Source organism: Diadema antillarum, unplaced genomic scaffold (genome assembly GCF_040938485.1).
Source record: "Diadema antillarum isolate AM-2024a unplaced genomic scaffold, OU_Dant_1.0 scf00000226, whole genome shotgun sequence".
Classification (NCBI taxonomy): Eukaryota; Metazoa; Echinodermata; class Echinoidea; order Diadematoida; family Diadematidae; genus Diadema; species Diadema antillarum.
In genome coordinates this window covers 1,533,554-1,605,642 of record NW_027271115.1, presented here as the reverse complement: position 1 = coordinate 1,605,642, position 72,089 = coordinate 1,533,554, and the positions used below count along the sequence as shown (strand labels likewise).

Sequence of the window (72,089 nt, the reverse complement as noted above, 5' to 3'; positions counted from 1 at the left end):
GTGCACACATACACACAAACTCACACACATCAAGATTCTAACAGATGTCTTCTCTGTGCCATTTACAGCCTTCTCAAGCTATCATGATTACAAGACATTAATCAATGCATAGATTGCCAGCTAACCTGAATATCAAACACAGTGCCACCATTGGGGGGGGGGGGGGGGGGGGGGGGAGAAGGCAAGATAAATGTACTTGTTTTACTTTACTGTATTGCAATTTTGAATCCAGTGACACAAGTATCATTCTGTCTCTGCCTTCAGTAGACATATACTGCACAGGGATAAAGTGTGCTCTGTACTTTTTGAGGCAAGGCTGAGAGCTCTGGCGTGTCACTCTGACATGTTCTAATAGCCAATGCTTACCTTTGGAAATTGTGAGTGCGGGTGACCACTGTGATCTGAGGATGTCCAGACAGATGCTTCCGTTGCTGTTGATGTTTGGATGGTAGATTTTTGTTGTGAATGCAACCTGGATGATGGTGCAAGAAAATCAGCAAACCAAACCAAACGTTAAGCACTGTCTTCTCCAATACCAGACCAATTTAGGCATTGTCAAACAATGTTTTCCAACATAAAAAACAACAACAAACAAACAAACACAAAACTGACCTGAATGATCCTATATCTCTCATATTGAATTTAGTAAGCATGCAGCGGGTGGGACACTCTACACCCATGAATGAAAATGACTAATAAATCCTGCAAAAAAAGTAGGAAAAAAAAGAAGAAGAAAACAAAATATGTGAACGGATGTACCATGCTCAATTTTGCAGGGATGTTAATCTTGTCTTAACAGCTTTGTAGTGTTCTGGGGTTTGAAAAGGGTTGTTGTTGTTGTTTTTTTCATATGGAAAAGGTCAGTATTTTTACCTTTCCTGCAGCAGACATGTGTAGTAATATAATCTGGTTAAAAAAAAAAAAAAAAAAAAAAAAACAGCTTTATTCATAGAACCTAGAGTGTGTTTTACAACAAACAAAATCCAAAACAAAAAAGTACAAAATACTGAAAAAAAATACAGTTGGTCTCTCTTATTTTCCCCATAGACAGAAGGGTTAGTATTAACCACTAACCACTAAATAGGAAACAAGTTACTAGCATGGTAATATCTATTCAGATCTTGAAATGACGGGTTATACCGTTATCTCTTTTTCAAAATTTTGTATCCTTAGGAGATTTTTTTTAAACCAACTGAACATCATAACAGAACTCAGCCAGCAAAGTTTGGTAGCTTAGAAAATCCAGCCACCACCACGCTTCATAAGGACTACTCAATGCACAGCTTGCATGTGACTGCATACTGACACAAGGTACATGTACCTAGAGCTGGGCAAGGAGAGATTCACAAAAAGCTTAAAGGAAAAGTCCATCCTGATATCATGTTGCATTGCATGAAAACAGAAATATCAGCAAAGTATATCAGTGAAAATTTGTGGGGAAAATCAAAACACAAAGGAAGTTATGACTTAAAGGGGAAATCAAGTCCAAATTAAGTTAGTCTGATAAGAAAGAGTAAAATATTACGAGTTCAACAGTATAATTTTGATCAAAATCGGATGAAAAATAAGGAAGTTATGACATTCTGAAATTTTGCTATTTTGGGGGGAAACAGGTCTTGAACAATTATTTGCAAATGGCAAAGTGAGCATGTCATCCCCTCACAACTTACAACTTGTACTATATACAGTTTGTACATTAAACTTTGAAATTTCCAGTATTTCATTCAAATGCAATTATGCCCGAGGCTCAAGTACTCGTATATCTAACTGATCACTATTCTGAAGTTATTCAACCAGGAATGACATCATGTTTCACACTTCAATGACAGAAACGAATTTTCGTCATTTTTTTTTTTAATGCAATCAATGGAAAATTGTGAGGGTATGACATGGTTGGCTCACTCATTTGCATATATTCATATTAACTGTATAAGAACTGTTTTGCAGAAATTAGCAAAACTTCACAATGTCATAACTTCCTTATTTTTCATCCAATTTCAGTCAAATTTTCAGTCAAAAATTTTACTCATTTTTATCAGACTAACTTATATTTGCACTGGATTTCCCCTTTAAGTTTAGAGAGCAAGCAAACTGGCTACTCTGCATTACATACATTTGTTGAGCAGCTTTCCCATCGATTTGTACAAAGAAATTCTCTTTATTTAATTTTTTTCAAACATTCGGGCACAGATGGTACTTACCCATTGATAACATGCAAAGACATTACTATAAAGTTGTATACCAAGAAGATGTCTGAAGATTCTTTTTTTTTTTTTTTTTTGACAAAGATTATATTAACAAACGCAAACGGATGGTTAACAGCTGGTTAACTGTAACATCTACGGTAAGTTAAAGGACAAGTTCACCTTCATAAACATAAGGATTGAGAGAATGCAACAATATTAGTAGAACACATCAGTGAAAGTTTGAGGAAAACTGGACAATCGATGCAAAACTTATGAATTTTTAAAATTTTTGTGTTGGATCCGCTGGATGAGGAGACTACTACAGCTTGTGAGTCATATACGTACAACAGTATAAAGAAAATGTAAAGAAAATTCAACATATTTTCACTTTTTTTCGCATAATAAAAGAGCACTTGACTTGACTCTTTCTAAAGGCAGGGGGAATAATATTACCCATAACATTTGTTGGTAACGAGTCGGGGGAATGTGTACTTTTTGCAAAAGATGAAATTTTGTGAAATTCTCTTTATATTTTCCTTATATTGTTGTACGCATGTGACATCTAAGTTATTCACACACTGCAGTAGTCTTCTCATCCAGCAGTTACTGCACAAAAACTTCAAAAATTCATAACTTTTGAACGGATTGTCCAATTTTCCTCAAACTTTCAATGATGTGTTCTACTAATATTGCTACATTCTCTCAATCCTTATGTTTATGAAGGTGAACTTGTCCTTTAATCAGAGTTGCCAATTTGCCTCACTCTCTAAACTTGAACAGTTCATTTCTTTCTTTGTGTGCCTGAAGTATCCCACCCCCCCCCCAAAAAAAAAAAAAAATCACTTATTTACTTCTCTGACTTGCCTCTTAATACAAAATCAGTATGATGATGGATTTTGCCTTCAAAATCGCTCACTTGTCTTTTTATATAAACAACCATTTCCTTGGCAGCCATGACATTTGTTGTAATTCCAGGGGAATCTCATAACAATAAGCTGCATGGGACCACTGAACAGAATTATCCTCTTGTATCAGGGATAAAATCACAAGAATATAAAATGAATGGGACCTGCAAAATTATTGTTATATTGTAAAAGTGGATATTTTCGTGCGACTAATTTTTTTGCGCTCGGCCGGGCAAGAAGAGTTTCGTGTGTTTTTAATTCCGCAGAATCAAGACATCAACTAGTGTATTGGAGCATACGGGCAGCAGAAATATTCGCATGCATTTATTTTCATGCTAGTTTCTGGCTGCGCGAAATGCACAAAAAAATTTCAAAGCCGCAAAAATTTTCACTTTTACAGTATTAGATATCTCACGATATACATGTATCTGACCTCATCATAACGAGGTTCCATTTTTTATTGTTTTTAAATTGTATACAATGGGTCAGTCACATACACAACATCAGATGTACATTTTAAAAAAAGGGAGAAGGAAAAAAACAGTAATTTCTTAAGCCCCAGGCTACAAGTCAGAGAATACAATATAGGGACTCCTACAAGATAATCTTGCTCTTGCTCTTTTTCATTTTACTCAGTACATGTAGCTGCTATGAACCTCTCGCAATAGCCCCATGACATTTCACTGTGCCATTTCAGACAGGCTTCTGTGTAGACAGAGGGAAGCATCATATGTCACACTGCTGCCTACTGGACTGCTGATTGATGTGATCCAGTGAGGCACGAAACACTCACTGCTGCAGTGACATGCTTGTCATACACGCTCAATAAATTCTCAATGAATAAATTCTTTAATCTCTGACAAAATGAGTTTGCCAAGGATAACAAACACATATAAACCAGTTCACATTTACCATGTGAATTGTTTCTCAAAGATTGAAAAAAAAAGAGAAGAAAATGACAAAAAAGACCTCCCCAACCTTTCCGACTGGAAAAACAGGGATGATTTGGCTCAAAAGTAAGAAAGAAAGAGCAGCTCAGGAGTGTGCAGTAAAACTATCAAGAAGAATCTGAAACTCCTATTGAAACAAGAGCTGGGAATAGTCAAACCTAAGATTCTTTCCTGGAACAAATTAGAATGGTTGGGAGGTCTGAAAAGAGCAGTGACCTTTAGCCTTGACCTTTGACCACTATTGTTTTATGGAAATATCTGCCTATTCATTTCTGCCCTTTGTCTGGAATCATATCACCACTCAAACTTCCTAGATGAAGTTACAACTGGAAATGGGCACATCTTCATTTCATGTGTACCTGTAGCATACCTGGGCAAAGTACCAATAAAACCCATCAAGCTTTTTTTTTTCCCCTTCAACTGCGAAAACAAGATGTAAGATGGATGGACAGACAATCTGACGAACAATGGTACATGTAATGCCGCTGGCATTCTTCACTCCGAAGGCATGAAATATATACAAATTTTTACATAGGCCTACTCACATTCCATTGAAATGCTTACAGTAAAGAAATCTTTAGGTTACTGATATACCGTCTTGTATCACACAATGCTAAAACTGCACAAATTTCACAGTAGTAATTCACCTGTGCTGCATCACATTTTACTTGTTTCTAACACTGAACTACAAGCACAGGCTTTATCACTGCTCCACACTCCAGTGACTGTCACTGGGAGAATACTCACTTTTGGCGGTTTGAAGGGGTAATCTGGTGGGAAAGTGATTGTGAGGAAAAACACGCCTTGTTCGTACGCACTGTTGGGAGGTCCCATGATGGTAGCTTGCCAGTTGTATACTAGAGCAAGATGAGTGAGAAAGGGAAACACAATAATAAAGATACTGCCTACCACAAAGTGATGAATCACATTACCATGGTATATCCATCATATGTGTGTGCAGGGAACGTTGCTAATTCACAGCAAATTTCCTTCACTCTTGTTGGCTCATTCCCCACAAGATTTCTCTGAAAGCAATTAGTTTGCATTTTATGAAGGTCGCTTCGTGCCAAGACACGTGATTTCGTATCTGCTGAGGAAGGCGCCACTCCTGTTGTGACTGGATATTAAATTATGTGAATACCATCAGCCCGACAATATTCTGTAAGATGCTCATCAACTATACACAGTACCAAGGTGCTTTGTGAATGTTCACTGCCTTTTCAAGGAATTAATGTTTGGCCGTCATATTACAACCGTACATTATTAATGCCACACAAGCCATATCCACTGTGAACAAGAGAAATGCAGTTATCTAGTGAAAATGGACTGTAACATACAATTTCCCTGTCTTTTGAGAGACATGAAAAAGCAGGAGTTCATGTGCAAAGACACCTTGATTATGATTCTAAATGGTCAAAAGATGAATGGGGATTTACACTTGTAATACAAGTGAGAAATTTTGTGGTTTTGTATATTTCCGCACATTTTGCGCACTATGATTCTATGTGAAAATAAATGTAGGAAAATGTGGTTTTTTACCTAGATTAACACAAAAGAGTAAAAAAATCACATCGTTTCATGTATATGTCCACTACAGATTACATGAAATACATGATCATTCAATCTACTTGATCAAACACACATACACACAAAATATCCTGTGAATATTTCAACTTTAAAGACATCAAAATATCAGTTGTGCTGCGTACTTGTACTAGTAATACCGTATGTGCCATATATTCTAGAAATTGGGACCTGTAAGACAATTTTGCAAGTAAATTGTTTGAAATAAAGCTCTACAATGACAGAATGAAAGGAAAGTATCATTCCCTTCCAGGTAAAAAATAAATTTATATTTTTCTCCCTTGGAATACAGTCAACCTTGCTGAAGTCAACCTCGCGTAAGTTGAATAATCGCTAAGTCAAAGGTCTTTTCAAGACCTCTTCTCTTTACATGTATATTCTATTTATTTTAATCCCTCATAAGTCAAATTTGGTGTAAGTCAAAGCTATTTCTTCAGTCCAAACAGATTCAACGTAGGCGAAGTTGACTGTACAGTGTAAAGTGCTGCAAGGTTGGTTGACAGCATCACACTTGGCACAATCACTGTAAATTGGATCAAATTTTATATCAATCCTAACAAAATATTGGCCATCTTCATTTCCAACGACCTATTCGCACAGATTAAACATCGATTGTTGCTTGTCAAATACCATCACAGTGTAATCTGCATCTTTTAATGGTGCCTATTAATCATTTCCACCAATCTCAAACATCTCCCTCCTTCAAAAAAAAATAAAAATACAATAAAAATAATAATAATAATAGATAAAAATTCCACAGACAAGACACTGCAAATTACACAACTTACTTTGTCAAATACTTTGTCTTCATGTTATTGCCTTTCATTTATTTAGATCAATAAATGGGATTTTCTTGTGCGTGTGTGTGTGTGCTATGCACGATTATGTCATTATCTGGGCACATGTAAGACATTTGTGTGCTACAGCAAAGCTATTTCCTGAATTCCCCTGTTGAGGGGGTTTGAGATGGAATGGAAGAAGAGTGAGCATTATTCCAATGTCTGCACGGAAGTCTAGGAAAAGAAAGCTCTCCTTTCCATATCCTGTAAACCTTCTAGACAATCTGAAATTGCATGTAATGCACATGAATTTGCACCCTGCTGCAGGTATTCAGGGTATGAGTTTTATAGAGGTAATTCTACAAGGTGATACAATGTATGCATTAATTTTACAATATCTGTCGCTGATCCTTTTCTGATACCTCATAATCACGACATCAAACTTTAACAACAGCACAATGCACATTTGTTACAAAGTTTTCTCTGCAAAGACAGGATCAAAAACATTGTGCAATATCACAATAAAACATTGAATAGAACTTACAGTCATCTCCAACAGGGCCAGCAGAACATTGTGCAGGAGGATCTACATCAAAATCTCTCAGCTCCTGTAGCAAGAGAAATATGGATTCAAATTATAGGGAGGAATTGATTACAAATGTATATCTTATACAGACGAATACGTATACCAGCGTATGTGATCATGCATCACAAAACCAATAAGTTGTAGGACATGATTTTACAGAACTCAAAATATGTGAAATGGGTCAAAACCAACCTACTTTTTTTTTAGTTTTTCAAATTTTCTGAAAGAGCACTGTCTCTTCTCCAGAATTCTAAAAATTGGGAGCATAAACAAATGGGAAATTATCTTGTTTTGCAGTTTGTGATTAGGTACATGTACATCTTTAGGCCATTTTCATTCTTTTTTCGAAATAAGATATTAACTCTGTCCCCGACATGAATGTGACATGCTTGCATGTTACACTTCTCTGTTCTGTAATATACTCGACAATCATGAATTAAACCACTCATGAAATTGTCGGGAAATCTTGATTCACAAAAAAAAAAATAGACTTGTTGCTAGATAACTTAAAAACTTTGCACAAGGGCCCATTCTTCAGAACTGATGAGAACACAAACCATGACCAAATTTCAAAATAATACGAAGTTTGTGTTTCTCCTGTCATTGTATTGTGCAAAGTGTACCTCCAAAAAGCATAAAGTGCATGTACAGCCAATTGGATCGCAATCCAAATCTCACTCCAAAATTGCCGTGTGAATATCCCTCCTCTTGTGTCTTCAAAGCACCCTTGCTCCAATACCAACACGGATGAACTACAACACCACACGAGCTGAAGATGCTGAACTCAACTATACATGTATGTATTTAGCACATACTGCACATCGTTGGTGGGGTGACAAAACCTCGTATCTCAATATTTGGTGAAACTGAGTTTTCTTGATTATATTGAAGCTAGGAACCATTACTATGTAATTCCCAATCCTTATATGCCCATCTGCAAAAATAAGGTCACAAATGATAAATAAAAGTTGGCTGTTTCCATTGACTTACATGTTATGGCAGCCATGTTTTTTAGCTCTCCTGAACATTTGACATTTTTGAGATACGGGGTTTTGTCACCCCACCAACGAGTCATACTATGACATGTACAATTGTCCAATGTTAAGTTGCCACATGACTGCACAAACTGCCAATTTTTGCTCTACAATGGAGACATACATTTTGTAATGCACAAGAAATGTGTGAAATAACATGTTGCTATCTTGATCACTCGACCATGATGAAACTTGCAACATACCCTTTAATTTGTTCTGTGCACAAAGACAAAAGGAGTGATCTTTTCTTCACTCGGCAGCGAAACATAAGCTTCCTGTTACGATATCAGGGCCCCGTTTCATTAAAGATGCTACAACGTAGGATAGCAACTCTTGCTAGAATAGCAACTTCCCGTGGCAACAGCCAATCAGGAAGCTTGATTCTTGTCGTTACCATGACAACTGCCATTCCAGCAATAGTTGCTGTCACAGCATTTTTTTTTAATGAAATGGGGCCCTGGAGATTGTGCAGGAGTAGACACAATATCCTCCAAATATCTTGAACAGAATCATGGAGAAGACATTTTTACAAGAAATCAAATATCTTCTGTTTGAACCAAACAAAATGCATTGGGGGGGGGGGGGATCATGCAGGTAGTAATGGTACAGTTACAAGGTTCCTTGGAAGCTATGTTTTGACGTTCTTGCGCCAATAATAAAGTGGCAGCTTTCTTGACATATCTGGTATGTCTGATTTTGGGTTTTTTTCCCCCCGAATGACTCTTCTTTTTCTATCACTGTTTCAATTCAGAACATGCTTCTGAGGAAGAGAGGTTTGCAGTGACACTCTACAATATTGTATGTATGTAGTCCTTGAAAATGAAAGGAATTTTGTTTGGCTGGGGAAAAAAAAAGACCTTAGAAAGAAGAGAGTGAAGGCGAGAAGCAACATCTGTGGGAAGAGCATATGAAGGATGGCAAATAGTGATAGTCAAAGGACAGTGGACAGTGAGCTGGAAGTTGAGGTTGCACTGAGGGAGACACAACAGGAAAATAGGAGACATGGACAATTGTAAGGAAGATTAATAGAGTGACTTTAAAGGGATGGTACAGTTTCAGCTGAGATGGGGCTACAGGTTTCCAACATTTTTTTGATTTTTTGAGATGAGAAACCTTGAAATATGAAAGAGCATATAATTCTATGAGGAATTCAAAGTTTATTTGACGAAAATTAGTTTTGAAATGGCTGAGACATCTAGTAAAACAAAAAAATTATAATAGAGGAGGGAGCCACCTTTAATTAGGATCGCTTTGTTTTACTTTGTTTTTTATACCATTGTTGAGATATTCAGGTCAAGGTGACTGACCTGCACTGCAGGCCGCAGGCCCCCATACACACAGGCAAGCACGAGACGTAAAACATTGAACATCCCATCATCGCTGGTGATTTCATCAGGCCAGCAAAACAGGCCGGTATCAGTACGCGTACTACGCACTAGAGCTGTGCACCCATGAACCTAATGTAGATCTAACAATAACATTGCATGTGATTTGCTTTTGCCCCTCAGGCAATGCATTTTTTGACGCCTACTCCAAACTTCATCAGACCTTCATTTAATAGCCGTACAGTCTCGGTGAAAGGTTTCATGTCACAAGCAAATCAAGCCCCCCATGCTTGGACTATAATATTAATAGCACCATCCTAAATTTGACCGCCTGCTAAATTGTTACATGTCAATGCATGTATTAGTGATGTATCAAGTATGTAGAAACCTAAGTTCCCCGAGACGCTGTAACATAATAATTATGTAACCAGTAACTGTTAGTAACTGTTAAGGCGTTACATCACATGTTGGGGTCGCTAGCATTCAGTCTATGCGATTGCTAGTGCATTTGAAACCTAGCTTCTAATCTGCTTTCTTCTTCTTCTGTTCTGATTAAGTCTGCCTCCTTCAATATAGGCTGAAGATTCTTGCACACTGTGCTGTTTAATTTACATTAATTTACAGTGCTTTTGCACTTTTCCTGCTTGGAATGTTGCTGTTGGTGAGAATGCAACAGACGACTCTAGACTTCTAGTAAATTCAGACCTCGAGTAACAGCTCTTAAGATCTTGCCTATTATATATAGAACCAGAATTAATAGAAAAATAAGACTTAATTAAACAACTGTGATAGTACTTCTAACGTACTGTGGCAGTGCACAGCAGCATCATCCCACATTTTTATCATTGCCTGGCCTGATAGTGATGGTCACTGACACTGGCGCTGGCGAGACATTTTTTGTTATTGTTGGATTATTACATGTGAAGGGGTCACCATTCACTTTGTAATTAGCCAAGGCAAGTCGTCCGTTGTTTCACGGTTTCCCAATCGTCACAGTACTATTTTTGTGAGCAAAAAAAAATTGTTCCACATACATATAAAAATTAGATCAGTTCAGTCAGACTCGTATGGCTCAGAGGTTCACGTTCGCGTTCTCAACTCTCTTGGTCTTGTTTGATGCACACAATGATGGATACCAACACAACACGCAAAACCTTTTCACATTCTGATAGTTACTAGAATCTTCTTCCCTGTACAATATCCGGTTAAAATATTTTTATTAAAGACTTACCTTCGATATTCTTTTTAATGCCATTCTTACACTACGAGTTTGTACAAAGATAGAGAAATCCGTCTAGTGGTGGACGGGGCTAAACAAAGATCCTAACGTTAGAATTTTCGATGTCGCTGGAAGTGTCGTCTATAGTTCGCTCAGTTATCGCTCGTACCGATACCGCGTAGATACTGCACTGTGCGGATACCGCATACATCGTACGTACGTACAGTAGCAGGAAAATTGCTGTGCGACGTCGGCGGCGGCGCGCGATACGTGAATGCGTACTGTATGTATGGTGCAGCGAGCTAGCTTGTGTCTGATAACAAGCTACACAGTACTCGCAGTCACGACATTCCAGTGTATGGCTTTCAATACATACAGTGCACTGGATCGTGTCTGGCTCAGAAGGTGCTGCGCGCACGCGTGCTGAGCTACTCAATGCGGATTTGATGCAGCGTCTCTGTAGCGCGAGCAGATTTGCGACGCGGACGTTAGACGATTTTGTTGGCCAATTCTCCTCTCTTCTCCAAGCATACAAATACATATGATAGAATACTAATAATAAATACATATAATAGAATACGCTGGTTGTACCCTATAGAAAAGCAGAGCTTGTGAAATTAGGGGTCCTCATAATTAAAAGAGTATTAAACATCCAATTAAATAAAAGTGTTTCTATAAAAAAACTATAAAAAGTATAACAAGCAAGGGGGTATAGATAGAGAAAAAACTATTTACAAAAGGGATATAACATAAAACAAACACAAAGATAGAGAAAAAAGAAAGAAGGAACAAAAGCAAGTATATAAATGAATGATGTAATTCACAAAACAACAAGGGGGGTAGATAAGTAATTGGCTACAACTGAGAAGACAAAAGAAAGTCCGCAGTTATCTAAACAAAGGTTACTAATATGCAGCAACGAAATAAGGAACTGTTTAGAATAACATAATTAAAAATGACAACACAGCAATTTAGAGTGTAAGTTTACGAGTCTACCGAGTAATTATACTTAATAGATATAACTTCAGTTTAGGCTTAAAGACAGGTACTGACAGCACAGGTAATGCTCGAATCTAAAGAATTCCAGAATCTGGGTCCAGTATACACGAAAGTATTGGAAGTAAATGTTGTCCTTGCATGAGGTAAGTCAGGGCTCGACACTAACGGTGGCCCGGTGGCCCGGGGCCACCAAAAAAGAAAGTCGGGCCACCAAATTTCAAAAAAGGGCAAATTTGGTGGCCCGCCTCGGGCCACCAAAATATTTTGAAAAGTATATATATGTCAATAAATTCGTAACTTTTTGCGCCGGAAATTAGCAGTTAAATTTGTTCAAAGGATGGATGAAAAGGACTGAATGAATGCCTGAGAGTGAGTGTTGCAAGTTTATTGAAGTTTATTTATGAGTAGATATGTCCAACTTCTAATTCTTACTATCATAAATCTTATTAAGAAAAAGGACTTTTAATGTTTTTTATTGTTTTTTTTTTCGGGACACCAAATTTTTCTCTCTAGCCACCAAAAATTTGAAATTTAGGATTTTGGTGGCCCCATCGGGCCACCAAACAAAAAAGTTAGTGTCGAGCCATGGGTAAGTGGTATGCAGAAGCCTGTCTCGTGGCATAATTATGAATTTGATTATTTCTCTTAAATGATTTCGTCAAAGCCGTAGGCAGAACACCTGAATTAAGATTATACATTAATGAACCCAAATGCACATTTTAACGTCTTCTAATTTTAAGATTTGATTATCATTAAAAAAAGAGGATTGGTATGAGCACGAAAATTATTTTTATGACTCTTTTTTGAACCACAAACAATTTGCCCAATTGAGTTTTATGAGATTTGCCCCATGCAAGCACCATAATTAATATTAGGCAAAATTCAAGTTGAGCATAACATGAATAATATGTTTTGAGGTAAAACCAATTTTAACTTACGGATAACACTAGTATTCTTTGATAACAATTTACATAAATAATTGATTTGAATTTTCCAATTCAATTGCTCATCAATATAAAGACCAAGGAATTTAGTTGATGTAACCCTTTCTATTAACACACCATTAAAGGAAATGTCACCAGGCAACATCGTATAATTGTATTACTAAACATCATAAAATGAGGGTTTTTTTTAAGTTTAAAGATAATTTGTTGGCGCGAATCCAACACAATTCTAAATTATCTGTCTGCAAAAGAACTTCTGGATTTTTGTGAGAAAAAAATACAGTAGAGTCATCTGCAAACAAAATAAAGGAAAGTACATTAGAAGAATATTGAAAATCATTTTCAATCATGTTCGTCGTGTTGCCAAGTAGCGTACAGTTATACGCGAGGACGCAACCTGGAAAAAGTAAAATAACGCCCCATATGATCGGGGCATGAAATAGCTCTCTGCGTCGTGATGTGGGCGGGCGCAAATAGCCCAGAAACGCGTAGTGAAAACTCAGGCAACGTGAGATCGATTTTGATGAGCGAAAACAGTTTTTTTTCCCCTCTAAACGTCCGCGTCGCGAAAATATCGACAGATCGTGTGCTCGCTGCGTCTACGACGCGGCCGCACAGATTTGGCAACGAGCGAACGTACACGCGATCAAGGAAGAACGAAAAGGTTGTAGCAAGCACGCATGTATGATCTCCATACCTTTTTACTGCGTTGTCCTCATCGCCAAATACAGCCTGCACAATGCGCTCTTGAGCTGTTCACTGACCTCTTTTAAGTCATGTGACCTACGCTCTGCACTACTAGTACAGTATCTCCTCGATCCTTGTCTCACGAGGCTCTCTTTGAGAATTCCCGGTCGGAAGACGATTAGTCCCGAAGTACTTGTGTACATTCCCGTTCACCAGGAGTGTGCATTGCGTGTGACAAAGCAGTAACACAAAGTATTGCTTCTAGTGTGAGCTATGCAAAGTTTCACATGAGTAAAGTTTTACAGCATTCAACTTGGAGAAAACAAATCCAATATCAGCTCTCCAGAGCAATACCGAAAGAGAAAAATTGTTTAAAAACAAAGACAAAACAACAACAAAACAAAAACAAAGCATCTAAACGATGGAAAGGATACCCAATGCAGATATCCACTGCTTATAGCCAATTTTCTTTTCATGATGCAATCAAAGTAATTTGAATAATTTGGTCGTGTAACCTATGTTTGAGATTCCACTCAATGTGGTTGAAATTGCAACAATTTAAAAGCTTACTATCGAGTTCACCACCGCAAGTCACCATCATTCAAATTGGTTCACCATGGATTTAACCATGTGGGATCCACCCCAAGTTGAAACTGACTTTGAATTGATGGAATGAAATGAAATTACCAAAATGGGGTGCACACAAGGTGTCTTTGTCATTAAACTTGTAACATTTAAATGAAAATCGTGGAAATTGGAAGGTCTGTATTTTTGTTTGTGTGAAAGTGTTACTGTAGGCCTATATATCACAAATGTGTAAATTGGGATTTGGTAATGTAAAATGTAATGTAAAAAAAAATACTCATTGGTTCATGAATATATTCTTGAAAAGTACACAGAACATTTTAGATGGTTTAATCTATTTTTTTTTTAATCCAGTGAAAATCTTCTGTGCTGCTGGACAACTTCCAGGTGATATTATATCACAACCAATAAATGAACAAATTGGCAGTTTTCTTTTGTTACATACAAATTTCGTTGTGGCCACAGTAAAGTGGTATATAAAGATACATATTTTGTAGATGATAATTTTGGGATATGATTTTTTTACATCACTGCAACAAGATTGTTTTTTTTAACTGTGTTCATTATAACAGGGGTGCTTAGTACACCTGTACAATGTATCCAATATTGCTGAAATTTCATGTCGTGTTTGTTTGATTTTACACTATTCTTGAAGGAATGTTTCACTGCTATAATTTGAAACCTGTCTATACGATGAGCTGGGAAACTGCCTATATAATGGGGAGCAGGTAAACTAAAGTGAATTAAGGATTCTTAACTTTGAACTGGACAAAATGGAGAATACATGTAGATCCTACATGGAATTTAGAACTACCTAGCTCTATAGGTTGATGAGGCCCAAGACACCCACAACGAAGACACACACACACACACACACACCTTTGCACATGCACATGGTTCCAGGGAAAGCTGGAGAAGGGATGGACATCAATTTCACATGGAATATAATCTAACAAATTAGCACAATGAATACACCTACCCATTGTGGATGTGACTGCATGCAGACTGCCCCCACCCCTTATAAAGTAGCATTCCGCTCTTTACACCTGTGGAAGACTTGTGAGGGCTAACGACATCGTCACCCAGATTTAATAATCATGCAGTTGTGACTGAAATATACTTTGTACAATGTGGAATTGTACATCTGACTGCATCACTTTGAAGTTGATATTTTGTTAAACTGTTAATTCATTTCTTTGTGTATTTAATGAGGCCCAAAATATTGAGCTCGGCTTATTGGGGATCCTCCTGTATGGTACTTTGATTTTTTCCCCCCTTTTATTATATCTCTGTTTTCTCTCACAATGATTTCCTTACCTCTCATGTGCAAAGTCAGCCATGATTAATGATGAATCAATGTGTATTTCTGTGAGAGTGATTTGTTGATTAATTGTACCATGCAGAAATAAATGAAATGAAATGAAAATGAAAACACACATTTAGGAATGTGCCTTACCTTATTTCAGTGTTTGTCAGTCTTTAATAAAATTTCTGCCAGACTATTGGATTAGAATCCACTAGTCAACTTGCAATGTGTCAAGGACTTTTCTGTACTAGTATTCCTCAGTTTAAGCTGTACTCTGATGTACCACGGTTTGTAAAAAGTTCATCATACATGCATCAACTCTTGAATAACAAAGTTTACTCTGATACACTATACATGTACATGTATCACCTTAGAAATATTCTTCCATTCATTTATTTACCGGTACAGTGTACATGTATTGTACTTGTAAATGGATGCATTAATTCACACTCATTTCTCCATTTACTTGAATATCAATCCACTCATTCATTGCAGAGTTTTCCTAACAGAACTGACCTTAATCCTCAAGTTTAGACATGTTGAAAATCTTTGTTCATAATATTGATATGCTGTATGAACACTACCAGAGATATGAATGGACTTGTTTGTACTGTACCATTTTCCACACACACACACACACACGCAAAGACACCATGCACATTCCTCCGACTAACACCCTTTCATCCACTCACTACAAAGACCCACTTGTTACATATTATAATCAGCACAAATACACAGCCAAATTACTTTGTACAAATACAATATGTTTAATTGAACTGAATATGTACTTGACAAAATGGCACTAGTGCCATTCAAACTTTAAATGTGCACAAGGAAACTGATGCAAGAGTCTGAAGAATCTGAAAGTTTGAAGAATGACATACAGTAGCTGATGACATTTGGCCAAAACAAATCTAATGTCACAGAGATTAGTTTTACTCTGCTCCAGATATATAAAATACTGTTGTATGTGAATGAAATAAGAATCATGTCGCCAGCAGCTCTCTTGAGGACTTCAATAATGTATTTTGGACAAGAGTAAAAATATTACAAGTTCATTCCACTGTCACAAACAAGAGAATGGACACAAGCTATAGGAAAATATTTACACACATGATACATATTCACAGGACACAAAGAAAGGTACATTGAAGGACAAATTCCTGGCAAACTCTAATAAACTCTTTTTCTGTGTGTGTTCAGAATCCATCTGTAGTAGTGGCACGCAAACCAACTGTGTAGTAAATGGGAGGAAATTGACATTTTTCAGGCATAAGGGACAAATCACCATCAGGTTGTGTCGCATCTAGCACTATACACTGTGCTTTCTTTGCTTGAGTCAACATCAATCTAGCTGCTGAGAGGCTAAGATTCATGCCGAAGAGTAATCTCATGAAAACCTACTTCACACAGAGAGCATCCACGACAATCCTCATATTTGGTCAAAGTTATGCAGGACATTGCAGACACAGCTGCTGTGGACCCATGCATTCAAGCAAATTGAATGATGACTATGGGAAATTAAAACTGAAAGAAGCACATGAAAGGAAGAGCCCATCATGAATCATATGAGCCTCATTCCCACCCCCACCCCCCCCCCCCCCCCTCACCAAAAAACCCCACAAAACTTTAGAGCACAGATAGCCAACACAGTGAAGGAAACACACTTGTCACCGCTTCTTACACCAGAATGGGTAAATTGAATACAAAAAGCCTGGTGCTCATAATGCTGTGCGTTCAGTGACGGTGTTTGGTCTGATCCGATTGCCTCTTCCTGCCTAATGATTCCAAACTACACTGATGAATCTGAATCGTTCATTATTCTGTTGGTGTGCGTGATGTCAAGCGTCACACAAAACGAGTCCATGGATTGCAAGTCCTCCATTGCAGCAGAGATCACACCGCCCTCGCTTGCTAAAAGCAGCCTAGTCCTCCTCTTCAATCTTTGGTGCCAGGTAGAACTTCATGAAGCCCATGTTGCTGATGTCGTACGAGACAACTGCACAAGAATGGGGGAAAAAAAAGGAACGGCCATGATAATACAAACACACACATTTATCTTCTGGTTGATCTTGTGCATGATAACCCCTTGCAAATTTATGACTTGCAAAGTTCATTTGAATCATACTGTCATGCATTTACTGCTTCTTCTTTTTTTTCTACCAAAGGAGAAGTGTTTATGGGGGGAAAAAGTACAGTCCTTTGGTAAAAAAATATACTGTGCCTTGCACTTTCAAGTGTGCAGCTCAAATCAGCCTGGAGTAAATATACCTTCTTGCAATGACTGGTACACAGTCACATAAAGAGCTCCATATTTTATCTAGATATCAAGTGTATGAGTTCTTCACATTGAAATTGAAATTGAAATCAATCTACTACATTCCTTGTTGGGTTTAAAATTTCAGTGCAATCATTGGGTTCTCAAACCATTATACCCTCGTATTTCAATGCTTATGTATGTTCAATCTTTTCAAAGCTCGTATGCATTGGGTTAGGATCACGCAAAACAGAAATGAAATGACGCTAGGGAGAAATTTCAGATGATTAAATTTATGGGCCTTTCTCTTTGACGATCTAACAGAAGTGCTGAAGCATTTTTTTCCCTTTCCCCTACATTACATTCATATCACAATAATTACCCAGTAGGCCCATATATACTTCAACACACAAATTCATTAGAGTTTCTGAGTAGTGCACTAGTGCAAAGTTCTGTTCCCCCCAAAATGGCATAAGGCACACATTTCCACATTTCCCTGCAGACATAAACTTACCAAGGGGGTTCTCTGGACAAAGCTGAAGCGTCACTGTGTCTGAGAGGGGAGTGGCCTTGGTGAAGTTGTTGAGGTATCGGTTGGCAAACGAGAGACTGCATGGCTGGTCCTTGTCCATCTCAACTGAAATCTAATAATGGGAGAAAAGAAAGGGGGAGAGAAATGAATGGATGCATGTATTGGCCCTTTTAGTCCAAACAACTTGCTCCTAATTAAAGGAGTTGGATGCGATGTTGTGGTGTTGCAAAGCCTACATTGAAAAGCATATAAATAAAGAATCTAATGTTGTTAAGGCAGACTGCATGTCCAATACAGCCTTAGGCACATCATTTCCCCCCCCCCCAAAAAAAAAAACGATCATAAGTTTCTCTTGGTCAAAATAAAACATTCAAGCACATGACTTGTAATCCTTCTATAAATACAATTTCTTTCTGTAAACAAAATGGGGTAATTTTGTTTGTTTCTGGCAAGCTGTGCAAACTGTGATGGGTGAAGACTCCCAACCAACGTACCTTGTCGTCATCATCAATGCCACCATTCTCCTTCAGCACAATCTTGGCTGTTCCCACGTCTCCGGACCCAGAGAACTCCACAGAACCCTTCTTGGCTGAAATCACGACGGTGTCCCCAAATTGGCTGAGATCCCTGCAGATCCTCTGGAATTCTTGTGAGGGAAGCTTGATGGTTGCTGTGTACTCTGTGTCCTGGTGAGCAAAGAAAGTTACTATTCACTTAATCCTTCCTGTACCACAGACTTTGGGCAGTGTACAGTGCTATGGGGGTTTCTGTGCCAATCAGCAGTCATAAGTACTGAAGGGTTAGGAAAAGAATATACTGGCACAGCACAGGTTACTGTATAAGCTGTTATTTTTGCATACAGATATTTTCAAGAGATGTTGTTTTCACGAATTGACTTCAAGGCTATAGTAAGTGCATGACTAACCTAGCGCATGGCAACATTTTCGGGTGTTGTTAAATTCACAGCCGAACAGTGATTCACGAAAATTAAACTCTCACGAAAATAACAGCTTATACAGTAACCTCTTAACCCCTACACTCCTACGCCCCAAACATTGCATTTGTTTTTATCTGCCACTTTAATACAGAAGATGTGGATGTGGAGTTATTGGGATGCTGGGTGATAGGATAAATCATTCAGTGCACCCCTGTTACATGTTCAACTACTTGTTATAACACAGTAAAAATTCAGGTCCCCAAATTATCATCTATACGTCTTTATGTACTTTACTGTTCAGTTATAATGAAATTTTGATTTAAGGAAAGAAAACTGTCCCGAGGACTTCGTTACACTAAAAGGGCACTAAATCACTCTACTCCACTAAATCATAATCTCCTTACAATTTTGCCCTTTCATCTCCATGCAATGTTTGTGTCATTCCCTTTTCTTTCCATTGGCGAGCATAAACTTAAAAGCAATAAATTGTGAAAGGGTAACTGCATGGTATGAGTCAAATAGTACCACAGTATTGTGCCACGTCCCTTTGGGGCTCGGCTCTCTTAAAAAAACACAACACACAATAGTTCAACACACATTCCCCTACCAATATGTTGAAAAAATAAAAATAAATTACAATAAAATAAAACTTACTGGAATGCCAAGTTGTTCACCATCAAAGTCGATGAGCTTCACAACAAATTCTGATGTCTTCTCATCATTGCTGGACTGGAAGAGGATGTTAATCTCATCTGGTTGGTCTGCAGCTTTTAATGTGATGACATCATCATTGGCAGCACACTTGAGGATTTTTGAGAGTCTATAGCAACAACAACAAAAGGCAAGCATGGTAATACAATCAGTTGTTTGTACTTCTCATTGTACATTGTAGCTTAAGCGGAACACTTAGCCGATTTCTCTTCTTTACCTTATATGGAAATATCCATTTCTTTGCTTTTCTACAATATAAAATCTGGGATTTCATGCAAATAAATAAATAAATGAATGAATGAACGAATGAATGAAGGCAATTTTACCCAGTGACATGTTCTACAACAAACTATTTCAGCTGACATCTTGCTAAAATGTATCTATCTGAACGAAGTGTTTGTTGTACTGTACCTACAAGACAATTCATGTCTTTGGTAAATTCTAAACTGTCATGCAAAGATGTATTAAAAACCACATCCAAACAATAGTTCAGTTTCTTTCTTGGTAGGCCTATAATATTCAAAGACATATTTATAGTGCTCATAGAGTGTTGTAGTTATCTCAGAATTGAATTAGTACTCATCATCCATAGACAAGTTATTGCATAACTACTCCTGCGTGCCATCCGAATGTCTTATTATCCCGTTTCTATGCCAGTGTTGAGAACACTCCATTTAGGGTCTGTCGAGGACATCGCCTCAAATAGGAATCAACAGCTTTAAAGAACACTCACGTTTCATGGTTGAGACCAAGTGTGACGTTCCGGTCGCATCTGTATTTGTCAAACAAGGACTCCTTGAGATTGAGCATGATGAGAGCTACATGACTGAAGTCCATACTCTGCATGCTGATACCTGAGGGAGAAACAAATAATCAAGAGTTCAGCACACAGGCAGAAATGCCCTAAATGTCTGACATCCCCAAGCAACAGCTACTTTTGAACCAACAGTATTTTGACTGTAACAATCGACTCTAAGGCCTGAATTCACGAAGGTGGTAGAATTGAAACCATCGTTTTAACCATGCACAAAGACCATAGTTTTTTTATGGGGTGCCAAGTGTTGCATGGCCTATGGATACCTATGGAAGATTCTGAACGCAGGCTGAGCCTCTGTATTCAGATCCAGGTTCAGTCCTTAAGATGAGCTGGTGGCGTGGCGTCAAACTTAAATTTTATGGGTTCATTTTCCCAGAGTTTATCCAAACCAATTTCAAAGCTGAAGACACTGGGTGCATCTATTAAATTTCTAGGTAAACTATTCCATGGTTTCCTGATGCGCATGTAAAATGAATTTCTTCTTGGAGGGGTTTGTGATCGAAAAATATACAATTTTTTACTATGTCCTCTTGTGCATTTTTTTTTATTAAACCCAAGTCAGGCACTACTTCCTGATCATATTTATGAAATAAATAATGGCCTATTTCATTACGAAATCAGTCATTTCGTTAATGAAATGACCATTTCATTAACGAAATTATCATTTGTCATATGTTACATATGTTACATGAATGGACTAGAGTTAACAACTGGTTGGCATTCAATGCTCTCCCCCCCCCCCCCTAACTCAATACAAAAAAAAAAAAAAAAATCACTGCGAACTTGCAACAATTTATATCAGATGGGAGATGGATGATAAGTGAACAGGGGGCCTCATGAGCATGGTTGGGGTGCTCATGAAGAAAGAATCGCATACCTCCTGCTAAGTGAAAATCTTATTCCATCTGGGCTTGTCAGCACTTAAAATTCTTCAAAAATTATAAATGCTCGCATTAAAATCAACAGTACACGTTCTCACAGCAGCACGCAGTACAGTCAGTCATCGGATCTGAATGTAGAAACTCCATTGTGATCACAGCGAGTTTTTCTATGGTACGGTACACTTAAAAAGAAACTTTTATTCCCCCTTTTCCTAAGTTTGTCAAGTCTTGCGGTATTGGTTGTTTACAAAGCAGTTGATTGAGGTGAGTGTTCTGCGTTGCTTGAGTGTGTGTTTGTGTGTTTGAATGAAATGAGAATGAAAAATGTGATTTTTCATTGATCTCGGAAAAAAGTAAATTATGTAATTTGCCTTATTTGGTCGATTAGAAATTTAAAAAAAGAGGGGAGACGGGAGATAAAGACAAAGAGGAGAGAACAGACTGAGGTAAGGGATAAAGAGAAAGGACAGTAAAAGGGGGAAAAGAAGATATAGCCCTAAAAAGACAAAAAAAAATAAAGAAAGAAAAAAGTAAGACTTTTTTGATAGGAATAGCCTTAAAATGTAAAGGAAAAGAAAATAGGGAAGAAAGAAGAGACAGACGGATTCAAACAGAAAGGAGGAAAGGATGAAATGGATTGAAAGTTTAAAAAAAGAGAAAGGGATGTACAGATTGAAAACAAAAGACAAAAAAAAAAGATGAACAGAGAAGGAAAAAGAATTATATTGTACAAAAAGGAAAGAAAAAAATATATTATAGGACTCTTCACACTCACACGCAAACACACACGCACACACTAACACACATGCAATATCACATTAAACAGACCCCAAGGCACGACTGCTCTGCTCTGGAGGCCTGTAATCATGCTGACAATATAGCAAAACTTGCTGCTGGCAAGATACAAGTTGAAGTTGATGGAAAGTGGGGGGAAAATTTATCTTATTCTTAAGGATATGATCATAGAAAAACTTGCTATGACTGGTTTGAGATCGCTACAGTCAGATGTATCATCGAACCATCGACTGTATCACACAGAATGTGTACCATTGACGGCATTGATGATTTTGAAATAAAATTTATCATTTTGAGGTTCAAAGAGATGACAAGCTCAGACTCAGAGAAACAGGAAAAGGTGTTCACATATATCATTTTGAGTTGAAGATTGAATTTTATGCCATAAAACTGAAATTCAGGCACTGGGTCCGAAACTGCTCTAGCGCCCAGCATGAAGCTTGCATTGCAGCAGCGAGTCATTTGTTGACTGAATTTGTGCTTTAAAGCTCAGAACAATCTCTCTCCTCAATCTTACATGTACATTGCATAACACGTTAGAGGTCTAATTACGTCATAATACAGAACATATTCATCATCACATTCCAACAAAAACTCTTTGATCATCAACTCATCTGTTGGCAGTCGAAACGTAGGTAGGAAGTGATCCTTCACATGATTATTATCAGCTCCCACTCTTTGGAATTTGTTACCCCTTAAGTTGAACAGGGAACCTGTCTTCTCTTGATTCTCACAAGGTGCAGAAAACTCACCTGTCCAAGCATTGATACATTTGGAATTCTACATGTAATGTCAAGCGCATAGAGAATTAAATCTAATGATAATCATTGTGTGGTTTATCATCACTCAGTGAGTTAAGAATTTGAATGTTTGTAGATCATTGAGTATCAATTAAAATTAGATTGTAAGTTTAACCAGTTACTGAGTTAGAGACCACGGAGACTAAGAAGTGTGTTGGTCCGACTTCGACTTGAATCGATTTTTAATTAGAACTGCGATGAAACAGATCTCAATACTGGTCCAGTCGTAGTGTTCTTGTAATTTAGTGTAGAATTTCCTAGAAATCTACATATTTACAACAGTTTGCTGTTGGGCATTATGGCATGCATGTGGCACTGCACTGCGCTTAATTTACCTGATGATGAACATTCCCAGTTTCCATCCTTCACCATTTCCTTGATGGCTTCCAGAGCCTTCTTCAGAATTGTTCCTTGGAGTAGCCTTGCTTCGAACATCTTGAAATTGTGCAGAAACCAAAGTGGTGGTATGAAAGATGAATAAAATTCAGGAGTGCTCGACACTTCTGATCACATTAACCTCAGAATTCTTCTCGTGGTTAGGAGAACGATGTGAAACGAACCTCCTCTCTTCACAGTCTGCAGGATAATGACGATTTGACAATGTTTCGCGCGGCGCCAGAATATTCAAGTGGCGGGAGAAAATTTGATTGGACAAATTCTTTTGACCGGATATTAGAAACGACCCATGACCCTTTAAATTTATTCATATTATTCGCCGCAGCCCAAGAGAAGTGGTGATATTCCGAGTTACCCAATGAAACTCAACGCTGGCGTTGAATTGTAGAAGCAGCGAATTATGACGTTATGCAGTTGCCGAAAGGGCCGTTCGTACAGGTTCGGACGTGTTCGGTGATTGCGTTATCGATACCTTGCTAATTTAATACACCACTGTACTACAGAACAACAGTTGCATGGGACGCGCGGGGTGTACGCATACGTTATACGCGTGTGGGCGTCGCAGATCGCACGCATACGACACAGGCTTTACAGTACAGAGAAGTTTGTACAGCGCGCGGTTGTAAAGCGCCACCGAGTATACACAACCGATGCGATAACCAGCAACCAAAAGTCGAACGCATTGATGATGTGCACGCTGCATATACACAGCTAGTACATAGTAAACATACAGACTTGACTGTTCCTAGAGCTGTACTCACATGTCAATTACCGTCGTACATATAAGTATCCTGGGATTCCTGTGTTTTGATGTTTCCAAAAAGCGACAGAGTCGAACGTTTCTAATTCTGTGGCCGTCAAAGTGCATGGTATGATCGTTGTTTATTTTCATTCTCAGCAATGCTCAGTGACACTTGAATTGGTTACAGGTAGGCCTCCGAATACGTTAGGACTTAGGGGAATACACTTGCATTTCTACATAATGATTGCCGAATAGGCACACAGCCGTGTCGCTGTGGCCTGTGCACAAGTGTCGTGATGCCATGATGCATTGATGGCGCACGGCCGCCGGGATCGGGGTCGGGCTACGTGGGGTATGGCTGCATCAGATCAGAAGAGTCAGACATCTGGACATTGACAGCAGTATTCACACACCACTACCTTCTTCTATCTTTTAATCTGGGATATTTTGATCTTTCAAATAAATTACTCCGTTAAAGCGTGTTCCAGAGTGTTTTTAAACTATTTGCTGTTAAAATTGTCAGTTTTACACTGCATTTTGATTCACTGCTCCAATTCAATTTCAAGGACAAGGTACACAAATTCATTGTTGCCATCACATTGAGAGAGAGAGCGAATTGCAGTAGGGGCAAGTATTTCTAGATGTGAGGCACCGCCAGTCCTGATTATTGATGCTCTCTTTTGTCAAAGCACATGGGTAACACCTGTAATTTTGCTGTAGTTGAACGTATAACTTCTCGACGGTGCCGCGCATGACTTCAAAGGAGAGCAGTAGTTGTCTCTCCTTCTCTAGCACCTCCCTGAACTTAGAAGGTGAATTTTGCGTAGGCAGTGCCAGTGTCAGTGTGGTGGGGCGATCGTAATGTAGATAGATTAGTACTATATTAGTATACTTGGGTGACCCGCACCTCGTCATAGTTAATGTTTGCCCATAATTGAATCACATATGGCCACTGAAATTCTTTGAAATCCAACTCACATACAGGAAAAATGCTGAAAATTCCAATGGAATCACAACTTCACTGATCGATATTGAAAATTTGCAGCTATCGTCGTCAAAGGCGAACGATGCGAAAAAGTTGCGCGCTAAGGAAGGGGCCCGCAACTCGTCACCCGCTCTCCCATAGACTTAGCACGTAAAAGACGTTTGCGATGACCGTGATGTTCCCATAGACATACACGTAAAAGATGCGTGCGGGTGACATATAACACGTATTCCTATAGCCCTATTAAAATTTTAGATTTTTGCGAAAAACTGTTCGGTTTTCACCACAATTTGCTTGGTTGTAGTAATCCTGCCAAGTTTCAAGCGTACAGAACACAGTCCCGGGCATACATTTTTGTTCAGTGCGCTCAAAACGATTTTAAGCGGGGTGACGGTATTCGGGCCCCTGACGAGGTGCGGGCACCTGGCTATACTGGTTGGGGAACAAGATGCTATTGCTAGTGCGGTGAGGATGGAGATGTTATTTGCAGTGAATACCTGGGTAACCTACCGTGACTAGATCTAGAAATCTAGACTAGTTTTTCTACTAGACTTCTAGTTATCGGTCAGTAGTATCAGTAAACTTTAATAGGGTAAGGGTAATTACCAGTATTCGGTCAGCTACCGGTATTCGATATTCGGTCACTTATCACTTGTCTACAGCCAGTAAATGAGTAAGTTCAACTGTCACAACACATGCAAATCACATCAATTCACATAGATGCTTTCTACTTGCACATGCACACTCATTCACAACAGGAAACTCCTTTCTTAGCCCCCTCCAAAAATCCATCCAAAATCCCAAATTTAACATCAAAAGTGCAGAATTGGCGCTAATTTACTTTCCAAAAGCGCGCGCAGATTGAGCCCAATTTTAAGAGTACGGGTCGCCGAAAAAGCGCTTAAAATCAAGAAATACGCCATTCTCTCGCAGGATTTGTTGCTTATCACAAGCTTTAAGTGTGATGGTATCCTCAAAAAAGCAAAAGAAAAACAAAATTTCTGTACGTGCCGATACAAATGTCTCAATGTACAAGGGTTGAATGCAAGTGCCGATTCCCCAGTATTCAGTCACCAACGGGCGCCGCAACGGGCGCCGCAACGTCGCCGATGCAATTTTGCGCCAACAAGGTAGCGCACGGCACGTTTTTCAGCTGCCTTGACCACGCATTGACTTTGAAAGCGCATATCGCGTGACCGAATACTGGTTGCGGTGACCGTATTCTGGGGAATTTTCAAGGTGATATATTTTGGGATTTTTTAGAAATTCTGTGTGATATTCAACAAAATAAAAATCAAGATTAAAGAAATTTTATATATTTCACATACATTGATGTAGATATGATGTATGTATATATGTATGTATTATTTTAGTTTGAAAAATATTGCAAAAAAGCTTAAGTGACCAAATACTGGGGGTGTTACCCTACAGTAGATGTACTATGTACTGGTATCACGTCACTTACCCCGGCCCAGGACGCTCCTTCACACACAGTTATCACTTTAGCTTCAGTGATCATGTCATTCATGCCGTGCCTTGGTACGTGGTACTTGGTTGGGATCCTCCTGAATACTCTCACTGAAGTTTTAACTGGAGGTGCCGGAGGGTGGATGTTTAAACAATTATTCCATTAAGTAACATCTCTTTAAATTGAACTGAATCAGTTTGTGTGATTACAGAAGTTCATTCCATACTTTAATTGTGCGGGGAAAGAATGAGTTCCTGTAGACCTCCAGTCTGGAGGATGGTACATGTACTTCGAACAGGTGAAAATGTCTGCATCTGCTTCTAATGAGCTTAATAAGTAATGTATAAATTTTGTGAAGTTTTGTAGTTGTGTTTGGTTCCCGATGTGATGGCGATCAGCCCTGGAGCAGCCTTGAAATACGAGGTGAAACAAATTGCATTTCCTTTGAAAACATCAAGAACATTTTGAAATGCACAAACCAGAAAATTGGTATTCAGTGACTGCATCAGTTTTGGATCACTTGTGACACATGGGTCATCCCACACAAATTTTCAAATAAATCGGTCCAAACTTCCCATGCAGAATTTTGATCCAAGTGGTGTATACTATACAAATCCTTAAATGCTTGATTGGTTGTGTTGCAGGTACGGGTATGTGCAAATGCCAGCTACGTGAGATTCTGTGAAGACCACACATGTCGGGCTTTGGACGCGGTGGTAGAGGAGCTGCCCTCCTCAAGCTCCTAGAGGACCCTCCAAGAAGACCGGGAGAACAGAATGGAAAGCAGGTGAGCCATCTCTTTTATGAGTCCTGCTGTCAGAGTACCAACTTGCTGTTTTACTGAACTGAATAATAAGACTGTAAAGCTGTTCTGAAGTTTTGGACTTCTTGTTTGCAGTTGATATCAGTCGATGTAGAACATTTTTAAAAATTATTCATTTTCTTCCTTCTTCTTTTTTTTTTTTGGAGGGGGGGGGGAGTTGTGGGACATAGTGGGTTTACAATGTACATGCCTTGTCTCTTGTTCACCGTTTCACTTACAATGTAGCTTGTGCTCATGTTTGGAAGCCACAGATTATGGAAGGATGAACATTGTAGACTGATAATCCTGGCTGTACTGGCATTGTATTGGCAAGAAAGATAATGTATACATTAACAAAGTCTTTAGATGATTTACAAAAGGTGATATGTTATCATTACCATGGTAAATGTGTCTGTTCTCAAGACAATGTGGTGGCACAATTATTGTATCTTTATGCTATTAACTTGTACATGTACAAATGTATTTCAAAAGTGATTGAAACCACGATCAAGAATTACAGTGACTGAAAGAGAAATAAGCACTATCCTGTTTGAAAGGAAAATTTTTAGTGATTTCATGCCTTTCCATCACAGGAGGCTATATATACTGTATTTTGTATATGCTGAATATTTCGTGAGGTTTTTATTTTCGCGAATTTCACGAGTCACGTGTGAAATTAAAGACACAAAAATATTGACTCTGATCCCGATGTGAATGTGACGTACGCGTGTACACTTCTCCGTTCAGTACAGGACTCCACGATCGTGAATTTAACCACTCGCAAAATCGTCGGGAATTCCTGATTAATTTGCCAATGTGCATGACACTCACTTACATGTACTTTTCACACAAAGTGGAAATTAACTGCAGCTAACAGTTTGGGCCCCAGACATAAAGGCAATATAAATGGACCTAATGACCCATTTTCAAAATGGCTCTTGAAACAATAAGACAGTTCAAAATTTTAGGCTGCACTACCAAGGAGATATATTTAGTAAAGATTTTTGAAATCATTAGAGATTTTATGATTGAAATATTGTATCTGGTAATTCCAATTAGCAGCACTTTTCAACCGCAGTAGGACTGTCATTTTTAATAGTGACAGAATGATCTTTTTTTGTGGCAGTGAGATGTACCGTATTGTGAAAAGTTTTTGTTTGCTTATTTTCTTTCTTTTATTTTTCTCAGAAAACATGAATGCAAATAAAACAATGAAATGACATTTTCATACAGTCATCTTTGCAGTGTCTCTTTTGCTCACTCCTTGCATTCGTTTTTTATCCAATTTGTGGCAGAATGATGGCAAAACGGCGCAGCGGCCCACAGCTTCAGGTTCAGAGCCAGCTGCCATGCCCAAGCCAGCCTTTGGCAGGGGTCTCCAGTTCACCCCCCAACAGGAGAAAATGAAGCAAGAAGGGGCACAGCCAGTGCCAGGTAGGGGCAAGAAAGCTTGACGTTCGTTTAGATCTTATCCAAAATTATATCGCAAACTATTGTATACAGTGTATATACACTCAGACCTCTTGTACAAGTAATTTCCCTTACATCTTCTCTTCTGGTTTTTGTGTAGAGGAAAAGCAATGTAGAATGCAACCAGTGCAGTAGATTAAAGGCTACTCAGCTGCATGTCTTTTGCATAAAGTGTGTTATTCATTTATTGGTGATGAAAATTGTTGTAGATTCATGTAATATGGTAGGTTTAGAATCAAAACTGTCTATGTCCCTTTGGTATTGGCAATAGATTGAATTGTGTTCTGAGTCTTTGGCTGTAAGGCAAAAATCCAGGCAACTACATTTGTTTCCTTTCCACGCCTACCTTGTGTAAGCCTAGTGGGAATGCAAGTTTGATAGTATACTTGTACATTAATGTTCACATCAAGCCCAACGAGCGTTGGTGTACCTTCCTGCACCCATCTTTGCTCATTTCCAGCCAGAATGTCAAGAGTCAATTTGATATTGCGCAACGCCATGTGCCTGTGTGTGTGGCATTGCAAAATTTCCTTTTCCTGCAGGGGATTCATAGCTGTGTGCATGTGAATAGTTTTTAACCTACTGAAAAAGGACTGGATGTACAAATATTCCTTCTGTCTGTATGCCTCAACTACACTGGCTTGGCAGAGGCTTGTTTAAAGCATTTTTGGTGTCTATGTTCATGTCTGTCCATGCTTGTTTTGTTTTGTTTTGTTTTGTTTTTGTCTTCAATCAGGCATTATTATTTACTTTCCTTCTTTTTTTTCTTATTTTTTTCTACTACCAGTTACAATCATTACTGAGAGGAGCTTTTGTTATTGCAATTGATTACACTGTATGATTATGCAAAAAAGAACTGAATGCAAAGTTAGATGAACTTGAGTGATACAATGTGCATATTACCAATGATAGAATCTGAATTGTAAATTGCCCAAATTTGAGATGTTTGATACGATGTTATCATTTTTGGCTAAATCATTATGTGAACAATATACAAACATATTTCCAGGGTGATGGGGGGGGGGGGGGAATAAAAAAAGGTGAAATCACAAGGTTACACTGTAATGACACTGCATGTTTAAGTATGTGATGAAAGAGTGCAATCAAGCAAATAGAAATACCAGGTAGGAGGTCCTTTGGGTTCAAAAGTAAGATGAGACCGTGGAATATTTAAGTTTTACATGTTTCACAAAATAGGGATATTAGTCATGTATGCAGGTATGTTGAAGCGATTGTGTCGTTGTCTCAAGGCCATTGATATTCACTTAAAAGTAATTCCTTTATTCAGGATTCATGTGAAGTGAGTGTTAGCTACTGATGAGTGTATTCCATGTTAAAATGTAGTCCCACCTGCATCTTTTCCCAAGGTGCCAAACCGCTGGCCCAGCCCCAGCCAATGTCCGCTGCTATGCCATTCGGTCGGGGCATGGCAATGGGAAGGGGTTTTGCTGCCCCACAGCCGGCGAAGGACAGCAGGCAGCCGTCACCCCCTCAGAAGTCCCCCTCCCCTCCCCACCGGGCATCTCCCTCTCCCACTGAGCCGTCGTCGATGGCCTCGTCAGCACGCCAGTCGCCCATGCCCCAGATGGGACCGGGCGGTGATCAGAGGCGTTCGCCGCCGGTGGAGGAGCAGATGGGCCAGCTCTCTCTTGAGAAGAAGCAGATACATGGCAGTGCTGGGCAGGAGTAAGTGTTTTATCAAATGAGTTGATGCTGGATTGGGTAATGAACGAATTGTACATGTATTTACAAGCGGTTTCAACAGAATGCCAGTAGACAACACTGCACACTTGCACGGGTCCGATGATCCATACCAGTAAAAATCACTGTCAGACCAGTAACTTTTCAGGATGAAAAAATTGTATTTACAAGCGGCTTCCCACAGAGGAAGCACAGCCCTAGGTAAGGATATCATTCGTATCTCATGTTTTGTCTCATGTTTTGCCCATCAGTGCTAGCCCAGTTTTCTATAGATAGTCTATCCACAGCAACAGAATGCCAGTAGACAACACTGCACACTTGCACTGGTCCGATGATCCATACCAGTAAAAATCACTTTCGGACCAGTAACTTTTCATGATGAAAGAATTGTATTTACAAGCGGCTTCCCATAGGTGAAGCACAGTCCTAGGTTAGGATAACATTTGTTGCAAGTTTTGTCTGCCGGTGCTAGCCCAGTCTCCTGTAGATAACCTACTCACAGCAACAGAATGCCAGTAGGCAACGCTGCACACTGGCACTGGTCCGACGGCCCATACCAGTAAAAATCATTGTCGGACCAGTAACTTTTCAGGAATGAAAAATTGGATACCTGTTGGTCCGACAGGGACAGGTCGGACCAGTGGAAAAAAATAATGGGTTTGTGTGCAGCCCTGCATTAGGTATCTGTGTAAGAAACCTCTTGTGGATATTTATTTTACTCTGTGAACCCTATCTGTATCAACTGTTCAGCTCTGGTGTTCCTGTTGTATGCTCGAGCAACATCGGATGCCCAGGTGGAATACTAAAGATATGTATATGTTGACATAGAAGTAGCAGAAGAGAGAGAGTGGGAAACAAGGAAGACAGACAATCTGTCAGACAGACAAATAGAGAAGACAGACAAAATGAAAAAGTTCAAGCCCGCATGAAATATTTCATCAACATGCATGCAAAGTGGCTTTGTCATTGAGGAATGTGAATGCATTGTGTAACTGGGTTACAATACATTTCCAACCCAACTGACAACAGTATCACCACATTGCAGTTTTCAAATCCTGTCTTGATAACTTCCTACCTTCCGATTAACATGAGAAAAAAAAAAATGAGTGAATTCAGTTGAGGATACTGCCAATAGGTAAAGCACCATGGAAGAACCCTATCACAGATGCACTGTGGGATAGCTCGGGAGCATTTTTGCCTCCAGTTGTCTAACTCACCTCTCGTCCACATATGATGCAATGCAATTAATATGTGCATTTCGTTCATTTCTACTCTTTTCCTTGCTGTAAGTTCGGCATAAAATAAATTTAATAAGTTTTTTATTTGACTAATTTGAAGGCCATTAAAGTCATGGGCCGTCACCGCAATGCTACAATGAGCTGGTCTCACAATGACAAGCAAAGCAATCTTCTAAAATAACCCCTGGATGAAAAATGTGAATTGGGCTGGTTGGCAAGCTACTTCTGTGCACAGTGCCTTTCTCTGACCCATTCTGATCACATATACCAATACTGCTTGGACTGGTCTTATGAGCGAAATGCAGCCCAGACCGAATCTATCTTGCTGCAGAACAATCCCACAATGCATCTGAAACTGGGCTGGCCAGGAGGCCTTTGCGTATGAGCGGTATCATGATTCATCTTAACTTATCAAATTCAATTAAGAACACAATTATGTCCCATCACCTTCCTCTGTGAATTGTCCCCAAAAAGCAACCATTTCCCCCTCCCCGCCTCGCACAAAAATCAAAGGAGTTTTTGTCTGTTCGACTCTACAGGGTCCCAGCAGCGAGCAACTACATCCGCATCAAGTGCAAAAACCAGGCGGTCTGGCAGTATTCCGTGTCCTACGACCCAGATATGGAGAGTAAAAAAATGCGGTTACGAATGCTGTACGAGCACTCTGATGTGATCGGGAGAGTGCGAGCTTTTGATGGTGCTGTCTTGTTCTTGCCAAAGAAATTACCCCAGAAAGTAAGTGTTTGGATACCATTTCTATTTTCCATGCTAACTGGCTACAAATACAAGTGTATCTGTGCTGTACCAATACATGTCTTGACTTTTGTCTCTTCATTTCTTTGCTTCTTTTCTTCTTTCCTTCATTTTTATCCTTCTATCTAGTCAATAATAATACTGAGCAGGTGTTGGTATTAAAGGAGACCTCCACTTCATTTTCAGGTTTTTTTCTTCAGTCAAATGAATGAGGTCAAATTTCAATTGAAATTGCACAGAAGTAAAATTGCACGTGTTTGTGTTGAGCAGTGATATAACTCACAATATCATATGTAAATTAGATGGATGCTGATGTCATTGCACTCCTTTAAAATGCATAAGACTATAATATCTTACTTGTCAATGACTTACTAAATTTCTGAACTCTTTTATAAGGCAATGTCATCACCGCTGAATCATATCAATTGCTGATGCACAGGATGCAATTTCTTTTTCTTGAAATTCACCTTGAGAAAAGAAATCTTTGGAGATTTGGATATGGGGTAATCAGAGAGCAATCATATTACAATATCAAATTTGCACATTTGATTATGACCAATGTCACTTTTGCAAAGCATGAGAGACTCTAAAATTTCATGACGTTCTCTTACATGTATGATATTAAATTAAGTTTGTGTCCGTCTATTGCTGTGATCTCTTTGCCGACTCTCCCGCTGCAGGTAACTCTTTTTCAGACGGTCCGTCAGACAGACAATACTCCAGTCACCGTCAAAGTGGACCTGGTCAAAGAAGTCAACCCTGAGGATTGCCACCAGCTGTACAACATTGTATTCAGAAAGTGAGTCATTCTTTTGCGCAGGTTCTGCAAGATGGAATGGGGTAGGGTAGGGGGATGGAGGAATAGTCAGGTGTGTTAAAGAAGAAGCAGCATAGTTTGTAGACCGTTTGTTTCGTCCTTCAAGCCAAACGTAGCAGTGATGTAGGCCACTCCTGATGAAATGAGTCCATTTGCTAAAAAAGTCACGCATGCTTTATGTTTACACCCGTACAAAATATTATTCATGATTATTTGATGTTCTGTATTCCTGTACATTCTGTCGTGCTGTTCAGTGGCAGGAAGGCATGAAGCTACAAACCAGACTAAACAGATCTATGTGCATTATATCATCAATGACAGCACAAGGTTAATGAGCGGCACAGCAGCTCAGTAGTTTCATCTCTTGTGACAGCCAGTAGTGAGCTAAGTCTAAGCAAGCTTATATTGCTCTAAGAGTTGATCTTGTAAAACAAATTCGTCCATATCTGAAAGCCTTGATTCGCACTCTGTATTACAAAATGTGCATGGATTTTTTCAGAGTGATGAAGATACTGGAGATGAAGCAAGTGGGAAGGCACTACTACGATCCCACCAACCCGTCCGTTGTGCCCCAACACAAGTGAGTCATCAAGAAATTGATCCATACACTAAGGAATGATTGATATGAACAGTCACAGGGATGAATTTGTATTCATCTTAATCTTTATTGTTTCCTTTAATTACAGCGTAAAATCTTTACTTCATGGCATTTGTGCAACTCAGGATGAAAAAGGACAAAGAAATTAAAAGAAAAGTATATAAAACAAGCAAACTCATGTTTTCTTTTTTGATCTTCTGTCATGAAGCTAAATGGTAATATTAGCTAGAAGAAAAAATACAAAAGCAAAAACAAAACAAAACAAAACAACAACAATTACAGTGTGTAACCTGTGCTTCACATAGATTATACCAGTTATTTGCTGGCAACCTAGCATTGATTTCTATCCTTGTTGATGCATGTATTTCGTATTTTCTTAATGTGTGCAGCTATTGCTATGGTTGCATTGACTTCATGTTTGTGCAAACCCATGGTTTTAACACACCGAACTCCAAAAATGATCACTAATATCATGTAAGTTTAAAGTCTTCAGTAATATTCCAGTATCAGGAATTTTAGAGTGTAATGCATGAAACAACACCAACAACAAACAACAACAAAATTGTGGTAGGGATGGTACCAATCTAACATAGGTAACAAAAAGTTCTGTTTAATACTTGGACTACTTTAAATGTGGAAACTTGGGCAATAATAATTCAATTCTTCATGCTTGCTCAATTTCAGTGAATGTGCAGTTTTGCAGGCCATTGATCATCTCATCTTTGTATGGTACATGTGTAAATGTCTCCAGAATTTATGTTGTTCATGTTGCTATTTCCCTGCTAGTTCAGTAGTATGCAAATTTGCAAATCTTTCCACACAGTAGAAATTTTCTATGTTTGCAGTGTTTTAATGTAGCTGATATGCACTCTATCTGCCTTCCCATTCTCCCCTTAGGCTTGAAATCTGGCCGGGTTACATCACAGCCATCAGCCGGTACGAAGGAGGCCTGATGCTGCACACAGACGTGTCACACAAGGTGCTATGCAACGAGTCTGTGCTGGACAGCATGTGAGTGTGTGTAGAGGGCCATTACCCTTTTCCACTCCAGTCCCCTTACTCTGTGAGGCAACTTGCCTTTCATCCTCTTTCTTCTCACGCGATTCGTCTCGATCATTCCCGGTATGTTCTGTTTTGTTCCCCAATCTCTTGACCTGTCCTTTTAAAAGCAAACGATCATTTGACCACCTGGTGAAAAGGGGAAAAAAATGGCTACATTACATCTGGCATTGAGGCATTTTTGGTGGTGTGTGGTATTACAGACTGTGCACAGCGCAAACAAGGAGACCCAGGGTTCAAGCCCCAGCTACAGCATGTGTGTCATTAGGCAAGACACGTAATGCTTGACGTTTCCGCAGGAGCACATATGGGTCGGTGGGGGGGGGGGGGGGGGGGGGGGAGCTGAGCTTTTGTGAAGGTGAATTCAGCAAGTGTGTGTGTGCCTTGAAGTGGAAGCGGGCTACCCACGGAGTGCAGTTGTCATTGTCAGTGTAGATGTGATGCAGATGATTTATGATACTCTCATGATAGTTATGTTTAGAGCGCCGTATTGTGGAAGGATGCCATACAAATCATTCTTACCATTCTGTATTCACATTTCGTCAAGTTTATCAAGTTTCTCCATGATTTGGCATTAAGCAAGAAAGCATTCGTGTAATTTTTCGCCAAGGAAGGAGAGTGTTGGTGTGATTGAAAACAAGCAGGCACATTGGGGATTGTCATCCGATAACCCTCTCTCTTCTCTCTGCCAGGCAAGCCATATACCAGCGCTTTCCAAACGACGCCAAGTTCCGCGAGGAGTGCGTGCGCCAGATCGTCGGCATGGTGGTGCTCACCCGCTACAACAACAAGACGTACCGCATCGACGACATCGACTGGCGTTCCAACCCGAAGTGCACATTCCAGTCCCGTGGCGAGGACATCTCTTTCATTGATTACTACAAGTGAGTGTGGCCCCCCTTCCTTCCTGGGAATAAGCTGATGCAGCATTTGCACAAATGTACATTTATTGGTTTCAATACCAATGCCCTTACGTGTTGGTATGCATGTTTATTGTGCATAATGTCTGCACTGCCTTTACTTGTTGGTGTGCATGTTTATTGTGCATAATGTCTGCACATGACTAAAAGAGTTTTTGTCGGTAAATTTTCAGGGGGATTAAAAAATGAGCTAGCATCTCTCAGAATTTTTTTTTTCTAAAAGATTGACAAAATTATGGAAAGGACTTTTGAGATATTCTGTGATGTACTTTACCACAAGAGCAATATCTGGTGACAGTTTATGCAATATTACAGATCTTGGCATGGGGACAGGTCCAAAAGCCCCTTCTTCATCATCAATGGTTCACAATTTGTTGTGATCATGCATTGTCCACTTCGCACTTTGATAACCACTGCCATCTTTTATTGTTGTTTTTGTAACTTGTCCCATATGAAGAAGGGTTAGGTAAGATTAAACTGTGTATTGATGTCTATGTTGGGCAGGGCAAATTGGTGAGCTCTAAACAGATCCTTTTGGTATGGATGTTGTGTTCCCTACTCTGAAGAAAACACCCAACTAAAAGAGGCTCAAATTCCACAATTGTGTGGAGGCTATCAATAATGTATAATGATACTATATATGGCAAATAATCCACACCATGATGTTGTTTTATTTTGACTTGTTGCCAGTATTACATTTGTAACCATCATCACTGGTATCGACTAAAACACTGTAGTTTATCTCTCTTTGTGCATTTTGTGTGTGCATTTGTGGCTGTTGTTGATGTGTGTATGTTTTTTATGTTTCATCCAACTCCAGGAAGAGCTACAACCTTGAGATCACTGACCCAGGTCAACCCCTTCTCATCAGCAGGATCAAGAGAAGACAGCAAAACAGGCCAGGGGTGGGTATCTACTGTACAGAGAAAGTGCAAAAATTATTTCAATCAACAGTGCAGAGGACAGATATTTGTCCTGTTTGTTATTGTGCATGTACATAGAGTTCTGATACACTTCAAGTGTTCATATCATTATTTAGCCTTGCTTGTGATTCTGTGGCATCATTTTGATAAGGCATGGGCTTCTTCTTCACTGCACATCAATGGACTTCTGTGAGGTGTTGCATGTATGAATTCATTAATATTTTATAGTAAATGAGAGAACATATAAAGTTTCATGTTCACTCACTGGGGAGATGTGTTACACTCTCCTTCCCTATTGAGATTGAAGTCACCAGCAGAATGGACAGATGAATAATTTCTTCTGTAGTGACGTGATGTTGAACTTGTTATGAGTAAGTTGATACAATGTCATGCCATATCAACCCTGAACAGAAGCTTCTCATACAGTGTGTATCATGCAATTCTTGTCTTCCTGTTCATTTGTCAAATGTTCTGTACTATCGCAGACTCCCCAAGAGGAAGAGATCAGACTCATTCCAGAGCTGTCCAGTCGAACCGGTCTGACGGACGACATGCGAGCGGATTTCAGAGTCATGAAGGTATGGAATGGTCGCCAGTATGACATCGGTACATCCTTCTTTGCACTCCCTATGTTCGCAGAGTTCTGTCGAGTGTTCCCTGTGTTTCATCCTCTGAATTGTGGTAGCCCACCTACACCATCCTTTCAACTTGACAACAAGCTTTCACTGCAACTGATTGACAAATTGCCCTACATCAACATGAACCTTTCACTGGAAGAGGATATTTGATGACATAGTAAACAAATGGTCAATGCTAATGAAGATGATGGCACAAGTGATCACTCTTTTGACAATATGGATGTAGCTAGGCAAGGCTATGCTCTAGTCCTGCCGAAGATTGTTGTTTGTGTGTATGTGTGGGTTTTTTTTTTCCTCATACAAAGGTACTTTATTCACTGACATATCATTTGACAATAACCTATTCAATGCAGACATTTTCGTCTTTTACACAGTAGTATTAGAGCATAGGCTACAATGAATGTGATACATTTTGCTTATAGGATGTATCTGCTTGTTAAATCTTATAAATGTGTCTATTGCTTGTAATGATAACTTGTGCAATGGCAAATGTATTTTTGGAGTGGTTCGTTCCATAAAGGTATTTTGTTAAATGGCCTTGCTTTCATCTTAGATGAAAGAGAGCTTCTATGCATTACTTATAGCACGGCAGAAGATGAAGTATACAACTGGTTTATATGAAGATTGGTAGTTTGTTTATTTTGTGTTGTCATCGAAAAATTAGAAGTTGATTATTTGTGTCATATTCAACAGCCAATACTAAACATTTTGTTTTTACATGGTGTAGCTTTGATTTAGATTCTTACATTTGGTGTGGGCTAGAAGTGCCCTCAATGCTACGTACTACTGCTATTGTGAATGCATATTTGTGTTTGTCGTTCCCTCATGATTTGTCATTTTAAGCTAGTATTGATCAGTACCTGTGTTTAGGCACCGTATCATGACACTTTGCAAGAGTGAGCTTTTGCCTGCAGTGAGAAAGACAGGGCAGTCATTTTTGTCTCTTTTTCTGTCTTGTTTACTTGAAGCTATACCTCCATATTCAGAACTTCCATTGATGTAACTATAAGATATGCACATGGTCCAGCTCAGGAAAGGCAGATTGCAAGCTTAAAATCTTTTTGCAGTTTTTCGGTTTATGTGATGCATTCTAGTAGCAAGTGACCTTACTGCGAGTATTATTGCTTTTTCATTGTGACACTGAAGGACCTGGCGATGCACACGAGGGTGACGCCGGAGCAGCGCCGCCACTCAGTGGCAAAGTTCATCAAGAACGTGTACGCCAACGAGGACGCCCACAGGGAACTGAGTGGGTGGGGCTTGGAGCTCGACAATGATCTGATACGGGTGAGATTAACTTCTGCATACATAGCATCCGCTCATGGGAAGTGTAAAAGGTGGCCTTTGGAAACAGATGGCCACCATTGACCAGTTGATGAACAATATGTTTGATCTAGAAATATTTGTAATACATATGTCACATGCATATCTCTCGCACACACATGTATGCATTTCACAAGGCATAAGTTCACAATTGGACACCTTGCATTGCCAGATGACAATACAATTGCCTGTGGCAACAGACACTGGTGATGCTGAAGAGGTTAAAATGGGACCATATTACTCATGAGTGTTCACTCCACATTGGAGACCTGGATATGATTCATGATTTCATTTTTGTTATCCATTTGTCTAAAATCTCTTCAATGCACCAGCTCCCAGGAAGGCAGCTCCCACCAGAGAAGATCAGACTGGGGAATACGTCTTTCACAGCCTCACGGGAGGCCGACTGGGGTCGCGAGGCCACACGCTCAGCGGTCATCTCAGGGGTAGGTGTGAAATTTTGTGAGTGGGTGGCAAAGAGGTGGATGGGGGAGTAATTTTTTCCCTGATTTTGGGTTGGAACATCATTGTCAAAGTCGATGCGGATCAGAGCATGCCTGTATTGCTCATCATTTGAAAATTTCAATTTCCTATTGAAGTTTCCAAAGACCAACACCATTCATTATGCAGACCTCCAAATCGTTCTGAATTTGGAGGAAAGAATGTGAATTTTAACCATTCTCAGCTTTTGTTTCAGTTGGAGTTTCTTATTTCTCTTGATAATTTTACTACACACTCCTCAGGAAACTGCTCTTTCTTTCCTATTTTTGAGCCAAATCATCCATGTTTTTCAGTTAGAAAGGTTGGGAGGTCTCTGTTATGTTAAACTCTGTTAAACTCATTTATACCATGATATATATTGCCTTGTCAGGTATGAGTTGGTGGCAAGTAATAAATGAGCCAGCCTTTTCTGCCCAAATCTTTATGAGAATAAGGGAAAGGACTGAGAAAATAAAGAAAAAGAAATCTGGATGAATATCATGTGAAACTTCAGGACTTGTGACATACGACTGTAAGTGTAATATAGATTGAAGGAGACCCATGTCACAGAGCATTCAGAATTAAGTTCTGGTGTCCACCGTTGGGGAAAGATAGGACATGAAGATTTAGTACGGTGTAAGTTTTAGCCGGCCTTTGATTGCCTAAATGGGTATGGGGGAGAGGAACATATGCAGTGCATTGCTCTTTAGAATGGGCCCTGAGATAGAACGTAAAATAGAGACATCACTCTCCTTTTTGTAAGAGAGGTATGGATGATGAATGATCTCACCTCACTTGTTACAAGAAGCAGGATGCAAGCCTGGCAGAGTTGTGTGTCCCACACTTAAGCTGTGTTTACACCAAATCCGTCACGGGTCACGGAACAGGGTTTTTGCTATGGTGCGCCAAAAGGAATCATGTCTGGTTCTGTTACAATATCACTTCCCCACTAATAATTTTGTTGCAAAATTTATCTTCTACTGTTGATTTTGTTGCTCTTGATTTTGACATAAGAATAGTATTTAGGGTGATTTTGTACCGAATTACTGATTCTTTTTTAACAGAACCAGACATGGATCCTTTGGTGTACCATAGCAAAAGCCCGGCCCATTGCTCGTGCCGTGCTTAGTGTAAACGGGCCATTATTTTCGAAAATATGGAAGAATGGTAAACAACCCCTTGAGGTTTGCCCCAGATCTCACAAACAGTGATCAGCAAGCTGGTCATCAGCCCAGGAGATCATGTCACATGAAAGAGGTACCGTAAAGTGATTGACCACTGCTCTGCTCTGCTCTGTTCAGGTGCCGCTGCACAACTGGCTCATCGTCTTCACGCGGCGAGACGCGTCCAAGGTGGCCGACTTTGTCAAGACCTTCCTTCAGGTTGGGCCCCAGATGGGCATTGAGGTCCAAAATCCGGCCCGTATTGAGCTGCAAGATGACCGCACACAGAGCTACACCACTGTGGTGAAGAAGAACATCAATGCCCAGGTATGCCAGGACAATTTCAGTTTAGCCAGATGACGGGAACAGAGCTGAAAGTGAAAAGTGAATTAAAGCTTGTCTCTGACCAGACATTATTTCTGAGCGCAAATTTTGGTGTATTTCGTCATTCCCTGCATATTTTTTTCTTTTTGCTTGTTTGTTTTTTAGTCACGTTGTCATTTTCAATGACAAGTTGGCTTTTTGTTTGTTTGTTTGTTTTTTCTGTACTATCATCCCATAGGTTTTTATACTTTATGTACTTTATTGCTGACTGCATTTGCATATCAATCTTCTTATCCATTATGAGTCTATTCATTTGACATTTTGGGGAGATAATTGCATAGTGGATGGCTGTGAATATTGCATGTAAAGAGTTTGATGGTAGGAATTAAAAAAAAAAAAAATCACTGTTTGTTCTCTTCCAGTTGCAAATGGTGGTTGCCGTGTTTCCCACCTCAAGAGACGACCGCTACAGTGCCTTCAAGAAGCTGTGCTGTGTGGATTCCCCCGTTCCCAGCCAGGTGAGTAGAATCATGAGCCCTGTCAACATTTGTAGACCCTGATACTTCAAAACCAGATTTTAGTGTTTGGGGATTTGCATGGAAATAACATGGTAAATCAAGAGGCCAAAAAACACTGTTCTGTCATCATGTCATAAAAGCAAACATTGCATGAAATGAGTACAAGTGAAGCTAAGATGAACTCCTTTCTTTCAAGACCATATTTTGAACAGCCGAATCTCAGAAGTAATAATTTTAACATACAAAACAGTATTACACCATTCCCACATCCCAGTATTTCGTGGCAGGTCTCTATGGAGTTTACAAGATTATTTCTCATTCAGCATTTCCAAGTGATAAAGAATATTTGAGAATTGGCAGAACCAAACATCCAGAGCAACGAGGCTGTATCAAAATAGAATTATTACCAGGAATTTAATATGTCACTAAACATGGAAATGCACCATGGCTTTAATGATGCCTACCCGTTGGGTTGGTATCAGCATAAGAATTGATATTGTCTACTCGCGTGATGCTGACTCTTCCACGAACTTCATTAAAATATTTATGTAGTCTGTCCTTTGTACAGTAGAATCCTCAATTTGTTCTAGGACTGTCATACATTGCAGCCCAGAATTCTATGCCATGGTTTGTCATTTGCTCTATGGAGATTGCATAATTATCAGAATTCAAACCTGATTTCTGAGAGGCTGAAGTGCTATCCTGTAAGGAACCTCGTCAAAAGCTACTCTCATTCAACTAGTGATGCCATTACACTCCAACTGATGCTGTATCAGCATGCATGGAATTGTTGATATAGAGAGCTTGCGCATAAATGTCGTGTCGTGGTACACAACAAGAGGGAAAGCGCAATGAATATTCATTATGCACTGATAATGTGACCCATCTGCGAATACTTTGCTATGATGTTTTCCCATGTGTAGGTGATCAACGCACGTACCATCTCGCAGATGCAGAAGCTGAGGAGTGTGACACAGAAGATTGCCCTGCAGATCAACTGTAAGCTGGGCGGCGAGCTCTGGGCCCTGGAGATCCCCCTAGTAAGTGTAGCGGCGCCTGGGGGCCTGATCCACCTTCTAGCAGACTTTTTATGAATTACCATGTTGGTATGCCTTGAAGTGTTGTAGTTCCATGACTGCAGCTTGTCCCATTCAGTTCTCATTCAGCATTGTCTTCTTCCATTTGTATCGCGCATGGTATCACTTCCAGGTAGGAGATTAATACTGATTTTATTTGTGCTCGAGCATTTATAGCATCAGTAGTTTGCTGTAGACATTCATCAAGAATGTCCTAATGTTCACGGATATTTTGAGATTAGCTACTGGCACTTGCATGTCTGTTAACGCCTAAAAAAGGTGATGGGATTTTGTTATCATGTTGTCTTGTGTTTATTTGTGTCGACAGAGTAAGCTGATGGTGATTGGCATTGACGTCTATCACGACCCAGCCAGGGGCAAGAAGTCCATAGGGGCATTTGTTGCCAGCATGAACCGGTAAGAAGCCCTTCACACACAATGCTATACCATAGCCAGTCTTTTTCTTGGTGACATGGGTCATTATGTGAACACTGAATTATATTGTTTGTGGAACCTGGACCAAGGAAGGGAAAAGTATGAGATTATTTGCCGTGTGACCTCAATTATCCAATTTGCATTTTCATGGGTAAGATGATGATATTGATGGCAAGAATTGATAACAATTTATCATTTTGAGACATACATTTCTCATAATGTCATTCTCTTCTCACTGCCAGAGGACTTAGATTTAAGAATAACAACAACAGAGCAAAATCAAATCTCTTGGAAGAAAAATGTGCTGTTGTTTCTGCAAGATCTTTTTGAAGACATGTTGCTACAAAATCATTTCAATGCAAACCAGGGAAAGAAGCTGTTAGAATTTTCACATAGCTTTTGAAGTAGCTCTTATGCGACATTTGAGCCTAGAAACTGGTTAGTTAATCAGAAATTGCTTCTACAAAGACAAACAAGCGAACAAACAAACGGAAGTGTTGCAAGTACACTACTGCTGTAAAAGTGGAAATTTTCGTGAGGTGGATATCTTTGTGCATTTCGCACAACATGAAGCTAGTGCAAGAATAAACATGCAAATTTTATGCTTGTTGAATGTATGTCATTTTATATCTTTGATTTCAAGATATGTATATTGTAGGGGTATAACTCCTGTGTTATTCTTAGTTGTCATCATGTACATGTATGTAATCCTGTAGCTTGAGTAGATATGCTGTCATAACGCTGACCAATTACCTTTTACCGCAGTATCTGCTGTCAAAACCCTTTTCTGCTGTGGCAACGGTGAGCTGTTTGCTTCTTCAATATATATGACCGTCTGTGAAAATCATCTTACCCGGCCGAATTGTGTCTAGGGAAAATTCCCACTCTTAACAGCAACCTTGAATCACCTCTGCTTAAATGCTAAAAGTTGTTTATTTCCTGTGAACACCCCTCACCCCAAACAGTGACCTGACCCGCTGGTACTCCAGGGTCTGTCTTCAGACGGCATCACAGGAGCTCATTGATGGTCTCAAGCTGTGCTTTGCCGCCGCCATCAAGAAGTACCATGATGTGAGTTTTGCAAGACATATTTGAAGGGGAATTTTCTGATCATTGAAAAAGCTAGTCTGGAAAGAAAGAATCAAATTTTACAAGCAAAACATTGGAGAAAAAAAATTGGTCAAAATTGGATAAAAAAAGCATGAAATTTGTGAAATTTTGCATATTTTGCATATTTTTGAAGAACGGTTCTCTAACAGTCAACATTCAATATGCAATTAGTGAGTCAATTATGTCATCCCCTCATTATTTTCCATTGACAAAAATGCAACTTTTCTGCTATAAAAGTGTAAAACACAATCTTGCTCCTGGCTCAGTAACCTTAAATCATGATCAGTCAGATGTATTAAGATTTGAGACTTTGGAATCTTGACTGTTCAACAAGTGTTTTTTGAAATGGAGCAAAACTTCAGATTTTCATTTCTTTCTTGATATGTGTCTAATTTGATGAAATTTTCACTCATGTGTTTACAGTAAACTCTATACTCTATACTCTTTTGTACTCCTGGCTGGAGTGAGCTTTATCAATAGCTCAGGATCCTTAGGTTTTAACTTTCCACATGTTTATCTTCTTGGAAATTGGTGGCTGAATTTTATTTGGCAGATATCATCCAATGGGGGAATGGGATCGTATTTTGTACAGATGGTAGTGGTGCCTCATGGAATGTTGGACTTTTAGTACAGATGACTCCTGTTAGAATGATGTCCTCTGGACTCGCAGTTTGTTTGTTTGTTTGTTTGTTTGTTTTTATGCCTCCGCCACGAAGTGGTGCCGGAGGCATTATGTTTTCGGGTTGTCCGTCCGTCCGTCCTTCCGTCCGTCCGTAATGAATTTTGTAGACAGGGTAACTATCAAAACCTTTAGAGGTATCCTAATGAAACTTGGCATGTATGTGTATTAGGGGGTAAAGTTGTGCCTATCAACTTTTGGGTGCACATGCTCAAGGTCAAAGGTCAAAAGGTCAAGGTCAAATACATAAGATTTCACTTTATCCACCAAGTCTATGCAATGCCTGAAGATATTTTCTTGAAACTTAGTGTATACATGTATTACCCAATTAGGATTCTCTGGTGAAAGTTTGGGTCATGAGGTCAAAAGGTCAAAGGTCAAAAGGTCAAGTAAAATGTTGAAATTTCACTTTTTTCTCTGTAGATCTTGGAAATTGTTCAAGGTATCTTCATGGAACATAGTATATAAGCATGTACTGACCGGCGGTGGTTATCTAGGGAATTGGGGTTCGTGGGGTCAAAGGTCAGGGGTCAAAGGTCAAGGGCAATACTTCAAAATTTTACTATTTTCCTGATATTTATGCAATGCCAGCAGGATTATTTTTTTTTAACTTGATGTATGCATGTATAACCCAATAGAGATTCTCTGGGATTTTTTTTTAGGCCAAGAAGGTCAAAGGTCAAAAGGTCAAAGATCAAGTGAACGTGCTGAACTTACTTCTTTCTCCATATCTCAGAAGTGGCTCAAGTTATCTTGAAACTTAGTACATATTTATGTATGTTCTGCCTGACAGTGATTCTCTTATAAATCAAAGGCCAGATGGAAATGATAATTTACTGTTCAATACATAAACTGCACTTTTCTCCATACCTTGAAAATTACTCAGTGCATAAACTTATGAAAGGGTCAAAGTAAAGTTAAAGTTCTTAAGTCCCCAAATACATACTCTCCTATTCATCCAATTAAACATACATGTAGGTCAAGGAAGGTGAACATTCAATACATTTGTGACAAACATGTCATTTTAATATTTTGAAAATTTGGTGAAAATGTAATCACACATTGTCCACATGTACTATAGACCTATTAGAAGAATCATGAATTATGGCGGAGGCATACCAGTCGCCATAGCGACATTTCTAGTTTCATTTATATTCAAATTTTGTTATAGCTCAACAATTAAGTATCAAAGATATACAGGCATGATTTTGGCACCTTAATTCTTATTGCATTGTAACAAGATTTTTGTTGCATCAAGAGTTTCATTGTAACCATGTTTCTTATAATAGGAGTGCACTGTATTAAGCCCTGCTTGTGCTTAAATTAAATGTTTGTTCCAAGTTGTCGTAGCCTGTTATTCTTCTCCGTATTCATGATTATAAGTACACATATTTTGCATCTGGGCGTTCTTCCCTTCACCCTTCCTCCACCCCAGATTAACCACTGCCTGCCAGAGAAGATCGTCATCTTCCGCGATGGCGTCGGCGACGGCCAGCTGAACGTGGTGGGGACGTACGAGCAGGAGCAGCTCTCCCAGTGCTTCGCCATGTTTGGCGAGACCTACCAGCCCCAGCTAGCCATCGTAGTCGTCCAGAAGCGGATCAACACTCGCATCTTTGCCATAGATGTGAGTGCTCACACCCTCCAGTCCACCCCTGCCATTGAAGCCTTTCTCCTCATACCCCTTCCCTCCTCCCTTCTCTTCCCCTCTCCTTCTCCCCTCTCCCCCTCCCCTCCCGTCCCCCTCCCGTCCCCCTCCTCTCCCCACCCTCATCCATATTTTTCTCTTTTCATTTTTTTTTAGCACATTAGCACCGACAGGTGGATAGATCTGTGCATTATACAAATGGCCACTATTATTATTATGATTGTGATTACAATTATTATTGTTGCTGCTGCTGTTGTTGTTGTTGTTATTATTATTATTATTACTATTATTATTATCATCATCATTATTGTTATTATTATTATTATCATTATTGTCCCCGCCGAACGAGTTCGAGCAGGGGACTATGAAACGGGCTCCGTACGTGTGTGTGTCCGTCTGTCCGTCTGTCCGTCTGTCTGTCCGTCTGTCTGTGCGTCCGTGTGTGATCAAAATGTTCAAAATGCTACTCCTTCGCCATTTCTAACCCAATTTTGATTCTGTTTGCTTTATATGATAGCACTACATGGGAGCTTTGAAACTTCTATACAGAATTTCAGTTGTGTCCTTTGACCTTGACCTTTGACCTATATTGTACATTTTGCTTCAAAATGCTACTCCTTCGCCATTTCTAACCCGATTTTGATTCCATTTGCTTTATATGATGGCACTAGGTGAGGGCTTCAAAACTTCTACACAGAATTTTGACCTTTGACTTCTTTGACCTTTGACCTTGATTTTTGACCTATATTGTACATTGCCTACAAAATGCTACTCCTTCGCCATTTCTAACCCGATTTTGATTCCGTTTGCTTTATGTGATGGCACTAGGTGAGGGCTTCAAAACTTCTACACAGAATTTTGACCTTTGACTTCTTTGACCTTTGACCTTGATTTTTGACCTATATTGTACATTTTGCTACAAAATGCTACTCCTTCGCCATTTGTAACCAGATTTCAATTCCGTTTGCTTTAAGTGATGGCACTAGGTGAGGGCTTCAAAACTTCTACACAGAATTTTGACCTTGGACTTCTTTCACCTCTGACCTTGATTTTTGACCTGTATTGTATATTTTGCTACCAAATGCTACTCCTTCGCCATTTCTAACCTGATTTCGATTCCGTTTGCTTTATGTGATGGCACTAGGTGAGGGCTTCAAAACTTCTACACAAAATTTTGACCTTTGACTTCTTTGACCTTTGACCTTGATTTTTTACCTATATTGTACATTGGCTACAAAATGCTACTCCTTCGCCATTTCTAACCCGATTTTGATTCCGTTTGCTTTAAGTGATGGCACTAGGTGAGGGCTTCAAAACTTCTACATAGAATTTTGACCTTTGACTTCTTTGACCTTTGACCTTGATCTTTTTACCAATATTGTACATTTTGCTACTAAATGCTACTTCGGCGGGGACATATATTACGCACCGCGTAATTTCTACTTTTCCTTGTTATTATTATTATTATTATCATCATTATTGTTATTATTATTATTGTTATTATTATCATTATTATTATTATTTTCCATCTACTACAGTGCAATTGCGTGTTTACAGTACAAAAGAGGATAGTTAAATTTAGCTTGTCCTTCCTCGACATGGGATATCTGGTTTATTTTGGTTTTTTTAACATTTCTTTTGACATGTGTTCAGGGGACTGCTTTGTTTATAGATATTTAATGGTCCTAGAAATGAATTGAGCATAGATGTAAGCGATGCTGTCTGTACAGTCCAAGTATGAATGTGTGTTTCTGTGGAAGAGTGACATGCAAAAGAATAATCTTTGGTGTAGTTTGTCAGACACAGGGGGAATATAGTCACTTCTCACAGCTTTAAGTAGTTTGAAGTCATATTTGTCTGTGCCACTATTGAAATGCAGAAGGACTTGCAAAATTAAATCACTCTTACATTACACTAAGCTTACCAGTTTTTAACTAACAGTTGCAAACTGTGATTCATCATGTGGTACTAACACTTTAAAATGCATACTGACGCTGGTATCCCCTTACTTTCACAACTTACGACCACCATACACACATATACAGCGTAACAGGAGGTATGAGAACCCCATGCCAGGCATGGTCATTGACCACACCATCACGCGGCGGAACTACTACGACTTCTTCCTGGTCTCGCAACACGTGCGCCAGGGCACGGTCACGCCGACCCACTACGTCGTCGTGCACGACAGCACCAAGCTCCGGCCCGACCATGTACAAAGGTTTGCAAAACTTTGAACCTTTTATGTCACTCACTCAGACCCTCTCCTATCACACAGTGCTCTTTCAAGATTTTGAATGACGGGTTGTCTTGTGACGAAATTCTAAATGGGAAAAGGATCATACTTGCCAACAATGGAGGGGGAGGGGACACGTCAAACTGAATTATCATTCAGTACACTATTCAAAGGAATAAGTTTCTGATGACAAATTTTCTGCTGCAGTTGTTTCTTCGCTTTGAGATGCATTCCTTCATATTTTTTCTTTCCAAGTCACAGAGATATGAGTAAGTTAGTGTTGGAGCTCTCCTGTCTAGTTTCAAAGCAGCAGTCATAGATATTAAGGTCAGGATCCATCAATGAGATCACAAAATTTGCAGTTGTCATTGTTTGTTTGTTTGTTTTTTGTAGATTAAGAATTTTTACACACAACTATAATCTGATGAAAAGAAGTGGATAAAATTGGATAATGAAGCAGATGGTGAAACAACATTTGCTTGTGGGACAGTTGCTCTGATCTTATTTCCTCCAAGGACTTAGGGTTAGGGTTTTAGGTCTAGTGTGATGTGAGAATAAGGATTAGGGCTAGGGTTGTGTTTGTGGGTAGAATTCATATTTGGCTTAGCTGGCAGATATTTCATGGAAGCAATAGTCGCAGGAGCAAATGTCATGGAGCCGAAGCTGTCGCCTATTCATTTGTATACTAACATATATGCCTATTGTCCGTCATAATGGTTACTTCAATCGCAATTTTCTTACAGCCAAAATAAAGGCATGATAACTAGTCTCTCTGTGTATATATATATATATATCTGTCTCCTTTATCGCCAGGTTGGCGTACAAGCTCACCCACCTCTACTACAACTGGCCGGGGACGGTGCGAGTGCCAGCCCCCTGCCAGTACGCCCACAAGCTGGCCTACCTCGTCGGGCAGAACCTCCACCTGGCCCCGTCACTGGAGCTCTCCGACAGACTCTTCTTCCTGTAGGGAGAGGAAGAACGAGAGGACATACAGCGGAGGAGGAGGAGGAGGAGGAGGAGGAGCCATGAGGAAGCCGGCATGGCTAGTAGTGACTCTAATCCCCCGTCTCTCGCTCTCTCATTCGCTGGAGAGACATTTACCATTCCAGGACTAACCATTTGTATTCCCTTAACGGAGCTGATTCAGCCTGTTGCACAACTCTTGCTGTTTGTTGATTTCTAATTTTGTTGTTGGTTGTTTTTTTTTCCTTTTTTAACTATTTTTCTTGAAATGTGAGGACATTACTTGTTTTAGTTTTGTTTTTGTTTTTGTTTTTGTTTTTTGTCTCAAATACACAAGCACAATGTGAAAGATGGCACAGGCCTTTTAAACGCTGTTCCAAGAAGATGTCTGCAAATGAAAGCAAGGTTTTAATGAAAACAAAGGGCTGCTTCGTGATGTTTTGTCCTTTTTTCTTCTTCTTTTTTTCGGTGTGATTTTTTTTTTTTTTCATATTCAGGCACTGTTTTGTTTTTAGGGACTAGGCTGCTATTGCAGATGAATGGTAAAGGAAGTCTTTTATACAGTGAGACTCTTAGTCATGGGTTAGTTTGCTGTGCCAAAGCCCTAGCCCAAGCAAATGGTTATTTTGGACATTTCGTGTGCCTTTTCTTTCATTTTTCTGAGGGAGTTAGAGCCGTAGATTAACTGTGAGAGCATGTTTGTGTTTGTGATCATATACCTTTGCACTCCACTCGCAAGACTTAGCTTCGCACTTTTTAGGTATCAGTGTTGTATAACCTGTATATAATGTACATAACGGTCACTCGTGTTTGGACCTCTTATTTAATTAAGAACTGTTCTGTGCTATAAGAGTACTGGCTTTGTATTCCTTATCCTTATTTGTTTTTCTTGAAAAGCTGTTCTCGGCTCATGTGTATCTCCTTGGCTGAACAGTAAACCTACTCTTAAATGTATTGGAGCAGTATGGTTGATGGAGCAAAAATTGGACATTTCTCTTGTTGTACAATGTCACATTACTCTTGGTAACATTTCCCTGTGCCCAAAAGGGAACCTCGTCTTCCATTGTTACAGAGTTGTAGATATGCATGAAGTTGAAAGTGTGTGAGTAATCATTTTGTTTTATTTTTTGTTTTGTTTTTTTTAGAACAGAGACTCATTGTTACTGAAGTTTTGTTTTCATTTTATAGATCTATCCTCGTATGCAGCCAGAGTAGATGATTTGGTTACTGTGAATGTTATAGTTTCCTTAGTACTCTCAAAGTGACTTGCAAGATGTAGCAACCATGCACTTATATGTGGTTGATGTAGGACAAAGGTACTGCCATTATATTTGTTGAAGAGTTCAACCAAAAGGGGAGACACAAAAGGGGAGATGGTAGGGTATTTGTGTTCATTTTTCCCCTATCTAACAGGAATGGGCAGGTTGGGTCTCAAAGGGCTATTTTGTGATGCCCTTCTTCAAACAAATACATAGAAAGAAAGCGTCAGCAAAAATGGCCCTATGAAAGCAGGTCATTGTTTTTGATCTTTTACTGTGAACAGAATGCTGATCAGACAACTGCATACCAGAACAATTACTTGAGTTATATGTGTAGAAATTTTATTAAGATATTTTGTTCATTCAAGCAGTATGGAATTAGAGACATTGTTTTAGGGTTGTCCTCAAGTCCGTATGTCCGTCTTGGGTATGCACCTTGAATTTACTTGTGAGAAAAGGCCCAGTAGATTATGCTGATGCATGGTCCTAGTGTGTTCCATGATGAAGGGATGCACTTAGCGCAGCGTGGGTAAGTCCTTTAAGGTCAAAGGTCACTGTCTTCGGCAAAGAAAAAAAAAAGAGGATGAGAGGGAAAAAAAAACCAAAACAAAACCAAAGAAAGGCATTGGACAGCCATAACTTTGTCCAGGAAAGTTAACGTGGTTGAATAGGTTGGATTATGTAAGTGGCAAGATGCTTCATTCGTGCAAAGATGGTTAAATTGTCAATCCGTGAGGTCATAGGTCAAGATCATTGGACATGATCTTGGGAATGAAATGTAATACTTATTGAGCTGTGTAGTGATTGCATGAGGAGATACAGGGATCGTTTGAGTACACATCAAGTGGACACAAGAAGGCAGAATTTATGTATTTGGATAACAGAGCTATAGGGAAGCTTCATTGATACTGATTTTGCCCTTTTTTAATGCCTCCACCACTTAAGTGTTGCCGGAGGCATTATGTGTTTGGGCCGTCCTCCATCTTTCCATCAATCTGTACTTCCGTCCGTCATCAATTTTGCGGACGACACAACTTGAGAACAATTTGAGGTATCCAAATGAAACTTGGCATATGAATGTATGAGTCAACGAAGCTGTGCTTATCAACTTTTGGGCCACACAGCTTAATGTTATAGGTCACGGTCAAATTCTAAAATTTCACTTTTTTCCCCATATTTCTGCCATGCGTGAAGGTATTTTCTTCAAACTTTTGTGTATACATATGTCCTACCATGAAAAGATTCTTGTGGAAAGGTTTTGAGCCATGGGCCTAAAGGTCACCGGTCAAGTGAAAATGCTAAAATTTCACTTATTTTCCATATCTTGGGAATGGCTCAAGGTGTCTTCATGAAACTTAGTACATATGCATATATGATGGCTTGACAATCATTGTCTTGGGCAGTTTTGGGTCATAGGTTAAGGGTCAAAGGTCAAATTCAAATGCTAAAATGACTATTTACTGCTGAAATTACACACGTATATACAAGCGTCACCGCACATTGATTCTGTAAGGAAAGATTTTGTCCAAGGGTCAAAGGTCAAAGGTCTGTCCAGTCATGTAAAACTGTTGTCACACATTGTCAAGATGTACTGTAGACCAACTGGGAGAATGATGCGCTATAGAGGAGGCATACCAGTGGCCGTATTGACAGTTCTTTTTTTGTCGAGCCCACCGGAGGTGTGGGGAGACTAAGGGATCGCCTGCAGCGTCTGTCCGTCCGTCCGTCCGTCCGTCGTCTGTCCATAACGCTACAAAAACTTGAATAACTCTCTACTAAGGATTTCAATTTCAATCAAACTTGGAGGGAAGAGTATTTATACAAAGTTACACAGTATACCAAACATGAAGGGCACCTCAAGGTCAAAGGTCACAGGCAGAGGTCAATGAACTTTACGGCCCAATGTTAAGTTTTTAGGGCGCGTTTCGTTTATGGCTTGTAACTTTTGATGTATCTGTCTGTTTGTGACCAAACTTAGATGGTAGATGTCCCTTGGGAAGTTGAAGGTTACCATAAGGTCAAAGGTCACAGACAGGGGTCAACGAACTTTTAGGGCCCAATGTTCAGTTTTTATGCCGCGTTTCGATTGTGGCTCATAACTTTTGATCCCTTTGTCCGTTTGTGACCAAACTTGGATGGTAAATGTCCCTTGGGGAGGTGAAGGTCATCACAAGGTCAAAGGTCACAGAAAGGGGTCAACAAACTTTTAGGGCCCAATGTCAAATTTTTATGGCGCGTTTCGATTGTGGCTCATAACTTTTGATCCCTAAGTCCGTTTGTGACCAAACTTTGACGGTAGATGTCCCTTGGGGAATTAAAGATCATCACAAGGTCAAAGGTTATAGGCAGGTCAATGAACTTCTGGGAGTTAGAAAAACATTTCTTGTACGCGAATGGGCGAGACACAATTTGGCACTTGCCTTGTTTTAATGATTTGTAGTATGTAGAGATAAAGTGTTGAAACGTTTAGTGCCTTTCAGTGCATTGTTGAATGTCTGTATTTGCTATCGCCATTTTTTTCTCAAAACTATATTAAGATGTTATCGAAACACACTGGCGATATTGTGTGATTGGAAGATAAGAAAACCCATAGTTGAAATATTTTTTGTAGAATTTTACTTCAGCAACTTTTAGATGCATTCTGCATGTATTCTCTATCGGGGAGGCAACCCCTTTCCAGATTTTGATGTCAAGAGTAGAACAAAAAGTGTTCAAGATAACTGCTTCACCACACATTTTGATTCATGGTAGGTAGCGCTGTGATGGCAGGTGCTATTCTTAGGAAAACTTAGTTGTGTGAGATAGTCTGTAGTTTGTATTGTTCAGATGTGGATTTGTGCAGAGTGGTTCGTTATTTCTTTCACTTATATCTTGTAATTGCTTTCATCATTGTTATTACCAGTATGGAACATTTGTCATACTTAGTCTAAGTTGTCTCACTCTTTGTGTAAGAATGTAAAGCTGAAGACCCCAAAGTATTATTGTTATGTTGTGATTACGTGTCCGTGCCAGGTGCCAAACTGATTTTTGTTTTTTCTCATTTCAAACACGGTTCATATTGTACCAAGCTCTAACCTATAATATCTGCTTGCCATCAAATATTTGCTGCAGCCTTCCATGTTCTTTTTCTATGTTCTCTGTGTGTTATACAAATAAGGTTGAAATGAGAACAAAAAGAACAAAAAAGATGTGAAAATGATGCGGTCAGATTTTGCTTATTGTTCAACAACCAACCAGGCCTTGATTGTCATGTTTGGTTTTTTTATTTTTATTTTTCCCCACCACATATTGGTATGATTCTTCTTCTTTTTTAATGGCTTATATTTGTATGTAGCCTATCTACAGCAGCTGGGGAAGGGGAAAAAACAAACTATGAAATCATCCCGCATTTGTGGAAAGAGGGGGAAATGTTTTGTTCCTGCAACAGCGAGGACTGTGTGTTGGAGATGGATTTATACAGATGTTTCGAAGTTTTGGCACATTTCACGTTGCAGGATGGATCGCATGTTATGTTTTTGATTTTCCTTTCGTTCAATGGATATAGACATATTTTTACTGTATTAAACAAAACCTTGTTTTTTAATTTTATACCTGAATATTTTTGTGTGTTTCTTCAAAGAAAAATAGTCTATATCAATTGTACATGTATATTACAAACACAAACACACCACATGCCCCTGTGCCCATATATATATATATGTATATATATCTACATTCATATGATTTTGTGTGTGTGGGAAGGTATTATGTGTGCACGAAGGTAATATGTATATATATATATATATATATATATATATATATATTTATATATATTCATATCTAAATGCATATATGATGTGTGTGTTTGCGTGCGTGCAGGTAGGCTTAGGGGTATACATGCACATGTAAATGTATACTTTCGTGTTTAGGTGTACATAGTAAAACAGATGGATGATACACATATATGTGCATGGCAATGAAAACTTTCACACCATGGTCATGTTACATAAAACTATGATAATGGTAACTCTGCAATCAGTGGTAACCATCAGTGATTTCTTGGCTTTGATGAGCTGTGGGAATAGCATTGCTATTGTAGTTACCATCGATTGTAGGGTTACCATTATAATGTACATGCAGTTACCATAGTTTTATGCAGCAGGGCCCATGTTTATATTATAATATTGCCGTGGGATCGAAATACTCGTTTACAAATACCATTAGTATTATCACAGAAATGCTAAAGTAAATGGACATGCAAACACACACACACACACACACACACACACACACATACACATGCACTCGCAAATAGATAATACAAGTACTGGCACACGTATAAGTACTACCTACATGTACTCTATCAGAAATATCTTTCTTGACGGTTATTGCCGATTGATCATACAAGCAAGAATTCAAAAAAAAAAATGGTACCTGATGTAAACCCTCCTTCAGATGGGTTTGATAACAAACATGTTCTATGCACATTTTTGATTCAAAGAATTCTATGTTTATCTATATACTAGTATCTATTCTTTCTTTATTACATCTTCTATCTATCTATCTATCTATCTAACTATCAATTATCTAGCTATCTATCTATCTTATCTATCTAGTTATAGATCTACCTATTTACCGGTATTCATCTTTCCTTCTATCTGTCTATCTATCTATCTATCTATCTATCGATCGATCGATCTATCTATCTATCTATCTGTCTGTCTGTCTATCTAATCATCTATCTATCTGTTAAAATGTTCCTCCGTTGATTGTTTATATAACTTGCTGGAGTTTGGCAACCATATAAAGTTCGCAGTACGTATGATGCCGTCAATAGTGTTGTCAGTACTTGAATGATGACGTCACCGAGTCACTCATCACAAAGTTACTGCGCTGTGTGGTTTGCAAAATATGTTGATGTCAAAGAGATTGTATACAATCTCTTGGCTGGACGGAAAGCAGAGCGCGCGCACAAACTTGTCACTTTCCTGACACAATGCGGGATAAAATCTTTACTACTCCTAGGTTAAAACGTTCGAACAATTCGCGTATCTCGGGAGAGTGGTTTTGCGCTGTGACTCGCGTGTCTTCGGGGTAGTTCGTCGCCTTGCGGCAAACCCGTCTTGCGTATTTTTGACTTTCCAACCAAGCTTTTATGAGGACGGCTATGAAAGCTACATAGACGTACGAGTCGGGTAAGTTATTCCGTGGTTTTATTAAATCAAAGACGAAGAATTCATTCAGAAAATTGCAGTCTTTTCGTGTTTATACTTTCAAGTAAGATAGATTATGTCTCTCTTGCATTTTTTCTATCTTATTGCACATTATCGAAACAAAAAAGAAAAGAAAAAACGTTTGATAACGATGATCCATCAGCTCATTAAAAAAGGGTCTCGTATTCTGTTTCTGTATTTTCACTGTTTCTTTTTGTGAAGTTGCTGAAGATTCATATCCTGTAATCTCGCACTGAATGATGTAAATGCTGTAATGATACAACTCATTCAGCCTATAATTATGTTGTACTGTATCATGAAAGTAAGTTTGAGCAATCCTACTGAATTTTCTGGGGACATATTCAATTTGTAAGTTTTCATCCCATTGATATTTACTAGTATTCTGGCAAAACAGAGGATATCTAGGTGTCAAAGTAACAAAATATCTGTATCATACATCGTCTCGTTATATGTAGGACATGATTTATAGAGCCATCAGATACAGATATGAAATTAATCTAGCGTCAATTTCCAGAATTTCTATGACGTTTCAGTAACTGAACTCTCATTGGACGGTGATACGTTATCTCTATTTGCACCTTATACAATGACAGTGGATCTGACTTTTTTTGAGAAAAAAAAGAAAGAATACGAATTGAAGAAGGAATAGGAAAAAATTCAACTCATTAACAATATCAAATATAAGAAAAGCTTAAAACAGTCAGTTAAAATGGCTTCTCTGACATTTTTTTTTCTCTCTCTCTAGCAAAGATCAGTATGGCTGCAAACCGGCGCACAGTTTTTCTGTGCATGTTATCAGGTAACATCTTAGAACTTTTCGGGAACAATTGAAAATACAAGTCTCTCAAACTAGAATTTTTTTTTCTTCGTTAAGTGCCTTTATTAAATGTGCGCTTGATAGCTAGATACCTCTGCATTTTTTTTTCTCCAAGCACCTGATACTATTTACCATGCCACATACTGATTTGAGGGTTGTTGTTTTTTTTTTGTGCGTGTGTGTGTGTGTTTTTTTTTTTTGGTTTTTTTTTGTTTTTTTTTTGCTCTAGATGTGTGAATACTTACTTCTAAAGCTTAGTAATTTCTGTGAAAAAAAAAGATCGAATAGTGCACAGCTAAAGCAAGACATCTATCCCTCATGAATATCTCGACCTCGCTGCATAACGTGCACCACTTGCAGGGGTCTCGATACCGGTGACGGGGTGGGTTGGGTTGGGGGCTGGGCCCCTGACTTAGTGCACTGACTTAATGCCACTCACCACATCTCCTATAAAGAGGTACGATAGCTTAGAAACCAGCGGGCAATACAAGTAAGATAGAAACACATACACACACACACACACACACACACACACACTTGCTATCAGATGTAGACGTGAAAGTACTGTAGAGAAAACAAAATATAAGTGGTATTACTACTCAAGAACAAAGTGAAAACCCGCAGGACTAGGTCACTGAAAGTACTTTATACCCACCAATAAGTTAAACACGTGAAGCTGCTGGCCACTTAATACTAGGTAGAAGTGCGTAGTGTGCAATCTCAGGTTATTATGAGGCCTAAAAACTTGTGTGTGTGTTTTTTCCATCTCCAAGCTTTCGTCTACTTCAGAGGGGTAAGCGGTGACACCCGATCCATCCTCAACCATATACTTCGGGGCTACAATCGGGACAACCGACCGGTAGTGAACGAGAGCCTACCTGTCCAGGTGTTTCATGAGATTGTGCCGTTCCACATCATAAGCTTTGTGAGTGGAGTACCAGTGTTACAGCTTTCTAAACCATCAGTTTCGTGAGTTGAGAATTCTTAAAGAGTTTACGTCTACAACTTTTTCAAGGCCGTCATTATGGTTATTCTTTAAATTGTTTTCTTTAAAATATTCTTTAAAAGCTTCATATGCTCTGAAGCGCAATTATTTTATCTGGTTTCTGCATTACGAACTTTTGGAGAATTCTAATTAGTTTTACTGATAACTACCTGTTTGTATTGTTGGAACAGCTTTTTGCATGACCCGCTTCATAACTTCAATATTCTTTTAATTGTGCAGATGTCAGGTGAAGTAGTGTCAGGCGCGTTTTAAAATTCTAATGAAAATTTTATACTTTCAGTCCGTGAGTAGAGTGGTCTAATATAACTTTCCACGTTATACCATCTGTATATCAGTAGTATTTCTGACTGCTTTTCATCTAACTCTTTAGCAACTGAAGATACCGTACATAATGGTCTATTGTTCCCTAGAACGTACAGCAACGTTGCTCCCATTTTGACAACTTTCTAAACTAAACAATGCAAGAAAGCTCATAACATGTTTGTTTTTGTCTATACTATAAGTTATGTTTATTTGAAGGTCTGCTAGGAGTCTGAGGTACATGACTCATCATAGTCTATAGTTCTCAAACATGTCACGCTGTGAAAATACACCTCTGCACTGCAAAAAGTCCAGTGTTAGATATGAAACACCGAGCTGGTGTTAAATTTTCGGTGCTCATTTGTGGTGTTAGATCAACACCTCCGGGTGTCACTTCAAAATACAAAATTGTTTTTGGAATAGTTTCTTAGTTACTGTTTTTTCTTGTTGATTTTTAACTTCAACAAGACGATCAAGAATTTTCCGATGAAGTACTTGATTTTTGAAAAAAAGGTGTGAACACATTTACACCACAGTAACACCAGTTGGTGTGGTCTCCTATTGAAGCTGGGCGGGTGTCATACCATTAACATTAACACCAGCAATATCAAATCAACACCACGCGGTGTCATTGTTGCATTAACACCAGAGCAGAGTCAAAAATATCACCAGCGGCAATGTCAAAATAACGCCATGAAGTGCCAGGTGAACACTTTTCAACACCATCACAACATACTTTCTACACCTGTGGGTGTGGTCCTCTATTGACACTTGATCGGTGTTAGATTTAACACCCGTGGTGCTAAATCTAACACCAATGTTTTTTGCGATGTGGAAGTGCACTAAGTATTTCTCACTCGCTCGTCTCAGTCTAATCTCCAATGAGGATAGCGGGGAAGGGGAGAGACCTGACTTAATAATGAATGCCACAACTTGGTCGGTGTCTGACTTTTTTTGTATGCCTACATACTAGACAACGACACGCTTTTTAAACAAACTCTCAGGACAAATCCTAGATGTATCACAGATTAGTAAATACACTGAACCATGCGTATTTTATAGATAGGAATTAGTCTTCAAACCGAATCACGCGTTATTAAAACATGATATCTGATTGAACAGTTTTATAGTGAAAAGCTCCTATGTCTTCATAACCACGATGTTCGAGACTTATATTTTGAATTCAGGCCAGTATGTTTATTTGTTTGTTTTTGCGCACGTATTTTTCTATTTGAATTTGGAAAAGTATGGAGATTATTGGTCGTCTGGATTGTTCTTGGTTCCACTTCGTCATCCCCTCCTCTTTTTTCTTCTTCTTTTGTGTTGCTTACTCGATCAGGAAGAGGTTCTTCAGAAGCTGAAAATCTCCATATGGATAAGAGAGGTAAACACACTTTTGATCGATAACACATGATAATTTTCTGTCAAGTTTTTATCTACATTACAATATTGTGCAGTAAACTGCAATCCACTGGGTCCCATATATCTAGTATATCTTTCTCTCTCTAACTTTCTATACAGAGCTTGACGGCGGACACCAAATGGCTTGATAGCTGTACATGTTACTTCTTGTGTCTTACTGATCATACCCTGGCGATAGCTTTAATGCAACAACAGTTTATAGTGTATATACCAAAGTAGGCTTTATGATTATGCAAATCATGTTGTACTCCTGAAACCAATGATAGCTCGGTCACAGTAATAGTTCACATTTTAGTTTTTTTTTCTTATTTGGCACCCTTACATCATCTGGTCTTATCTACTATCCGTTCTCCGTTTCTTTTTCACAAACACTGATTACTCGGGGCTTACAGCCAAACAAGCTTGCTTTCATGTAGGTCCCGCCATACTTTTCTTTGATCAACCCCATCTCGATTTCGAATTTGACCAGTTATTACATATAATTACTGTGTTATCACCATGTATATTGTTGTGTTTTGCACATTGTTTACAAGGTGAAAGAACTTGTTTGATTTCTGTTATAATGTCCATAAATGAGAAGTATGGAAATAAAATGAATTGAAAATTGAAATAGTGACGTGTATTTGGTTGTTATGGTCACCATTGTTATAATCGCTGGGTAAAGCTTTTCTCCTCTACAAAGTGTTTCTACTTTCGCTTCATTATGCATGCATGCACTTATCTTTTTATGATCCTATCATTTTTGTTATTGATATACTAGCGGAAATATATGAGTAGATTGCAGAATTGTTGTTTATATTCATTCTTTTAAAGTACCATGTCATCAAAACATGCCCCAAGTTAACACTAAATACCAGCTTCAGTTCTTTATTGTATAGTAATAGCGTGAGACGAAAAGGGCAATATGGTATAACACCCATGACCATTGATCCATACGCAGTCATCTTTGCGATGAACCTTTTGTATTTCCAATTTCGCGGAAATGCAGCGTCTTTGCCGAAATATTTCATTCTTCTTGTGAAGAAATAAACAGAGTTTAATGACAAGATGACGCAAAAATATATAGAGATAGAGAAATACATGACATCTTCATGACCTTTCGAAGAGACACGATGGAATTTGCAGATGGATTGTGATATTCATTGTCAATAGATAAATCGTGACATGCGTGGCGTCGGATGTGATCTAGCTTTAATCCTAATCCAATTTTCGCTTTCACGCTCTATTGACAATATCAATCTTTGAGACGTGATCAAGCATGGAACGGGAACCTCGGTGAAACATCTGCATGGTTATGATGGTCTCTCTTTACTTTGTGGCCCCACGTGATGCGGTATAATATGCTGGTCAAATCGGAAAGGATTGAATATAAGTGGCGACCAAATCGCCATAATTAGAAATATATTGTCAATAAGTACAATGGCGACCAAATCACCAAAATCAGAGACGTATTTTTCATACGTATAATAGCAACCAAATAACCATAATCAGAGATATATTGTCAATAAGTAGGCCTATAGTATACTTATGATATTTTTTTTTATTGGGGAGCTATTGTCTTGTTCTTGTGGGCTCGCATTATTGTAATATATTTCTACAAAACAGGCAGTAGCTTATCCAGTCGTAATACATGTTAATCTCTCCTATAGATACCCAATAATCTGGTCGTTAACGTCTTTTATATGGATGCTTGGATTAATTGCTACCACTCTTTATCACATTTTCAGTAGATAAGAAGCCATTTTAGCCTCGTCTCCTGGCCTTTAACATCATTTCTTTTTAATGAAGAACATGAATCTTTGAACTTTGAACTTGAACCTGAAGAGTTTAGAATATCAATTGACACGGTCACGTGGTTGAAACTGTGATTCATACACAACAGGAAATAAATAACTTATTCTACTTGTCTGACTTTCCTTACGCACACATCTTCCATTATACATATTTCTTGAATTTTGCAAATTTTGTGTGGAAAAACAAATCTCCATGTGAGGTAAAATTACTGCTGACCAACGTTCTTCGACGAAGAATTTTCAGTGCATTAATATTATTGTCTCGCAGGTGATACTAATTGGTAAACGCCCGTCATGACTTAGGTAATCATTCAACCGTGTCGCTGTCGATTTTGTAATACATGTATTACATGCAGGAAATCAGGACGAGCGGTGAAAATACATCATACAGACGCGTTCGGTTGTTGCAAAAGTCCAAGTTTGTCAAGATTGAAATTCTTCTCGATTTTCTCTTCTATCTTCGTCTAGGTTAACGTCAATTAAACTGATGTTTTTTTTTGTTTTTGTTTTTTAATCCATGCATATTATTCATCGATACATTTATCTGTCCATCTATCTTTCATCATTCAATTAGTGTACTGTGTACATAGGTATGTCAAGATATGCAGTAATGTGACACTAATATGAAGGTTAGCGCTAAAAAAATCATGTTGATATATCGTGGCAAATTGCATGTTTGGCTTGAATTGACTAATGTGAGATGTTGTGCACAAGTCCATGCCTTTCATTTGGCTACAAACTTTTTTTCTTTTTTTTTTTGGAGGGAGGGGAGAGGGGCCGATAATATACATGATAAGAGTGAGTCATTGAAAACATGAAATTCCACATGAGCTGGAATGCCGAAAAGATTTCCATCTTAGCTAGATCGTGCAGACCGTTTGAAGCTTTTCATTTGCAATGCACCAAAAACTGGGCTAGGAACAAGGCAGTACGTAAACAGAAACCCATTACTCGCTATCTACATAAAACGGATGGAGTCCAGTTTAAATATTGACCGTCTCAATTTTTGTGTACACCTCGCCGTAATTCTATGAGGTGTTTTTTTTTTCTTTTTGATTATATATATATACATTGTTGTTTAAGCTCTCCTTTGTGTCTTGCTTTTCTCGTTATGAGTGCATTTTTCGTCGTTTCTTTATTCCTTTCTCCGAAAGAAACACTTCGTTCTCGATCGTCCCCCTCTAGTGAAAGTCGAGTTTTGATATTTTTATTTGAAGAACATATTGTGATATCTATCCAACGGTAATAATGCATCGGGGATGCTCTTGTTTAAGTAAGTGATGTCAACGCTATTGATCCATTCCAGCTTTCTCGTATTTACATATCCCAGGGAAATAGCGAAATCACTTTAGCAGAAGACGGGAAAAGAAAAACCACCTTTGCCTGTTGTTGTGGGATACGCTCTTCCATGATGGATGGGAGCGAAAACTATAGAGACGTTCATCATCAAATAAGACAGACCTGATTTCGAGGTTGTATTATACGTCTGAAATCTACAAACTATACACTTTCTTTCTAAAAAAAAATGCGTCAAAAATTGTGAAATTTCGGTATACCTTTCTGAAGAAAATAATGGCTTGCAATACACTTTTCCGTTTTCGTCCCTTTCAGTGCATAAGTACTAGGCTCTCATAGAGAAATGATAACAGCACTACTTTTGATCATTATTTTAATCATTTCTTTATCCATTTGGCAGTTTGCTGACTTCTGCATTGATCAATAATGCTTTTGGTACCTTTCTTTACACAGTAACTGTGTAGATCTTTAAAAAAGAGCTGTTTGAAATGAAAAAAAAAAGGTGCACAGTTAGTTGTTGCAATAGTCGTTTTCAGACGCACATGATGATGAAGTTAATTTTGATAAAGAAAGAATTTCCAGACTGATGATGAGCCAAGTGTGAACACTTACTCTTCTCCAAGTACCTCCGTCGCCTAAAAAGTCTGCCATTGCATTTAATCCTCATATCCATAACCAGACCAGTAACCTGTAGGCCTACATCTCCGAATAATCACCTCCCTGGATTAATCAAGTCCAGTTATCCACTTGCCTCAAATGTTATGTTTATCGTATTACGTCATTTTGGTATTTATAGAGATGCCGCATTTCTTTTCTATTCCAAACGTCTATATTTTTGTCTCTTCACTACATGATTGTCTTGTTCATGTATAAGTGTGTGTGTGTGTGTGTGTGTGTGTGTGTGTGTGTGTGTGTGTGTGTGTGTGTATGTGTGTGTGTGTGTGTATGTGTGTGTGTGTCAAAGAGCTGAGGAGAAAAATCTCTTTGGTGTGCGGGCGTCTACTACGTGTGTGTACGTGTGTGTGCGAGCGCGTGTGTGCGGCTTTGGTGCCTGTGTTTATTTTTTCATTATACCCATTAACTATGAATACCAAGTGGAACGGTTCAATGAATTTACATTGTAATACTCTGTGTTATACTATAGTAATGCATCCGTCTCATAGTTGTATCTATCTTTCGATTGATCTCGCTGTATTCGTCATCGGCATCTCTTGTCAATGTCCGTCCAGATATCTTTCATCTCTCTCCCGCTATTTATTGTATATATATATATATATATATATATATATATATATATATATATATATATGTATATATATATCCCTCTGTATTTCTATGTCTCCCCTCTCTTCTCATTCATCGTATATCTCACCTTCGTTCATATCTATCTACTAGTAAACACGTGAGATTTTAAAAAAAAAATGCACGCCGTGACCTGAAATTAATACGTTTCTTACAGAGGGCGTGTGTAAGCGTCGTTGAAACGAATTATCAAATGCGGTATTAATTCACACAGTGATGACACGGTATTGTACACAAACAGACTATCCAGGGTGGCTGCCTCGATGCATTTTGTACGTGACAAAGGTACTCAGACTATGATTACCGTAGCCAGGGGAAAATATCAAAATATGCGTCGACACAAAAATTCGAGGAAATATTTTCCTGCAAATCATCAGGACTTCATGATGTCCATTATCCGCGGATTGCAGACCTATCGTGGGAATCTTCCAGAAGAACTCAGAAACTAACAAGTAACACGCCATCAAAAGACACGTATTTCTCATCGCGTCATCAGGAAATTTAGTCCGATTGGAAAACAATTCCAAGCCTTCATTTTCCCCGGCAACTTGAATCTTTCAATTTTGGCGTTTAGATGCTTCCCCTTCTAAGGGTCATTTGGTTTGATGATTTTGTTTTCTCTCTTTTTCTTTCTGTCTTTCTTTTTTCTTTTAAAGAGAAAATGCATATCGGCTTTTACTCGGTGAAGCACGTATCAAGAAAATTAATGGATTAGAACGTTTGATTTTGATTTCTTCCGAAAAAAAAAATCGAACAGGAACGACGCAATTAAGTCTTGATGTGATCTCTACTTGTAAACGTACTAATTTGCTCTTAATGGTGAGAATCAATAAACTTATGAGTTACAAGCAGCTTCATGCCACATCAAACCTTCACCTTTATGCCTATCTATCCCTCAAAATTAGAGGGTGTATGATTTTGAATGCTGCGGCAGATGACGTAACACTTTGCGCAGGCCTCTCAGTTACAGTGTATTGAGGGTTCATGGTGACGAAGTAAGGAGGAGGAAGGGAAAACGCTCACGCCATACAATCGCACGTCACCATTTTGTTGTTGGTGTTGTTTATTTGTTTATTTGCTTGATTGTTTGTTTCAGGGGAGATGTAAAGTAAAGCTCGGGTTCATTAACATTTGCTGAAACGGTTCACTTTACTCCGGTTTTGTTTTTTATTTATCTATTTTTTTTTTCTTTTGACAACAGGGTTGGTTTGATGAGTTTCTAACCTGGGACCCGGCAGATTTTAACGGCACGAAGGATGTTCGCATTTTCGTGGATAGATTATGGCAGCCCGATATTCTCCTGTATGAAAAGTGAGTTACCTAACACAGCAGCAGGAATATTGGTTGTAATGATTGTGTGTTCATAGAAATGATGATACATAGGCCTAATATCATACTAAAAATGTTGCAGACAGTGGCATAAAGTTTACGATTTCTTTATAAAACTATACTTTATGTCATTATAAGATTTGATATCGTTGATTATCATAGTGATAGCGACATAAACTGCTCCGACAAAAGCTGGCTTTGTTGAAATATAAGACGAAATATTTGATGTCATTGACAAAATTTTGACGTCTGAATTTATAACACACCAAGAGGACATGTTATATTCATACACGTGATTTCATAGGTGTGTATGATTTTTCTAAATAAAATTACTCTGAGGCAAGGGTAATAAAAAAAGTCAATCATGCGCTAAACTCTGGTCTGCACTACCACTAACACCTTATTCATTGGTATTCATATAACACCTGGATAGATCTGTGTCATTTGATTGGTTGTTGGATATTGATAATTTTGTCCCATTTCACTAAATACGTCATCATTCATGCAATTTCGGCTCCATTTACCGCGCAGTCTTGCATCCATGCGATTTGCTCCATTTACATTTGCATGCACGCCGAGAGCCCGGCACACTACGAGTAAACGGTTGCGTTGCAGTCAGTGTGCATGCGATCAACTATATTGACGGACAGCGCCAAATATCAAATGACAAGGATCTATCATAGGTGTCATATAAAACAAATAATGAAAGATTTTTCGTTCATGCAATGGACAGTGTATTTCATTCGGTAAAAGATTCAATTATTGATCCATTCAACGAGGCGCAGCGAGTTGAATGGATCATTAACATCTTCCACCTCATGAAATATTCTGTCCATTGCACTCATATAAACATTCATTATAGTTTTCACATTTCCCAGTGAGCACTCTTTAAACTTTTGTTCTAACAGTGTTTTTTACTTTGTGGCATTTTCATTATATTCGATCTGCGTGGCATCGCGCAGTGTGGACGAAGCCTTGCTGTACAACACGGAGAAAACGTACCAGGCGCACGTGTTCCACAACGGGAGGGTGCAATACAACGTGCCCGGGGTGGTTCACGTCTACTGCCGGGTCGACCTGACGTCATATCCGTTTGATACCCAGCGTTGCAAACTCAAGTACAGCTCATGGACTTTCAGCATGTCTCACGTAATAACAAATTATACTTCAACTAAAAAACAAACTACATGTATAAGACAAACAAACCAAGAAACAGCGCGGTTTGCAATCAAGATGCACTGAATGTATAAAGAGTTTCTATGGAAATTATCATTTCAATTCTGACAGATGATTAATGTTTCTGGGTTGCTTTGCTTTAGACAGAAAAATCCGTCTGTCCGGAGGAGTTTTTTATCATCTTTTTTTTCTTTACTTTTATGGCTCTCCTCAATATTCCGTGAAGCCAGACGTGGTCTCCGCGGAACGTATCCCCGACGACCAGATACATACCGGTCTTTCGGTTAAGCTTTGACAGTTGTTTTAAAGGGCTTGATGAATCGGGGCCAGGCCGATTGAAAATGTCAAATACTGATACTTGATACTGATGTCATATCTTATTTTGCTTTTGTATCATGTGTTTACTACAGATAAACCTGTCGATCGCCGTCTCGTCAAGCCAGCAGCAGGAGTTCCAGACCGGCGGCGAGTGGGAACTCCTCCGCATGGACACCGTGCGGAACCTGGCGAAGTACAGCTGCTGTGAGGAAGAATTCCCCGACATCACGTACACCCTGGTGCTGCGCCGAAAGCCGTACTTCTACGTCACCAACATCATCATCCCGCACATCCTCTTGTCCGGCCTGTCCCTGCTCGTCTTCTACCTGCCACCGGAATCGGGCGAGAAGATCACCCTGAGCGTGACCACGCTGCTCTCCCTGATCGTCTTCAACCAGCTCGTCCTCGACACCATCCCGGCAACTTCGGACGACTCTTTCCCAATCATAGGTCGGTATCATGTCGGCTAGTAATCTCGATGGGAATGTCAGGGGAGGCAGGGGAGGCAGGGGAGGCAGGGGAGACAAGGCGAGGAATAGGTTTGATGTAACTACAAAACGACCGAAGTTGTTGTCGATATGTCCTTTCATATTTACTAGGAAGTGCCGGGCAATTTAGATATTGTAACCACAGACATAAATTTGGCACGTTATATAGGCCGATAGTGACGTGAGAGATGTCGGCTTATAGTCCGATGTCCATGTTACGCTTAGATAGGTTCTATCTTCTTTAAAAAATCATGTAACAAATTCAATATGAGAGTCTGTCGCTTTTCCGATGTTATATCCTCCTGTATTTCACATTTCCGGCATTATCATATTTCATTGTCTATCTCAGACATTTCTGGTTTTCATACATTGTACTTCCATCCCTCAAAATGATACATCTGCCATCGTTATTTCTTATTTCATGTTCAAACATCTGGAATCATGCTCATTGGATTCTACATTAGTATACTTCGCATTCTTCTGCTTTTGTCAATTCAGGCAAATATTTCATTGTGATGGTGTCTATCGTGGCGCTGACAGTGGCCGCATCAGTGATAGTCCTTTGGACCTACTACCAGTACAGCACGGGCCTTCCCATGCGACCATTCATGCACTTCGTCATCTTTCGGCTCCTCGGCCCCATGTTCGGCAAGAAACGCCTAGCGGCCGACTTGGCTCCCTATCATCCAGCACAGACCACGCCCGGCAACAAACAAGATGAAGTCAAAGGCGCGTCTGCACACAGCGGTGGCATGACTTCTTCCTTCCACAAGGGCCTCCACTACCTGAGTCAGGCGCTGGCTTACGACAACTCCCGAGGGGTGTCGATCATCGACGAGATGTGGTTCGACGGCGGACGAAGCCAGTCCGAAACGGCACCGGAAATGACCGAGTTGGGCCCCGAGAGCACGTCGTGCATGTCGATAAGGATGGAGCGCAACATCCGAGAGCTGTCCTCCAGCCTCGGCTATTTGACGCGGCTGAAGCAGGGGAAGGAGAGAGAGCGGCAGGTCTCCAAGGATTGGAAGGAGGCAGCGGTCATCCTGGACCACGCCTTCTTCTGGTTCTTCACTTTCGTCATCATCCTTATGCCAACGGTTTTCCTCTTGATTGCCACTCAAGTCATCTAGAGTACCAAAGTGTGATGTCGGAACCATTCATCGCCATGGAAACTGGTTCCAGACAATCTCACTTGGTCCGAGTGTTTGTGTGCGCTCCTGGTTCCAACCCAAGTTAAAGTAGTAAAAAAAAAGAGACTGTGACATCATCATGGCGAACATGATCACTTCGGTACTCTAGGATGTAACGTGGTATACATACATGACAATAGTTTGAAGTATTTGTTGAATAACTTTCCTATTGACAAAATCCCGCTTGCTGTACTCTTTTATCTTTTTACTTGTAGATATCACTGTGTGAATCAGAAGGCAACAATCTGAGTAAAACCAATTTAATGAAACCAAAGCCCAGATATCGATGTGGAATGAGTGAAAACATCAAAATTAATAGAACACATCTCAGTGAAAGTTGGAGGAAAATCAGATAATTGATTCAAAAGTTATGAATTTTTAAAGTTTTTTTTAATTTCTAAAATTCAAAGAAAACGTGGAAATTCCACACAATCTAATTTTTCATGAAAAGTGCACATTCCATCGACTTGTTACTGACATAATTAAGGGTAATAATACTCCCCGTGCTTTCTGAAAGAGGTATGTCAAGTGCTCCTTCATTATGATATAGAAAAGTATAAATATAGGCGCGGTCACACTGGTAAAACTTCGTGATCTTAAAGATCGCGATCTCAAACTTCTCGATCTTTTGCCAGTCTGACCGCGCCTTATGTTGAATTTTCTTTATTATCCTTATGATATTGTTGTCCATAATGACGTAATGAAGTGTAGTAGTCTCCTTATCCACCGAAACTTTTAAAAATCATAACTTTTGAATCGATTGCCCGATTTTACTCAAATTTTCACTCTTGCTGCTTTCACTCTGTCCACATTTAAACCATGGACCTACTACCATATGACTACACACATGGACTGTGAACGGAGGTCTTTCTTTGATCCGACCTGCATCACCGCCACCTGATCATGTGCATCTTGATGAGTGCATTCAGATGTTTGGACACTAGCTGTGTTCAGACGGAGGCAGTTTTGGTCGGAGTAACTTCGGAGGAAGGGTCGCAGGAAGCTTGGTCGGAGTAACTTCGGAGGATAGGTCGGAGTAGTGCCCGTCTGAACAAGGTCGTGGTAACTTCCTCCGATCGGAGGAACTTACCACGACCTCTTCCTCCGAACGAGATACTCCTGAGTTTTCTCAGGAGTATCTCGCTACCACGACTAGCCGGTCGGAGTAAATTGCCCGTGCGGACAAGCCCTCGGAGTATCTATGAACTTACATACCTTACGACCTATAATAGGTAAAACTTCCTGGGTCAAATCGCAATGTTGACATTTTGCGACTACACGTGCGCGTGAAGTGCAAATGTATTCTAACCTAGTCGATCGCGACGAAGAAGCTAGCGCTCATGCAGAAATTTCTGTCAACAAGAATGGAGAAGACAAATGCCACTGGTAAAAAACAATCGCATGGTCGACGTTCGCAGAGCTACCACTTCCGGAAGTTACACCGACCCTCGCACTTAAATTGGTCGGAGTTTCTTCCCATGACCGTCGTGTGGACACAAGGGTCGTGGTAAGATATGCATGAATTTGAATTCTAATTGCCGTGCCATAAATTTTTACTCCGACAAGAAATACGTCTGAACATGGCTAATGACGATTCGGTAATCGTGCATCGTCATTGACAATAGAACCGTTTCCCTCTGTTTTTTTTTTTCGGTTTTATTTCGCTGAGGTGCCGTTTCAGATTTAACTGTCGTTGGAAATCGACAGTGATGGGGAGCAGCAAACCTCAAATCATGGCAAATTTCGTGTCACAAAATGAGTAATTACTGAAGTGGACGCTTGTGGACGCGCATGTAACGTTGCTTAATGGTAAGACATACATGTCGTCTACAATTACTGTCCATGTTTACTCTGAAACAATGTGCCGAAAATGGGAAAAATTAGATTACAAATTACAACCAACCTGCCGAATACATGCATTTCACAAATGAAATTAACTGAGCAATGATTTCCCAATGTATACTACAACTGCACATGCATTTTTCTTGATTTAAGAGAGTTATCATCTTCTGTGCATGTAGTTTTTAGATATCTCAAAGCGCCGTCTTGTTTTTACTCCAGGCTGACTGTCGGTGATGCACGATGAGATTCAAAGTAGGAAAGCATCTGTAGAATGTTATTGTGACGCTTTTGACAGAAACAGGTGTTTGAATTAATTAACGAGCGATGAATGTCCATGTGTAGAAGGTCCATGCTTTTACACACTGACTATAATAGAACCAAAGTGAAATGTCTTAGCTATTCATTGCCAATGGAATCTGGTGCTAATTAAACAACTTCACCTGGCCCGAATATCTGTAAACACTATTGTTTTTGATCACTTGCACCTGGTTCCAACCCAAGCCAGAACAAAAGACTGTGACATCATCGCTTAGGAATTCTGGTATACAGGTGCGTCTGTAAATGACAAAGTGTTTGTGGGTATGTATATGGTACCATGGACCTACTTCACACATGGCATATATGAACGGAGGTCTTTCTTTAATCCAATCATCACCACCGCCATCTGATTATGTGCATCTTAATGAGTAGGCCTACATTCACACGTTTGGACAATGACGATTGTGTAATTGTGCATCGTCACTGACAAAAGAACCGTTTCCCCCATTTCGGTCCTATTTGGCTGAAGTGCATTTTCAGACTCAATTGAATAAACAGCATTGATGGGGAGCAGCAAACCTCAAACAAGAACAAATAATCACAAAATTAGTAATTACTGAAGCGGACACTTGCGGCCACGCATGTAACGTCCCTGAATGGCGAGACAAGCATGTCGTCTAGTGTTACTGTCCAGGTTTACTTTGAAACAATGTGCGACAAATGTTGAAAATAGATTGCAAAGCACAGTCATAATAATTGATTTGCTTTTTTCTTGTAAAGTACTTGTATTTCGCAAATGAATTTGCTTCAACGATGATACACTGCAACTGCACATGCATTTTTCTTGATTTAAGAGTTTTTATCTTCTGCGCATGTAGTTTTTAGATTTCTCAAAGCGCCGTCTTGTTTTTATCCAGGCTGGCTGTCGGTGGACAAGACTGGATCAAAGCAATAAAATGTTTAAAATGTTTATTGTGACGCTTTTGACAGAAACAGGTGCACGAATTAATTAATGAGCGATGAATGTCCATATGTGTGGTCGGTCCATGATGGTACCAAGGACTCGATTCGAGAGATGGAGTTACAACTGACTATAATCATTCAATCAGCTGTCAGTTTTCTATGGATGGACAAAAGAACTCCACAGGTGCATTTGTGCCTTTGATGTTCGATGCTTGAAGCCGCCATCTTTCTGAGCAATCTGAAGATTCATTTTTAACGCTAACATAATATCGGCTATATGCTGCTCGTTTATATATCAAATGCAATGAAATTTCACCTAATGATAAAGCATATAAAACAAAAGTCAATTCAGTTCGAAAATATGTGCAAAAGTGTAAATCTGAGCCGTATTTTGTGAAAGTGTTTGAAATTTTACCCTCATGGAAAGCCGGTTTTATTACTTTTCCGATTATTTCCGCCAAATGAAACTAATATGGTATCATCTTCAAGTATAGTTCTTTATAAATTAACATGTCAGACTAGCGTACAGTCGAGTAATTTTGATATCTATTTCAGCAATATTTGAGCAATTTCTATTCGCGCACCCCCGTGCCTTTACCACTGTTTACCGCCCATCGTTTGTAAGTAGGGATAGCGAAAAGTAATTACCATCATAAAGTCATATAGTCCATGGGCCAGGACAGATATTGGTACCATCTGAGGTGGCAAAACCTTTTTGGTGTCATTTTGTTTGTCGTGCATAGATATGCTTATCAAGCTATGATAGCATTTCCAAATGAGTAGCTTAGTCATAGTAAATGAATTTTTAACCAATTTGGTCTCGTTGTTAT

General features: G+C 39.2%; 4 protein-coding genes across 4 annotated transcripts in view; 2 read left to right on the top strand and 2 right to left on the bottom strand.

The window, feature by feature from the left end:
- Positions 1 to 10,803, bottom strand: part of LOC139724738 (ubiquitin-conjugating enzyme E2 2) — a 15,844-nt gene extending 5,041 nt beyond the window's left edge. Inside the window, exons 1-4 of the mRNA XM_071635862.1 lie at positions 10,581 to 10,803; positions 6,949 to 7,012; positions 4,789 to 4,898; positions 367 to 472 (exon numbers count right to left, since the gene is read on the bottom strand). Of these exons, the coding sequence (XP_071491963.1) occupies positions 367 to 472; positions 4,789 to 4,898; positions 6,949 to 7,012; positions 10,581 to 10,604 (304 nt within the window). The 5' untranslated portion in view covers positions 10,605 to 10,803. The remainder of the gene's footprint in view (positions 1 to 366; positions 473 to 4,788; positions 4,899 to 6,948; positions 7,013 to 10,580) is intronic.
- A 5,910-nt stretch (positions 10,804 to 16,713) lies between these two features.
- Positions 16,714 to 23,370, bottom strand: LOC139724702 (proliferating cell nuclear antigen-like). Its single transcript, XM_071635825.1, has 6 exons — positions 23,155 to 23,370; positions 20,260 to 20,380; positions 19,470 to 19,635; positions 18,373 to 18,564; positions 17,861 to 17,990; positions 16,714 to 17,088 (listed from the first exon to the last, which is right to left on the bottom strand). Exons 1-6 carry the CDS (start codon positions 23,252 to 23,254, stop codon positions 17,015 to 17,017), a joined length of 783 nt encoding a protein of 260 aa, XP_071491926.1. The 5' UTR covers positions 23,255 to 23,370; the 3' UTR covers positions 16,714 to 17,014.
- Positions 23,371 to 27,104: 3,734 nt separating this feature from the next.
- On the top strand, positions 27,105 to 50,384 carry LOC139724701 (piwi-like protein 1). Its single transcript, XM_071635822.1, has 20 exons — positions 27,105 to 27,197; positions 28,508 to 28,646; positions 30,050 to 30,368; positions 32,161 to 32,356; positions 33,055 to 33,173; positions 33,691 to 33,771; positions 34,687 to 34,800; positions 35,541 to 35,732; positions 36,589 to 36,673; positions 37,177 to 37,269; positions 38,476 to 38,616; positions 38,985 to 39,098; positions 40,434 to 40,622; positions 41,042 to 41,137; positions 42,061 to 42,177; positions 42,542 to 42,630; positions 43,614 to 43,719; positions 45,873 to 46,064; positions 48,131 to 48,306; positions 49,135 to 50,384. The coding sequence occupies exons 1-20, from the start codon at positions 27,105 to 27,107 to the stop codon at positions 49,289 to 49,291; spliced, it is 2,808 nt and encodes a 935-aa protein (XP_071491923.1). The 3' UTR covers positions 49,292 to 50,384.
- A 6,131-nt stretch (positions 50,385 to 56,515) lies between these two features.
- Positions 56,516 to 68,136, top strand: LOC139724662 (neuronal acetylcholine receptor subunit alpha-3-like). Its single transcript, XM_071635793.1, has 6 exons — positions 56,516 to 56,558; positions 57,350 to 57,501; positions 64,897 to 65,006; positions 65,987 to 66,173; positions 66,611 to 66,968; positions 67,505 to 68,136. The coding sequence occupies exons 1-6, from the start codon at positions 56,516 to 56,518 to the stop codon at positions 68,134 to 68,136; spliced, it is 1,482 nt and encodes a 493-aa protein (XP_071491894.1).
- Positions 68,137 to 72,089: the final 3,953 nt, after the last annotated feature.

What these genes read in the sequence shown, in the direction of transcription:
- LOC139724662 (XM_071635793.1), top strand. Translation starts at nt 56,516, where the DNA reads ATGGCTGCAAACCGGCGCACAGTTTTTCTGTGCATGTTATCAG. An exon ending in TTTTCTGTGCATGTTATCAG is followed by an intron (nt 56,559 to 57,349) that starts GTAACATCTTAG and finishes TCCATCTCCAAG; the next exon opens with CTTTCGTCTACTTCAGAGGG. An exon ending in GGACTTTCAGCATGTCTCAC is followed by an intron (nt 66,174 to 66,610) that starts GTAATAACAAAT and finishes TGTTTACTACAG; the next exon opens with ATAAACCTGTCGATCGCCGT.
- LOC139724701 (XM_071635822.1), top strand. Translation starts at nt 27,105, where the DNA reads ATGTCGGGCTTTGGACGCGGTGGTAGAGGAGCTGCCCTCCTCAAGCTC. An exon ending in CAAAGAAATTACCCCAGAAA is followed by an intron (nt 32,357 to 33,054) that starts GTAAGTGTTTGG and finishes CTCCCGCTGCAG; the next exon opens with GTAACTCTTTTTCAGACGGT. An exon ending in CTCGCATCTTTGCCATAGAT is followed by an intron (nt 46,065 to 48,130) that starts GTGAGTGCTCAC and finishes ACACATATACAG; the next exon opens with CGTAACAGGAGGTATGAGAA.
- LOC139724702 (XM_071635825.1), bottom strand. Translation starts at nt 23,254, where the DNA reads ATGTTCGAAGCAAGGCTACTCCAAGGAACAATTCTGAAGAAGGCTCTG. An exon ending in CTTGGTCTCAACCATGAAAC is followed by an intron (nt 19,636 to 20,259) that starts GTGAGTGTTCTT and finishes TTGTTGCTATAG; the next exon opens with ACTCTCAAAAATCCTCAAGT. An exon ending in GTGAACAACTTGGCATTCCA is followed by an intron (nt 18,565 to 19,469) that starts GTAAGTTTTATT and finishes TTTGCTCACCAG; the next exon opens with GACACAGAGTACACAGCAAC.